Source organism: Tamandua tetradactyla, chromosome 12, assembly GCF_023851605.1.
Source record: "Tamandua tetradactyla isolate mTamTet1 chromosome 12, mTamTet1.pri, whole genome shotgun sequence".
Classification (NCBI taxonomy): Eukaryota; Metazoa; Chordata; class Mammalia; order Pilosa; family Myrmecophagidae; genus Tamandua; species Tamandua tetradactyla.
Window position 1 is genome coordinate 95,303,385 of NC_135338.1, and position 72,089 is coordinate 95,375,473.

A 72,089-nucleotide genomic window follows, 5' to 3' on the forward strand; every position below is an offset into this window, starting at 1 on the left:
TAAAATAGGGGAAAGATCATCAGATTAAGTCATCAAACACAGATCTGAGTGCTATATGGAATTCAAGAATGTGACAAAAGCTCATCATTTCAGGAAAACTAAAATTTATCAGGGAACCAAACAAATAATTATTACGTGAAACAAAATACAAATGCCAGGAGTCTGGTGGAAAAGTCACTTTGGTGGGTTAGAGATTGATCAGGAAAGTGTCCATGAAAGAAAGAGTATTTGAGATGTGCTAGAATTGGACAGATAGAGCTGTGGGAAAGGATAGGGCCCTCCAGCAGGATAGAACAAGCTGGGCAAAATATCAAAGTTGGGAGTCTGGAAACAGGAACAGCCTAGCCAGTCTGTTATGTGCAGGAGAAGTACAAGACGAGATGGGGAAAGGTTGCTTGGGAACAAAGCCTTGGAGACCAGGCTCTGAATGTAGTCCCAAATTTGGGAGGTATGGTGGTTTGAAACTTTCCATTCCAGGAAAAAAGTATGTTCTCAGTTAATCCATTCGTATGGTTGTGGACCCATTGTAAATAAGACATTTTGATGGGGCTACTTCAGTTAAGGTATGACCCACCTCATTCAGGATGGGTCTTAATCTACTTATTAGAGTCCTTTGTAAATGGGATGAATACAGAGAGAGGGAGGGAAAGAAGCAAGAAACTGAAAGCAAACAAACCTGCAAGAGAAGGGAGAGACCCGTAGATGCTGCCATGTGCCTTGCCACATGGCAGAGGACCCAAGGATCATTGGAGCTGGTCTTCAAGAAGAAAGCATTGCCTTCATGATGACTTGATTTGAACATCCTCACAGCCTCACACTGTAAGATAATATATTTCCATCGTTAAAAAGCCAACCTATTTCATGGCATCTGCTTTGACAGCAGGCAATAGTTACTGCCTACTTATGAACAGGGAATTTTTAAGATCATATCCCCTCCTCCCCAAATACACAATTATTAAATTCTAAGTTATATTCTTCCACTGCTGTTGCTCAGATTGTTTAGATAATTCACTCCTTATGGTGGCCAGCCTCCTAAACTGCTCCCAGTAGGAGTCCTCGTCTCCTGGCATTCATACCCTCATGCAAACCCTCCCACCTTGCATTAGGTTGGGCTGTGGGACTAATAGCACATGGCAGATGTGATGGTATGTCACCTCCAGGGCCAGATTACAAAAGTCAGTGTGGCTTCTCTCTTGCTTCCAGGGAAGCCAACCATCATGTCATGAGCTTCTTTATGGAGATGCTGAGGACATGAGGAACTGAGGTCTACATCCAACAGCCAGAGAGAAACTCAGGCCTCTCACCAACATGAGTTGAGAGCTGCGTGAAGATGTTCCAGCCAGGACAAGCATCCAGGGGAGGAAGACTTGACCTTGACTGCAACTTCATGAGAGACCCTGAGCCAGAACCTCACAGCTGAGCTGCTCTGGATTCCTGACCCTCAGGAACTACATGAGATAATAAATACTTGGTGTTTTAAGCTGCTATATTTGGGGATGATTTGTTACCCAGTAAGAGATAACAAATGAACTCCATCATTTGACGAATGTGTATTCCATGTCTACTAGTATCAAAAATTGTCTTTCACAGAGGACACCATTGGAATTCCTTCTATTTCTTAAAGCATTTTTTCTAGTTTCTGGCCTTCGAATGCATGTACTGCTCTCTCATCTAGGAATATTGTCTTCCTTCTTCCTACTCCCCTTTCTCCTGACCAACTCCAAAATATCCAGCTACTTAAATTTTACTGCTTCCTGTAGGCCTTTCTCAATTTCTAGACTTGGGCAGAACCCTCTGGAATGACCCTTTAAAGCATCTACTTTATAAAGGTCTCTTTTCTAATGGTTGTCTTCCCTGCTGCTTTGGAAGCTCCTTGTCTGTGGCTGTCCTCACCCATACAGCCTTAACTTTCAGCACAGGGGCTGTCAATAACGTAGGCGATCATATATATTTTCAAATTGTGGATGAATAAATGAATGAATGAAAGAGTAAATTCAACAAGTATGATGGGCATTTTATGTATAGTCACAAGTTAACTGGCCTGAGCCTCACTCTGCATAATCCTACCAGCTGTTTGGGGGGAAGAAGACACAGCTCATGAGCATCTCTGGTCCTAGGCTCCCTACTGCTCCAGAGAAGGCCATTGTAGTGAACAGCTCAGCCAGACAATGGTCCAGGTTAGCAGCTTACTGGTGATAAGATCCACAACATTGTTGCCACATGTGAAAGATAGTTAAGGAGCAAGAAAGTCCATTTTAGAGGACACTTGCATAGGTCATTGATTGCACCTGGCTTCATTGCGTGCTTTTTAAGAGGACAAGAATTTCATATGAATGTACTTCTAGAGGAAATTTTCATAAACTCTGGGATGGCTTTCGGTGCTCAATTGTACTTCATGATTTTAGGGGTTATCTCAGCCTAAACATCAGTAGCTTTCACCCAGGGGATCCTGGATGGCTGCACACTTATCTTTCTATGACCCCAAGGCAGCAGTAGAGTTTATATGGGAGTACAATAATGTACTTAATGGATTTTCTTTCCCATCTTTAAGTTTTATCCTCCTCTTAGTACCAAAATGGGGTGGTATTTTAAAGCTGTTTGTCCAGAAAAAGGAACTTCTGCCAATGTGTTGGGCATTTGACTCTGTATGCTTGGGGTTTCGCAGAGTCTGTTGGTGGGTGGTGGTGAATAAGTACAGGAGTCATTTGTTTCCATTTGGGTTTTAACCTGAGGCTGAGACTGAGGTGACCTCTTGGCTGTGTTTCTCTTTCGCTGCTGTGGGAGTCACAGAGAAAAATGGAGACAGGCCTGAGATCTCAGAGCGAGAAACGAGCCCTGAGTTATGCTAATTACCATACAAGCACTGGTTAAGAAAAATACACGTATTGTAGGGCTAGGGCTTTGAAAGAGAAAATAATGACTACTTCTCTGCCCTCTTCTCTTTTTTGCCTCAACTTAATTGGTCCATTTCTCTCGTACAATCACTGGGAAGATGGATCTTTCCCCTCTAGTTTGTAAAATAAACTGAAATGTATTTTTCTTTTGTGTCCATTGGAGCCAGCTTCTCTCTAATTGTGGCCATAAATGAGGAGAGTTAAAACATTACATTGTGAAGGTTTTTTTTTTCCTTTCTCATAGCATTTTGTAGAGAGCTTTTGTCTCGCCCTTTTCTCTCCCTTAAGAAATGAAGCCATGTTTAGAATCTTTCACATTTCATGTAAAAGCCTTTCAAAAGGAAAGGAAAAAATATTTCAACCATAGGCATTTCAAGTACATATGGTCTCTTTTCATAGTGAACAATTAACTTGTAGCTGGTGACACTGCTAGGGAAACAGGTGTACGCAACTTCTAAGAATGTTGATGGATTTCTGATAGCAGATCTCATATTTAAGGCCCTGAGTGCCTCATTGCCAGAAAAGCGAAATATGAATGATAGCTAAGAGTGGAAGATACTTGGGTATTCTTGCAACCAAGGCTGGCTGAGGGCTACATGTTACACACAACCAAGCAAGTAATGTGAATTAACATGTGCTGACTTAATCATGTTTTGATTTTCTTAATCATTATCCATGCAACCTGCTGGGTATTTATTCTGCATAACTATAATGATATTCACTCTAATTCCAGATGAACTGTTGTTGGTTGAATTGTGTCCCCCAAAAGACATTTGAAATCTTAATCTTCAGTACCTGTGAATATGACCTTACTTGAAATAGGGTCTTTGTAGGTATTAAGATGAAGTCAGACTGAATCCAATATGACTGGTGTCCTTATAAAAAAAGGAAAAGAAACAGGGAAGACAGTGTGTGGAGAGGGAGGCAGAGATTGGAGTTAAGCTGTCACAAGTCAAAGGACACCAAGGATGGCCCAGGGCTAACCAGAAGTTAGAAGAGGCACAGAAGGATCTTCCCCAGAGCTTTCACCGAGACAGCATGGCCTCCTGATCTCCTGATTTTGGACTTTTAGCCTCCAGAACCAGAGGAGATTAAGTTTCCATGTTTAAAGTCACCCAGTTTGTGGTCTTTTGTTACTAGAGGTCTAAGAAACTGGCACACTAACTCATTCTCTTTAACACATAAAAATAGGAGCCCTGAAAGCTAACCTAGGATACATAGCCCCTGAAATTTTAACCAGATCTAACATCTAAACTGGCTTGGAAACTTTGGGTGGTGCCTTCAGCAATGGTCACTTCACTAAGGATTTAGCCAATTGCATGGTCAAGATCACAAGAAAGAGAAAAGATCAAAAGGAATAGAGAACCAGGGTATATATTCTTTATCACAAAACAAATGAGAGCTTACTAGGTTCCAGGCATTGCCTAAAGGGGTTAAGGATAGAGGAATACTCAAGCATTCTCCCTGGCCACTCTGAATTACCTAAGTAGAGTGGAAACATATATTTATTCTACAGTGGGTTAAGATTTCTGATGCAGGAAAGCATGTAGCGGGCAGTCAACCCCTTTTGAGGGTTGTGCTGTATATGGAAAGAAGATGCCTTTGGGGTCTAGAGGGTAGAATGTGCTAGTTGGAAACTGCTATGTACACAGAAAAACCATGTTCTTTTAATCCTAATTTCATCTTGTGGAGCCAGATCTACTGTTTAGGATGGAACCTTTGGTTTAGGTTGTTTCCTTGGAGATGTGTCACAGACAAATGTGGGCCTTTTGATTAAATTATTTCCATGGAGGTGTGAGCCCTGCCCGTTCAAGGTGAGTCTTAATTAGTTTACTGTAGTCCTTTAAAAAGGGAAACATTTTGGAGGAAAGCTCCGACAGACATCTGGAGATGTCTGGAGTACTAAAACAGATGCTTGGAGAGAGGTTAGAAAGAAAAGCCCAGCAAACTTTGCCATATGCTTTATCTGGAGGGGCTAAGCAAGTCAGAACCTGGAGAGAGCTAATACAGAGAAGCTAAGTGAGGGCCCACAGATTCTTGGAGAGGAAGCCGCTGGACTCAGAAACACAAAGCAACAAATCGTGAGCAAGGACTTCAGATGCCAGCCATGTGCTTCCCAGCTGACAGAGAAATCCCAGATGCCATTTGGCCTTTCTTTGAAGTCAAGGTATCTTTCTCTGAATGCCTTAGTTTGGACATTTTTATGGGATGTGCAATGTCCTTGATTGGCCCATCATCAACCTTGGTTTGGCAGCAGCCTGGGAGGTGATGCTCCTGGCATTGTTCATGACCGCACTGGCCCTGTGTTCAATAAGACGGTGTCTTCAATTGTTTTTTTTTTTTTTTTTTTTTTTTTAATTTTTTTATTAATCAAAAAAAATAAACACAACATTTAGAAATCATTCCATTCTACAAATGCACTCAGTAATTCTTAGTATCATCACATAGATGTATGATCATCATTTCTTAGTACATTTGCATCGATTTAGGAAAAGAACTAGCAAAACAGCAGAAAAAGATATAGAATGTTAATATAGAGAAGAGAATTAAAATAATAATACTAATAATATATATATACATATAAAAAGGAAAAAGAAAAAACAAAAACAAAAGATACAAACACACAAACAAACAAACAAAAAACCATATTTCAGGTGCAGCTTCATTCAGTGTTCCAACCTAGTTACATTACACTTAGGTATTATTGTGCTGTCCATTTTTGAGTTTTTGTATCTAGTCCCGTTGCACAGTCTGTATCCCTTCAGCTCCAATTACCCATTATCTTACCCTGTTTCTAACTCCTGCTGGTCTCTGTTACCAATGATATATTCCAAGCTGATTCTCGAATGTTGGTTCACATCAGTGGGACCTTACAGTATTTGTCCTTTAGTTTTGGGCTAGACTCACTCAGCATAATGTTCTCTAGGTCCATCCATGTTATTACATGCTTCATAAGTTTAGTCTGTCTTAAAGCTGCATAATATTCCATCGTAGGTATACGCCACAGTTTGTTTAGCCACTCGTCTGTTGATGAACATTTTGGCTGTTTCCATCTCTTTGCAATTGTAGATAATGCTGCTATAAACACTGGTGTGCAAATGTCCGTCTGTGTCTTTGCCCTTAAGTCCCTTGAGTAGATACCTAGCAGTGGTATTGCTGGGTCGTAATCCATTCTGCCATTCTATGTCTTTTGATTGGGAAATTCAGTCCATTAACTTTTAGTATTATTACTGTTTGGATAATATTTTCCTCTACCATTTTGCCTTTTGTATTATATATATCATATCTGATTTTCCTTCTTTCTACACTTTACTCCATACCTCTCTCTTCTGTCTTTTCGTATCTGACTCTAGTGCTCCCTTTAGTATTTCTTGCAGAGCTGGTCTCTTGGTCACAAATTCTCTCAGTGACTTTTTGTCTATAAATGTTTTAATTTCTCCTTCATTTTTGAAGGACAATTTTGCTGGATATAGGAGTCTTGGTTGGCAGTTTTTCTCTTTTAGTAATTTAAATATATCATCCCACTGTCTTCTAGCTTCCATGGTTTCTGCTGAGAAAGCTACACATAGTCTTATTGGGTTTCCCTTGTATGTGACAGATTGTTTTTCTCTTGCTGCTTTCAAGATCCCCTCTTTCTCTTTGACCTCTGACATTCTAACTAGTAAGTGTCTTGGAGAATGCCTATTTGGGTCTATTCTCTTTGGGGTGCGCTGCACTTCTTGGATCTGCAAATTTAGGTCTTTCATAAGAGTTGGGAAATTTTCAGTGATAATTTCTTCCATTACTTTTTCTCCTCCTTTTCCCTTCTCTTCTCCTTCTGGGACACCCACAACACGTATGTTTGTGCGCTTCATATTGTCATTCAGTTCCCTGATCCCCTGCTCAAGTTTTTCCATTCTTTTCCCTATAGTTTCTGTTTCTTTTTGGAATTCAGATGTTCCATCCTCCAGTTCACTAATTGTAGCTTCTGTCTCTTTAGATCTACCATTGTAGGTATCCATTGTTTTTTCCATTTTTTCTTCTTTGTCCTTCACTCCCATAAGTTCTGTGATTTGCTTTTTCAGATTTTCTATTTCTTCTTTTTGTTCAGCCCATGTCTTCTTCATGTCCTCCCTCAATTTATTGATTTGGTTTTTGAAGAGTTTTTCCATTTCTGTTCGTATATTCAGCATTAGTTGTCTCAGCTCATGTATCTCATTTGAACTATTGGTTTGTTCCTTTGACTGGGCCATATCTTCAATTTTCTGAGCGTCATCCATTATTTTCTGCTGGTGTCTGGGCATTTGATCAGATTTCCCTGGGTGTGGGACCCAGCTGGTTAAAAGCTTTTTCTGTGAAATCTCTGGGCTCTGTTTTTCTTTTCCTGCCCAGTAGGTGGTGCTCGTGGCGCTCGTCTGTCTGCACGGCAGTCGGCCCGGGAAACCCCGCGTGGAGGCGGGGGGTCGCTGGCCGCCGCGGCTCGGGAGAGTGCCGGTCCTAATTGCCCAGCTGGCCCGAAACGCCAAGCGTGACGGGAGGGCCCCAGTATCCAACGTTCCCAGTCAGACCGGGAAGCCACGTGCGTGGAGGGGAGCCCAGTCGCCAGCCGCCCCGGCCGGGAAAACGCGCGCCCCTCAGGTATCTCACCGCAGCAGATTCTCCCTGCCCGTTCAGCTGTTCCAGAATGGGGTACGCTGTCTTTTTGGTCTCTGTCGTGACTCCGGGAGCTGTTTCATATTGTTTCTGTTTCTTTAGTTGCTTTTCTGGAGGAGGAACTAAGACCCGCGCGTCTTACTAAGCCGCCATCTTCTCCGGAAGTCCCCAGTTTTTTTTTATTGCATGGCTCACAGGTACAGCCAGGTATTTCCGTTCTATCAAATGTCCCCACTTGGGGTTAGTAACACAGGTGTCTGTATTAGTTTCCTCGTACTGCTCTGACAAATTACCTCAAACTTAGTGGCTTAAGATACCATTTATCCCTCACAGTTCTATAGGTTTGACGTCTAAAAGGAATCTCTGTGGGTTAAAAGCAAGATGAAGGCTGAGCTGCATTCATTACTGAAGGTTCTGAAGGTTCTGGGGAAGAATACAGCTTCCAAACTCATTCATGTGGTTAGCAGAATTCAGCTCCATGGGGCTGTAGGACTAAAGTCCCATTACCTGTTGGCATTGGCTAGGGGTCCTTCCCTGCTTATAGAGCCTGCCTCACCAATCTTGTCTCCTCTTCTGCCACATCTGTCTTCTGCTTACAGCCAAAGCAGAGTCTCTGCCTGTAGGAGAGTAGATTGGGCTCACCTGGAAAATCCAGGATAACCTCCCTATTTTAAGGCCGGTAACCTTAATATCTTCAGAGTCCTTTTTGCCTTGTAAAACAATCTATTCACAGGATCAAAGGATCAGAGCATGGCTATCTTTGAGGGACTGTTTAGTGTGGTGAACCCAGTCTTCAACTATGACAGTCAGTCTCTGGAGCATCCAATCCCCTACGTCCCAGTAGAGTCTCTAAGGAATTTATCCTAGGTAGTATTTCAAGTTTGCAACACGCTTTCCCAAAATATTGTGAAGATAAGTGGGATAATGTTTGAAGAAAAGCTAGCCTAGAGCCTTCCACAAAGTCAGTCCTCAGTGTGTATTAATTCTCTTTCTTTGTTTTTGCACTTGAAATCCCCAGAGAGAACACCACGGTGTGACTTAAAAGTTATAAAACTGATCCTACAAGCTGCACTCTCCATTCAGCCACAAGATCATTGTAGTTTGGAGCAGATAGAAGTCTATCACAAATTCAAGTTAAGCACCAAGATTCTGATATTCCTATTAATTGTTGGGTTGAGACTGATCTTCATTTTTGTCCCCAAGTTCTGACAACCCATATGTTGGCCACCTATAGAAGATGTTAATGGCCCAGAGAGCAAAGAAAGCCCAAATTCAGGGGCTTCTTGTCATATAACATCCCTAGTCATTAGCTTCTTCAGGGAAAATAAATTTTAAAACCCCTCTTTCCCTATCCTCAATACACTTATGCAACTCTGGAATAGCTCTTTTCTTTTCTTCCTTCCTTTCATTTTGATCTCTCTAAATGCTACCTATTGTTAAGCCCAATCCTACTTCTTTTAAAAAATAACCACACACACACACACACACACACACACACACACACACACTCATTTTCATCAATAACATAATGGTCATCTTTTCTCTACAAACTCCTTTCCTATAAATACTTTTGTCCACATCCATATGGTTTTTGATAGCAAGTTAAAGGTGCAGGTTCCATGTCCCATTGTCATTCCTTCTCCCTCTTCCAGCCTAGAAGTCAGCACACAATCTATGTGCAACAAATTTATGATGAATGAATAAGATGGCATGGATTACTATGGAAATTTCATGCACACATGATGTTAGCCTCATAAATATATAGTAAACTTGTAAATGTAAAGAGTAATTATCTCTATTTCATTTATATCTTAAGTAGCTTGAGTAAAATAGCATCAGGCATATGTGCTACCATTCTCTCTCTCTCTTTTCATATGGCAGACTTCATCCTTGACACTTATTCCTACTAAACAAGATCCAGCCGCAGAATCAGCCTCAGCACAGCCCTCATGCAGCTTTCCAAATGAACAAAATTGACAAATGTAATAAAATCTATTTGTCAAATATTACTCAGAATAACACCTAGGACATTTGCAAATACAGTGACTATTTGTCAGAATGAATGAGCAAACTGTCACAGCCACGAGAAGCCTAAGGAGACATGACTACTAGATGGAATGCGGTCCGTGACTGGGACCCTGGAACAGGAAAAGCACATTAGGTTTAAAAAATCTTAATAAAATATGAACTTTAGTTAATAATAATGCATCACTATAGGATCATTAACTATATCAAATACACCACACTAATATAAGATGTTAATTAAAGGGAAAACTGAGTGTATCTCAGTTTTGTACTATGTTCAAAATAATAGAGCAATAATAATGTTCTAAAATTAAAAAATTTATTAAGAGAATAAAAGATAAAATAAAAGACAAGATATTCTGAAAAAATAAATAAGCAAGTATGGGTCTAGAAACCCAAATTCAAAATTATGAGTATGAAACAAAAACAAAACTCAAATTTTTGCTAATGGTTTTCATTATGATTATTGCCTTTTAGTACTTTCTGAAACTGTTAACTTGAAAACAAAAGATTAAACAAATTTAAAAACTGATTTTTAAAAGGGCATTCTAATGTATTCCTGATGAAAATGGATTTTATTAAGCAATGATAGTCTCCAAATGAAGTTGTAAGATTTAGTAACTATATTCTTACGTGGTGTTTCCATTTCTTTATGCTTTGCTCTAAATTGCATTTTTATTACATGTTTATTGATGTCTAATGGATGGCTAATATTGCAATGGATAAAATGTGGAACTCTGTCACATACACTTTCATTCAATTATTCTTCATTCAATGATTCTAAAACACTCACCTCCCATATGCCAGGAGCATGTCCTCTTATTCGGAAATCTTGTCATTTAGTTCAGATGTCCAGTAATTCAGGCACAGCTATTCCCTTAGTCAAAGCTCCCTGAATTTTAAATATTCAGGAGGAAATAAATAATCTCAGTTAAGTAGCCTTATAAAATCAAAGTACCAGGAAGCAGAAAGAAATCATAAAACTACCCATTTTTATTTTAAAAGGGCACTGATAATGCAAAATGAAATTTATTTATGTTTACAATCAAAGTCCAAAGAGTGGGATGTGTATTTATTACGAAGGACAAACATAAAAAACCTGAGAAAGACCCAGAAAGAAGACATTATGCCAGGAATATCACTCCTGTCTTTCATTGTATGGTCAGCCTCTTTTGTTTGAACATGGAGGATCTAGTCAGCCTTTCACAAAAACCATTGAGATAAATTGCTCACAGCCTTATCTTCACAGGTGGTGCATAAAGTTCTGGTGGATAAGGGCCAACACTTTGAGAAAAGGCTGTTCTTGCCTTAGTCAGTTTTGACCAGAAATACCTCAAAGCTCAAGAGGAAAGTGGTTCCCTTCAACTGACATGCAAGAGGCTTGGATGGTTCACAAAAGATTCTGATAAGCATCTGGCCATCTGAGCTCTGGCCTAAGCCAGACTTCCTAAATTCCCCAGGGACATCCATCCAGGCTTGTGATCTTGTAAACAAGTTAAAGGAAAGGGACATGCCAAATTGTTGTAAGAAAATGCCTGGGCATCTGTCCATCAGTAATAAATGGGAGCACTTCTGGGGACCAACATGGGCAGTGCATTTGGTTGATCCATCAGACTTGAGCTGGAAATCTAAAGTGCTTCCCATTCTTCTTTTTTCAGAATGAAAATTTGATCCAAAAATATGGAGGTTTGTGACAATCGGATTGAAAGTGATTCTCTCTCCTTATACAATGGGTCTGGAAGAAAAGGAACCAAACGGGATCTCACCATGGGATTCACCTTCTGACTCTCACCTACGGGATTGTACAGTCTTGACTCATTAGTACCATTAAGTCATAGCCACAAATCCTGCCCCTGAGGTCAAGAAACTATCTCTTTGCATCTGGGGAGACAGTCTCAAAGTTTTGTCGGTGGTCATAATAGAACACTAAGCAAGTATTTGCAGCTTCCCTAAGCAAAGAGGACAGGGACAGGGGTTGGCCTCCAGCCTGCACACACATGAAAAATACCCCCCGTGGAGCTGGACCCAATCTGGATCTCATCACAAATTCATCGAAAAGTAACTGCCATTGCTGCCCAGGAAGAAAACGGAGTTCCTTTCCTTCCCCTTTCCTTTAGACATGATCCATATTTGACATCTGTGATCTTCTGTGTTTTAATTTTTATAAGCTGCTTGGCGCTGGCAGAAAAGCTAATCCTCTAAAAAGGAAACTTATTCTTCCCAGCAGCCCAAGTGAATAGTAATAAAACATCTTCTGAACAAACAGCTGCTCCTATGTTATTATTCCACAGCCCCAGCATCCCCATCCTTGGTTTTGACCTCCAGGGTTTAAAGTTGGCATTCCAGGAGAGGGGAGGGGAAGGAGATGGAGAGAGACCAGCAAAGAGATGGGGAATCAAAAGGTGGAAAGGTCAACTTTTCTAGTTTTTTTAATGTGAAAAGAAGGTGAGAGAAGACCATCTAAGATAAAATATCCTGCAATATCATATATTTATACATCTTGTGTGAAGTACTGGGATACAGACATGAATAAAGCATCCTCCAGGAGTTCACAGATGGATGGAAGGAAATGATATGCAGACAAAAGATCTCAATTTGCATCTGTTCACTGTTGTGAGATGCCAGAGAAAGGGCTGTAACTTTGTAGGTTCTCAGGGTAGGTTTCCTCCTAGAGATGATATCTGACTAGGAGGGATTGAGAGACTAGGTAAAGCAAGGGGAGAGGTATGAGAAAGACCAGCAGCACAGAAAGGTGGGAATCAGAAGTCCAGGAATATTTATCTAACAGGTTTGTGTGGGAGGTGTGTTGTTGATGGAGGCTGACTGGCATAGACCCAAATTTTGTTTTAGAAAGATCTCAACTAAAACAACTGAATGACTGCATCAAAATGATCAGTTTTGTGGCTGCATGGGAAAGAGTTTGGAGGCAGCCACAACCTGATGCCAGGGTGAAGCAGAATGATGTTTGGGTTTTCCCAATGGAATATTGGGGAGCCTCTGTGGCTTTTGATTCTTGGGTGCCCCTCTCTACACATAGCTGCTTGCCCAGTCTTGGATCTGGCATTCCTACTTTAAGCATTTCTTTGAATTATTTGGAAAGTTTGCTAAAAATGACGAATCTTGAGACCTACTTAATTTGAATGGGAGATCCAGGATCACATATTTTTAAAAAGTTCTCCCAGGATATTCCCATCCACATAAAAATCCAAGAACCATTGTCTACAATGCTATGTATTTTGAGATAAAACTTGGCAGAAATCCACATTTTATTTGGAAGAAGTATATGAATCCTCACCTGTGGTAGTTTGGGGTTGTGTACCTCAGAAAAACATGTTTTTAAACTTAACCCATTCCTGTGGGTGTGAACCCTTGTAAATAGCACTCTCAGTTGGTTACTTCAGTTCAAATGTGGCCCAAGATGGGTCTTAAGCCTATTAATGAAGGCTTTCTAAAGAACGCCTCAGAGGTGTGGGGGTGCACAAGGAGCAGCCAGAACGTGAAATTCAAGGGAACCAAGAATCCAGAAGAGGCAATGACAGCATTGTCAAGACAGAAAAGCTAAGGACTGAGGAGTGCTGGCAGTCAGCCTAGAATGCATGCCTTGGTGTTGGACTTCTCCTAGCTTCAAAACTATGAGCCAATAAATTCCTGTTACTTAAGCCAATCCATTGCATGGCATTTGCTTTAGCAGCCAGGAAATTAAAACTTCACCTAAGTCTTAACTATATTGGTTTCAGATTCCTAAAACCCGGTGGAGACTGCATTTGTGATGGGAGGGGTGAAAAACACCTTGAGCCCTCCATCTAAGCCCAGCATTGTAATGAGAGTGCTACATAAGTGACCTTATATCTATTGAACATCTACAGTGCACTAGAAAGGAAAAGCATTGCAACATGAGGTCAATGAAGGAAAATGAGGGACTCAAAAGAGAGCAATATTCATCATCATCATCGTATGACAGCCAACGTTTTATGATGTCAAAATATTCTCATATCCCCTTACATGTCACAATAGCCCAATGAGTTGACCATTAACATCCTCATTTTACACATGCAGATGCTAAGAATTGGACATTTTAAGTAACTCATCTGACCCCCCACCCTCAAATAAAAAGCAATTGCTAAAGTATCAGAATGCGGATGAAATAATGATTTTAATTTTTCTACTCCAAATTCTGTCCATTTTCCATAAATCAATGGCCAATTCTTACCCCCATTACATTTTTTCCCTAGAATTATCTCTAACCAACTCAGTTTGAGGATATTTACTCCTTACATTTTTCCATGATAATGATAATAATAAGAGTAATCATCATCAGAATAATAGTTGCCAATCATTGAACAATTAATATTGCTGGACCCAGTGTAAAATGTCTTAAAATATGCTAATTTAATTCTCAAGTCAATCTCATGAAGTAGGTAGTACCATCCATATTTTAAAGACAAAAGAAACAGTAGCTAGGAAAGGCAAATGACTTGTCCTTGGTTCATAATTCTTTAATGAGGCTGATCTGAAATTGGAAAATAAGGATGTCTGACTTGAAAGCCTTGCCCATAACCACAGTGCCATTCTCCCTTTTCCTATGTTATTCTCCCTTGTGGAAAATCATGTCAGTGACTAGGTTGCATTCAGGGAAATAGATATTTTCTCCAGTTTGGATTGTAAAATATGAAATATGTTGTTAATGAGAAGGAAGCAATGTGAGATATAAAGTAGGAAAAGACTGCAGCTTTGTGGCAGCTTGAACCAGTGTTGCAGATAGAGATCTGCTCTTACCACCATGTGAATTTTATGAAGCTTAGGAATGCAGACAACTTGTCATGGGCTGGGGGTTACCCTGTTGTGAGAATGAAGTAGTAAATTCACCCTGGTGCTGGCTGCATGGACCCAGTGTGAAATCTCACCCTAGAAGCCATGCCCCTGCTTTGAAATAGGACCTTCAGTTAAGGAGTGACCCAGGATGGGTCTTAATCCTATTACTGAAGGCTTTTTACTGTAAATAGCACTTTTTGAGAAGCTATAGATAGTAGCTAGAGGCTGGAAGTCAGTGGAAACTGAGAATCTAGGAGAACCCCCATGTGCCCAGCTTTTTTAAACTGATTGTGCTGCTAATCAGACACTGAGAACAGGCATGAGGAAGAGTAGCAGTTATGCCAACTGGCACTGGACTAGTTGGTTTCTCTTGATTGCTGCATGGAGTAGATTTGATGAGGAAAAGAGGAATGCTGTTGAGTATACATATTGTACTCACTCCATAGCATTTGTTCATTCTGAGTCCACCAGGAGAGATTTCAGGTACAGCTGGGACTGCTGGGTTACATTCAGGGAATGTAAGAATGTAAGAATGTAAGCCAACACTCAGATGAGTGAGAGATGGGGTTAATTAGACAATCAGTGCATCAAGGAGATTGCTAGTTGCTTTCACTGGAGCTGGACCAGCGGTTTATCCAATCTTCTTGGTGAACACAAACATCTCCTCCGGTGTTCTGGTTTATTTCTGAGTAGTTCCTACTAGTACTGTATTTAACATTTGGGTAGTATTTTTCATTCTTTTTAATCATGGCCTATAGGAAACCTCATGGATTATCAGAACTGGATATAATTTTGTAGCTCAGCTAACCAATAACTTTTCTTTCTTTCCTTTTCTTTGGTGCACATGTAAGGAAATGGAAGTTCATAGACATGTATCCATTAGCGATAGAGTGAGGATTAAAATGCAAATCCCTTGTTTCATGTTCTTTAACACTGGGCAGCCAGTAATTCAATTAACTCCCCCACCTACTGGTGCCAAAATCTATTTTTAAACAGATCCCCATTGGATTTTGAGTGTGCAGTTCAGATTGGTGACAGACATGATGGAGACAATAAAAACAGTTGCCTTTGAGGTAATCATTGCAATTCACAACCCATGAAGGGTGGCAAGTCAGCCCAGAGGATTCAGTCTTTATTCAACAGAGCCACAAGCATGCTTGCCTAAGTTGTTATTTCACAACCAGCATTTGTTCTCCCGGGTAATGTTTGGTTGCCTAGAAACGGAAGCCCATCACTGAATTCATTAATATTCAGCCAGTATGATTTTATGAGTTGTATTACATGAATTTTATCCTTTGATCATAATTAACAGGTAAGTATCATCAGATGAAACATTCTTAAGGATTTTTGGAGCTGAGTTTGAATTTCCCTTTTTCTCTTTTTTCCCAGCACCCCTGTGATAAAGTTGATACATTTCCTGGGATCTTATCCTGATTAAGAAACCAAAGAACATAAGATATGTTCTCTTAAGAAGGGGAAGAGATCAATGTTCCCCAGTTTGAGGTGGAAGATGGAGATAAAATCTACATAGTGTAGAGATACTTTTTAACATTTAATTCAACTGTGTAGAGCAGATAGATATCGTCAGCATCAAAGCAGTCACATAATGGGTATTCCAATGACATGATGTCAGTTATGAGGGACTTTAATTCTGGCCAGGGAGGAAACTAGATCTTGTGATTCTGAATTAAGTTTATGAATCTCACAAATATTTTCCTGGATGGATAGTTAAGGTAAAATATGCATTAGATAACAACTCATAGGTAGAGTTGGGCACTAAGGGACTAGCAGTTCACAGACGATTGCTTTAAAAGTCTGTTATTGTACTACTGTTCATCTTAGCTAAAGGGTGGAAAACCACCCTTGATTGGGTGGAAAACCACCACATGTTTCAAATGCTTTACCACATAAGTACTGAAACTATCAAATTTTATAGCAAAATTCCAACAAAAAGATTTGTGTCTAAAGTTTCTGATTCAAACACAATGCAGAAGTGCCACCAACAAAGTCCCTTTCTAATAAATTAGATTAACAGGCCTATACTAAATCTGTATCCTAAAAGGCATATTCAGGAGGTTTAGTTTTTAAGTATAGTCCATGTGAAATTTAATTAAATAGAAAGTTGAAAACAAACAAATAAAGCATGTACTTGGAAAGGACATATCCTTCACTTGATTTTGATTTTGTGAAAATCTAAAATTTTTATTTTGAGACAAGTCATTAATTCATTTGTTTATTTAATGATCTATTGATGTATATTCCTTAAGAATGCTTGCAAGATATTTTAGAGACATTTTATTCTTCTTATATCTAACCCTAATCTATTTTTTCACAAATCAGAGTTATCAACAATTGATAGATATCGTCAGCATCAAAGCAGTCACATAATGGGTATTCCAATGACATGATGTCAGTTATGAGGGACTTTAATTTCAAAGTAAAATAGTCACTTAATCAGTTAATAAGTTTCTATTATTGTCACATTATAGGAAGCATACCAGTATCCTGCAGGAATTAACTCCCGAGATGAAATTAGAATGAACTCAGAATTTATAGTTAGTCTTATTGGCTGTTCTTGAAAGTTGAAGTTTCAAGACTGTGCCATCAACTTTCCTTGAACATTTGCCTTTACTCTCCTTGGCTTGATAGATGTAACATTCTTGAGTTCATGAGTTCATGATTTATTAAAAGCAGAAACAATGAATACCTTATAATAATGGTTCCTATAAATTCTCTAGGCCATTTGTTCATGTTAAAGAATTGTGGAAACTGTTAAAAATTTTTTAACTTCATAAAAATGGAAAAAAGCCATATGTTAGATGATTGAGGTATTGTTATGGCAAATACAAACTAATAATAGAAATGTGAATACAATGTTATGTCATTAATAAAATTCATCAGGAAGCTATAATATATATATACAGTTCTCAAATCTTTTCCAACAAAGAAGCACAAATGAAAGAATTAATTTTGTCAGGTTTTTAGGACATGACCTAAAGCATTTGCTGCAAGTACAAGATTTCTTTCAGGTCTTATATTATTTGCAATATTAACAAAAACACATTCTATTGCATGATATACCACATTTATCATTAAAATATCAATTGCAGTTTCTTACTATGGAGGAAGAGAATTGATTGAGCAAGTAGATATTATTTATTCTGTCCCATATCTTGACCTGCTCTCTTTTCTGGGATAAGAAGTCTGTATTTTGCTACCCAGTCCCCTTCTGGACTGATGGCCAGTTGTCCCCTTCTTAATAGATTATGAGGGAAATTGACACATATTACTACAGGTTCAGGTAATGAAAATCTCCTGTAAAACCTTCCAATTAATTTTCCTCCTTTGGTGCTGAGTGTGGAAGCCATGAGTTAAGATGGTGAAGCCACTCAAGCAAAACAGCTTGCATCACCCACTCACTGAGTAGAAGACAGTGATCAGCTTACACAGGCAAAGCCACAATCCTGTGGACTACAGCTAGAGTTTCACCTAAAGGCTAGGCTGAGGTGAGGTTGTCACTTTCTGTGACAAATACTTGTTTCTTGTCTCTAGTTATATACAACCCCTTCTATATTCTTCTCTGCACTACTGGGGATGGAAGTCAACAAATATTTGCCAGCCTTCTTATCTACCTGGGTTTCTGGTCTACCAAAATGAGCTACTATTGGGACATCAGAAGGCAGGAGACAGAAAATCCTGCTACTGAATCTGACAGTGTGGCAGATGATAGAGAGGTGGCAGAGAAAGGATGATTTTAGACCCTACTCAGGAAGAAGCTGCATGTTTTCACCCATCCTTGTTAAAGTGGCACTTTTTCCATGGAACTAACATAGCACATCTAACATTGCATCAGTAAGTACAGGCTCATGGATTCATCCAGGGATATCATCAGCATCTAATCTTTGAGTATTCTTTATTTTTCATTTTGCTCCTATAGCTCTTTCTCTTGCCTAGCCCTTCCAACACCATTGTAACTGATTGCTAGAATTAACTTGTGTTTGTTTGAAATACGTAGAATAGTTGATGGCACCCAGACTGATATGTGGGAAGAAGTTTCGCTCTTGGCCTGTGAACTAGAACTTTGCATGGCCTGGAGGACCTTCAGACTGGATCAAAGTATAATAGGAAGTGTAGTGTGCTTTCAGAGGACCACATTGCTGATGGAAGCTAGAGAACCAATGCAACGGGGAAATAGGATGGATGCCATTTGGATATCTACTCCTAACTGTCAAGGTTTATTTTTGTTCCCTAAGGGAGAGGGAATTACCTTAAAATTGTATTTGTGCAATGAATAAATAGAAACCATTTTGATATCTACATTTTATGATGATAGGGGTCAATTAATCTTACATTCAAATGTTAGCTGCATCATCCACAAGCTGTTAAATGTCACTGAGACTCAATAGCCTTTTTTGTTAAATGGAGATAATAATATCATGGTACTAAAATTTATTTGTTACATTGTGTTAGTCATTAATATCAGGTGAGATTAGTAGTGGCTAACATTTCTTGAGTGTTGACAATGCTGATTGTTTGCTAGATGCATCTTCATATGGAGTATGGTATAATCCAAACTGTAGTAAGCAGGTTTCATTATTATACACATATTACAGATGCAGAAGATGAGGCTTAGAGAGGTTAAATAGTTTGCTCAGTCAGAAAAGTAGTAAGCAATGAAGCCAGTACTCCAAACTCTACAATCTGACTCAGACACCAGCAACATATTCACGATGAGCAAATGCCACCGTTATGATCAAAACTGCCTAGCACAGTGCTAGGTGCACGTTAGGCATTGAATAAATGAAAGCTATTACAAGGATCACTTGAACTGCAGGCAGTTGAACATGCTCAGCCCAGAACATCACAGCTTTGATGAAGATAAAGGCTTTGACTTCATCTTCCCTACCTCATCTCACTCACATTGGCCGTGTCAGATGCAGTGCAATATGGCATTGCTGTTGAGCCACAGTCCTCCTGTCCCAGTGGGAGCTGGAAGGGATGCACATTTTTTATTCTCTACTTATGCGCGAAAACCGACACAGAAAGCAGGATGCTTCTGAGAATTGAACAATAGAGCCCCACCCCTCCTGACTGTAACCCAAGTCTACCAGTTGTACTAATGATTAAAATAAATGTCAGAGATCAATTAGAGAAATGACTTGAACCATCAAGAAAACTAAGACCCTAAGAAGCAAAGTATTACTGTCTTAACACTTCTCCTCTGGTCATTTTAAATGACCTCTTCTTTGACTCCTTGAATATTGGACTCTCCCTTTCTGTTTCCCTTAAAGCATTTTGTGATATGATGGATGGAGAATGCCATATTAAAGTAAATTAGATAGCTTTCACTCCTATTATCTATGATTCCTTGATCTTCCAACAGAGCTTTTAATAAATATTCAAATTGTTTACAGTAATCTACAAAGGCATTTCAAGAGTGCATATGGTAGAAGGAAGAGAGTGAAAAATGTCTCTGTTTCACTCTGACAGGACCTATAAACCATGACACAACTGACTGCCTGGCTCATTTGTAATTATTCATGGTAAAGATCTTCATTCAGTGGCAGAAATGTTCTGCCTCAGGGTCCCAGTGATTATGTGAGCTTGAGAGTTATCTGCCCCAATCTCACCCAAGGACGAACAGTACTGCACACAAAATTTAGGATGGGATTTCAGTGAAACAGACAGGTATTGACAACTGTGACTGTCAGGGGGAGAGAAGCATTTAGACTCTGCTTTTCCCTACTGAGAGAAACCATGGTGTGGTTACGATGATTGAGTCATCAATATTGTGTTCAATTGTATTGAAACAAATGTAGCCAACTACTCTTAGCCACATTACATTCTTTATGCATGCAGACTGAGTTAAACGTGGTTGAAGTCAACTGAGGTTGTCTGAACAGACCACGTACCTTTAAGCAAACTTGAACCAGAAACCTATGGGTAAAAACTTTTGGTCCTATTTACTTTGCACTCTAATTAGCTTCTATTTAGGTATATCTACTTCCTGAATTTTCATTTTAATTTCTGTTTTCAGACTTCCTTCTCTCTCTGGGGTTTTCTTTTAATAGGTCATTTTATTTATTTTTTAAGCTTTCTTTTCCATGATCTCTAAGAAATAACTCTTCTCTCTTGATCCTTCTGCTAAACCCTTCTAACTTTAGCATCTGAGGACCAAATGGCCAGCAGCATTTTAGGCAAGTAGTTCCAAAGGAAAAGTCAGTGGCTCTGTACCCTGGGGCACCCAGAATTGCCTGAGATTTTAAGCAATGGATGAAGTGTGGAGCTGTGTCACATACACCTTCACTTGGTTATTCTTCATTCAATATCACCCACTGCACACATGCCAGGGGCATCTTGTCATTTAGATCAGACGTCCAGTAATTCAGGCACAGCTATTCCCTAAGCCAAAGCTCCCTGAATTTTAAATATTCAGGAGGAAAAAATAATCTCAGGTAGGTAGCCTTATAAAATCAAAGTATCAGGAAACAGTTTGTCCCTCAAACTAATGGAATTAGGATTTCTAGGGGCTGAATTGGAACTTTTTAAGAGTTTCATTATGCTGTTACTATTTCTGTGGACTTGAAAGCCACATATCTAGATAATCTGGGGTGGGAATTTTGCTTTGGAGAGAAGATATTAGCCAGATATTAGCAGAACTTTGCTGACACACACTAAATTTATTGAAAACTAAGAATTATTCAGCCCCAAATTATTGGTTAAGTATTGGCCATGCACCAAGTCTTCCTGGGCTCAACCCTGATCTGATCCCAGGACATTAAAGTTCTGTGAGTCAATATCACTTATTTTTGCCTAAGCCAGATAAGTTAGGATCTGCCACCTGAGTTCCCCTTGATTCTTAGAAGATGGAAAACAATGGAGTGTGTGAGGTGAGTGTGTATGTGCATGTATATATGTCTCAGTGTGTGAGAGTGTGTGTGAAAGTGAATGAGTGTGAGAGAGTGAATGTGTGTGAACGTGTGTGTGAGTTTGTGAAAGGGTATGTGCATGTGCAAGAGAGATGATCTGAATAAAGAAGGCACATCTGGTGAAAAGGGGAGAGGCACTGACACATTGTCCATTGCTTGAGTTTTATTACATATGATGGTGGAATCTTTCATTAAACTGCCATGATTTTTGTTTTATTTTGCTTTCTTTTTTTTTTAATTCCCATGATTTTGACCAAGTTAATGAAAGGGAGCGTATGTTTGATCATCATACAGGTACTGTAAATGTGTGTGGGGCGGGAAAGAATGAGAGAGAGGAGCGTGGTGGTTGTACTGGAGAGGATATCCAATGAAACTCTGGTTGCAGATTTTATTCTCTCAGAGGACGGTACCCCTAAATGGGCACAACAGGATAGGAGCCTGTTGTGATGGGCAAAACATCAGAAACAGAAGTTTCCCAGTTTCCAATGTGACTTCCACTAGAGATGAATGAAAGCAGGTGAGAAGAAGCTTGCGTGAGGAATGGCAGCCATGGGCACGTGACAGAAGGAGGGGCCGTCGTTGGTCTTGGAACAAGTGTGCAGAGGGAGGGGCACGGTTGCACAGTGTGATTTGCATGGCTACACACAGCCACAGCAAAGGGGCTTTCTGAAATCAGAAGGAAACACCAAGGGCTCGTGTTGCCATCTGTTTTAGTTTGCTAAGCTGCCGAAATGCAGATACCATGAAATGGGCTGGCTTCTAACAGCAGGAATTTATTAACTTATAAGCTTACAGTTGTGAGGCTAAGAAAAATGTCCAAAACAAGGCATCATCAGGTTATGGTTTCTCCCGGAAGCCCTGCTGCCAGTGATGCTGGGCTCTCCTGCCGCAGCAAGGAACACATGTCTGTTGGTCTCTCACTTCCCTTTCAGGTTTTCTTGCTTTTAGTTCTTGCTTCGTGTCTTTTTCTTTCTTTGTCTGAGTTTCAACCTCATATAAAGACTCCAGTAAAAGAATTAAGACCCACCCTGAATGAGGTGGGTCACATCTTAATTTAAGTTCCTACTCACCAAAGGATCCAATTTAGAGTGGGCCCACACAAGGGTTAACTTTGAAAACCTACTTTTCTGCTGTCCATACAGCTTCAAACCATCACACCATCCAAACCTGGGTTTTGACACATTTAGCACCAACAATGTTGTTTCATATCCTGTACAATTAGAAAAGAATCTTGGGATTCTTTATTAATATTCAGCCCATTTCTTTGTTTACATCAATGTTTTAAATTTCCCTTCATAATGCGTGCTTTTATATGAGGAAACATTTGTTTACTTATTCATTTCACTAATCTACCCCCAACTGCCATTGGTACCCCAACCATTTCCTGTATATTTTCTTTTTTTCAAGTAAAAAACATGTGTCATTGGAGAGGCAGAGGAAAAGCATGTGACTATAAACAAATGAAATCCCTTTTAATTTTGTAGGAAAGCATTCACAACCCTGTGTGCAAAGCATTGCACAAGAAGTAAAACACAAAACCTACAATTTAGTTATTCCTTCAACAAAGGTTTATGGGGCACCTATTATATCCTAGGCACTCTGTTGTATCTTGTGTATATGATCTAATTTAATCCTTATCATATACCAGTGAAGAAGGTACACTCCTGATTATTTACATGTGAGAAAAAAAAGTGTGTTTCTATTTATCAGATTATAAAATCCATGCATTTTCAATTATATTGGCTTTCATTAAGCACCTAAAGATGTGCTGGGTTTTGTACACTATATATGCTATCATAATTAATCATCTAAAATTCTCTATTAGGATCACCATTTTATTGATGAGGGAAATGAGATTCATGTAGAATAAATAACTTCTACACACTCACAGAAGGGCAATTTAAATCCAAGTATGGCAGACTCCAATTACCACCAGTTGACAAATTATAAGTAGGAAGAGGGAACTGGGGCAGGGAGAGAAGGGAAAGAAGGGAAGGACATAAGATGTATATTAAAAATTAGGAGTCATCTGTTCAAACGTATATTGGGCCCTTCATAGCAGCATCCCTGGGTGTCTTTCTGTCATCACTCCTAGCTCATATTTTTAGCATTGACTTAAAGGCCATTCTAGGAGGCTCATAAAAGCACCAATCTCTAATAAATAGAACTAAATGCAAAAATGAGAAAATTATGTAAAACATTTTCAAGGAATAAAAATGAGATGATAGTTGCTTTTTCTTTTTTTCTGAGTATTGCATTTTTTTAAGTAGGCTTGACCTATCCTTTGTGGGGTAAAGTTTCATATGAACAAACCCCAAAACTGGGGGCTCAGCCTTTAGCTTTGGTTGTCCACACTGTTTGTGAGAATATCAAGAATTCAACTTGGGAAAGTTGAATTTTCCCCCGTTTTCACCATTCCCGGAAAGGGACTTTGCAAATACTTTTATTATTCACTGTTCAAATCACTCAGGGATTTATCGGGGCATCCCTCTAGACAAACCAACAAAATCTCACATCCTACTCAAGGTTCCATGTGCTTATGGTGTTCGATTAAGCTGTCTACATAAGTTATATTAGGAAATGCACTAGTCAAAGTATAAATTTTGTACCAAATAAACATTTTTTGCTTTAGTCTCATACATAAGTAGAAATTTTAAAATATTAATTACCATCTAGTTTCAACGCCCTGCAGTAACGACATTCCTTTGTTCTTCCTCATGCAAAAACGTTTTCAAAATTTGTACATTTAGTCAATATCATTATACACTCCAGGCATTCCTAGATTATACCATCTCAATCTTTATCGTCTATCTTTCTTTCTGATTTCATCTGTGCCCCCAGCCCTTCTCCTCTGAATATTGCATTTTTTAATTTGAAATCACTGAGTATATATGGCTTTTGCAATATAAAAACAAAAAAGAAATGCTGTCTAAAATAGTGAGGGGAATGCAAATCATTCTTATTCCTTTACATTCTACATTTTGATGCTGAGCAAGTGTAGCAATGTCTGGCTTTACAGCTCTTATTCATCAGATTTTGGCCTGGAATAAAAAATTTTAAAAATAAAAAAAAATTTAAAACTGATTCTTGAACAAAATTATCTTTCAGAGGATAATTGTATGCTACCAGTGTGTATACTGGGGGAAATGATGGCAATTCCCCAAAATAGAGCCCCACAAATGACTTGGGCAAAAGCAGCATTATTTTTAGAAGTACAAGCCCTCCCAAGGGGGCTATTTAAAGGGAATGAGGTTATCTTAGAACTCTCAGTTTGTTAAACATCTGTCACATTACTTTATAGCCTCACCCAGTTGTCTACCAAGGCAAGATAAAGAGGAATAGTGAGGGGGAAAGGAAGCAAGCTGAAAACATCGACAGATTTGAACTTTGAAACATTTTCTTCTCTTGGTTGCTAGTGCACCCCATGCCTGGTTTCCATCCCACCTCTCTGGCCACTTGTCTGAGTCTCAGTTGGCTGGTCCTTCCTTTGTTCTCAGGCCTCAGTGCTCGAGCTCATATTTACATATATGGCCCCTTAGATGACATCATCCAATCTTGTGTCCAGAATCCCATCTATATGCTGATGGCTCCCCAATTCATATCTGAAACTAGATCACCCCCCTGATTTCCAGACTCTGATGTCTAATGGCCTAGTTAATATATCCAAGGGAATGGTCAATAGATATTTGAAACTTATGTCCAAAACCAAATCCCAGATGTTTTTTTCCAACCCAAGTAACTCATAATTTTTCTCATCTCATTTAAGGGCAACTCCATATTTCTATTTTCACAGGCCCCGAACTTTGAGGTCATCTTTGAGCCCTCTCTTTGTTACCATATACCCAACCCACCAACAAATCCTGTTGACTCTCACTTCAAAACATAACCCAAACCCAGCACTTACAAGTCTCTTCATCGCCATACCCTTTGCCAGACCGCCATCATCTCACCTAGATAATAGTGACTCCTTTCCATATGGTTCTCAGCTGCCAACCTTGCTTATCTAGAGTCAATTCCTAAAAATCTCAGAACCTTCATTACTTCTCTGACCTCCTCACCTACACCTCTTCTCCCCTCTGCCAGGCCCAGCACCACTGGTCTACCTGCTATTCCCTGAGCATGCAAGTCTCTCTATCACCCCAAACCATTGTACTTGCTGTTCTTTTAGACAAGGATCCTCTTTCCCATATTCTTTTCTTTATTTGAGAGATTAATGTATTTTCTCCAAAGACATTTTCATAAAATGGTGTTGAGTTATTAGTTAACTACCAGTTCCATGTTCTAATGATCAGGACAAGTACATGAGAAGTAGAAGTCTCCCAAATACCAAATTGAAACTGGTTCATCTCGCTCCAGTTATGCACCAGGAACTAGAAAAAAGGACAAGATGGAAACTAGAAGCTGAGCTACACCAGATATCTTCCAGGCCCCTGAAGTCAGGCTCAGAGAGAAGATTTCATTCTCTCAAAGACCCGTAGGCCTAAGCACCCTAGAAATCATGGGTGTTAATTTTGCCTGAAAAGACTCTTAGCCCACTAATTTTAAATGGGAACTCCAGTTTCCTCATGACAAACAACATTTTACTCAGTAGCAGATCACAAACCCTATAACAGTTTTATAACAACTCTAGTCTGGCTCTTACATTTGTTTATTTTTATATTTCCTGCCAGTTGTCATACACAAATATCTTGCATTACAGAAAGGAAGATACATATAAAAAGAAGAGTTCATGTATTGTCAGGCTTTAGAAAACTAGTTAAATTCACCCTACCAGAAAACTCCTAAAGACAACAGCTATCTTAAAGTAACACTTGGCTCTGTATGCAAAGCACTGTGGTATCACCCCGTTGATCCTATAAAATGAAGAAGACAATACCTTGGAGTTTTATAATCCAGTGCAGAGACACAGAATACTAAATATAATTGATAAGGTGATAAGCACTATAACTAAACTACAAAGAGCTTTAAGAGGAAGAAAGAATAAAAAAGGACAAATTTAAACAACAGAATTAGGGAAATGTTCATGAGGTAATATTTTTAAATCTGTGCCTTGAAGAACAAAGAGAATTTCAACAAGTAGGAAAGGAGAAGAGCCAGGGAAGCCTTTGCTTGGGTAGTTGTTCATTTATTCATCAAAATAAATACTTTCGATAACCTTCTGTATACCAAGAAATGCAGAAAAGTTAGATGGATGAAAAGGGTGGCTCCTTCAGAAGGGAGAAGATTGAGGAGCTGAGGAAATATGAAGAAGCCTAAGGAGAGAAATGGGTTGGGAATTGGTAAGATGAAAAGTAAATGGGTGTTTAGCTGATGAAATAAGACTACGGTGTTAAGCTGAGGACCAGAGGAAATTAAAACGGTATCATGGTTTCAAAACGTGTATTATTTCATTGTAAGGCTCTATAGAAGTATCAGTTATCGTTATTATGATCAATACGGAAATGTTCATATTTCAATACGAAAATATCCAAAATAACCATAGCAAGGAAGTGACATTGTCCACGCTCATCCTAGGAGAGAGAATGCTAATATACACCAAGGAGCCCTGGGATAATGGGCTTCCTCAAGCACAAATCCTACAAATGCCTCCATAAAGGAATTCACTCTGCGTTTGCTTCGGGGCATTCTTAACCCATTTAGATATAAAGTAAAACAGGGCAGCATAAGGCAGTGAATTTGGTTATAAGAAAACCTATTTTAAAGGGATTTTCTCAAAGCTATTAAATGTGTCTGTTGTCCCAAACATAATTGTCCTTGGACTTGAATTATGGCCTTTTAAAGTGGTTATTTCTGGCTGAGACAGTGGTGATCTTCAACCATTTCTCTTGAAAAGCCCTGAGTCCCCAAACAGCCAATCTTTCTTTGCTATGACCATATTAAACATTTCCATTCGGCTAGCACAGCATGCCTCACATTTCCAATGTATACAATAAGCCATTGTGATTAAATAGACCCCAGGCTTTCTACTATGTTGTGCCCTATAGACACACTGAACTTCAGTGCTTGTATATTTAGACGATGTCTTCGGTTTGTGTGGAATGATGTAAAGTCAAGTGAAATAATCACACCTGTTCTGGGAAGTACATCTCCACTTCCCACTGCCTGTCTTTCTGTAAATCTAGGTGGGTGTGATCACCTGCCTGCCAATAGTAGCATATTCCCCACCTGACCAGAGATGAAAAGACCAGCTTGCTTATTTGGTGTCAGGGGAAGAGAGTTTAATTAGAGTTGGCATCCCTGTTCATTCAGTCTCCCCACAACCCCCCAGAGAAGTTTCAGTAAACTTCCACTGGGCCATACTTAGACAGTTTGAGGTACGATATGCCAAATAGCATACCTAGAAGCCACAAACAGGTATCATCCTGGATGATATTTATGACATAGTAGTAAAACTGAAACGGATTCTTGCTACTGAATTTGAATAAGTGGATGGCTAGGGAATGTCCCCAGTCAATACAGATGGAATCCTTGGACACCTGCAAAGATGAGAATTGACCTCTTTCCACTCAAAAACCAGTAGAGATATTAAAAATGCGGGCTCCTTGGAGTACAAAAAAGACAAGGTATCAGTGACAAAGAAAAGAAACAAGGTTGCCCTCTTCCCCTTATCCAATCCCTGTGGATTTATGATTTTTTGTATGAGTTGAGGATTCCCAAGGTAGCTGAGCACATAGTTGAGCCAATGCCAGAGTTGGCAGAGTCTCAGTAGGACCCCAAAAAGATGGAACAGAGGCTATACCTCAGTATGTTAAACTCTCTGAAGCTCAGTCATTTTTCTACTCGGATGACTCCCCAGTTGTTATTTTCTGATCCAGCTTCTCCCTTGAAGTCCAGACTCACTTATTCAATTATTGACTATTTTTAGATTTATTACTGACTTCCCAAACTGAATATTGTCCATAATAGTACTCTTGAACTCCTTCCCAACCCACTACTCCTGAAGACTTCTTCACCCAATTAAATGTCATCGCCCTGCACCCAACTGCTCAGTCCAGAAGCCTAGGGTTTTTTCTGGGTTCCTTTTTTTACTTCCCATATCACTTTTCAATCCATTTAGCAAGTCCTGTCAGTGCTGCATTAGAATTATATCGTGAAAGTGATTGCTTATTACCAACTCTACTATTAGCACAATCATTTCTCACCTAGACGACTGCAAAAAGAGCTCTGAATTCCCTGCTTCTGGGCTTTCCATATAACCTTTTGTGTGCTGCACAGTGAATTCTCCAACGACATCCAAGAGAAAATCATTTAAAGAAAATCAGATTGCGTCACTCCTCTGCTCAGATTCTCCAATGGTTTCCCATCAGGTTTTAAATAAAATTCAGTTTTTAGAAGGGTCTGCAGGAAGGCCCATGGTCTTGTCCCTTGCTGCTTAGCTCATCTCCAGGCAGCATCACCTCACTCATTTTGTGACATCCTTCCCTGTGCTGGGCTTTCAACACAGTCACCTCTTTCTTGCCTTAGGGACTTTTTGCTTGCCATTATGACTCCCCAGAATGTTTTTCCCTGGGATTTTTGAAAGATTGGATCCTGCACATCAGGTGGGTTTCTGATCAAATGCTACCTCTCCCACCATCTTATCCAAAATAACCCCATCTCCACTGTCTATATACTTTCCCAACTACCTTGTTTTCTTCTTAACACTCCTAATTCCTGAGGTTATCATCTATTTGCTTACTTGTTTATTATCTGTAGTTTTCGCTAGACTACAAATTTCGTATGAGGTCAAGCACTTTTGTTTCATTCACTGCTGTTTCTTCTAAACTTAGACCAATGCCTGGTACCTAACAGATGAGGAATAAATATTCATTAAATGACAACACCACCCAGGCCCTTGAGGTAGAACAGACAGCTGCCAATCTTTTCAGCCACACTGTGTAATGACTGCATTAAAACTATTAGGACTGTACTTCCAAGGAACTTTCCAATTACACACAGCAGCTTATAAATGCGTTGTTTATTGTATATAGTTTTATATTCAGGTTTTATTCCTTTTTTTTTAATGAATACAAAAGAAATGAGTGGCCACGACCTTTCTTGTTTTATGTAGCAATCACTCCCATGAGTGTTGGAAGTGAAAATGAGAAACAAAGACAATCTTTTTTAAAATGAGAGCCTGAGGGTTGGTGAAAAAAATGCACTGAAGCTGGAATCACATGTTTATTGACTGTAAGAGTAGATGTTCCTTAGAGAAAACCTCAATGATGTGCAGAATTTCTTGCTTCTGAATTAGGGATCAAGGCATCTTTATAAAGGTTGAAGCAAGGAGTAATCTAAATGAGAGTCTGAATGTAATTAAACTACCATGTATGTACTATAATGGATCTTATCAAAAATGTGAAATAAAACAAATAACCTTTGCTTATCTTTTAAAATTTCAAATAAAAAGAGCAATATGAAAAGTGGCAATGTGGGCAGAAATAGAAGAGAGTAACTGAACCTTCGGTACTTTATTTAAGAAAATGAGTCTAATTGTATCCACCCCCACTCAACTATGAGAAGGATTATATAAGAAAAAGTAAGTGAATAGACTTTGATAACTGTAATATGCTAGAGAAATAAAAGGATTGTCACTATAAATCCTTGCAAGAGACTGCTTGGCCCATGTGCATGTTCAAACTTTGTACCAGAGACGTGTCTAGACTTCAGCGTGTGCTTCCCAAATGCTAAGCCATGTCCCTGGGAAGACCCGACCCCATACAGGGCAATATTGCCCCCAGACCACCCAGGCGTCCCCCAGACCCTCCTCAGTAAATCTCCAGTTCCCTTTTCCACTTTCTTCTAGTTCCCCTTTAGAAATCTAGCCATCTCTGTGCTAGTGGGAGTTAGGACCAGCTATTGATGGCTTCTCTTTTCTCCTGCTACAGTGCTTTACGTAATCGCTGTCCTGCCAGTTTCATACTGTCCTGTGGTTGTCTTTGAAGCCCAGAATATTATCGGTCAAAGAAGTTATCTAACTCCAGGAATACCCCAGTCTCATCAATCGTATGCCAGCTGCATCCCTTTCCTTCGAGTTAAGCAGCAGCACAGTCCTAAAGAACAAAGTTGATCTGGGAGACAACAGCCTGGGACCCTTGTCCGAAACACATAATTCACTTCTTGGCTGTCCTTGGATCATTCACATTATCTATCTCAATTTTATTACTAGAATTAGGGGAATTATAGAACTCTTCAGTTGTGACCCTGGAGGTCCCTGCCAGCTCTGAAGGCTATGGTTTTTATATTCCTTTCACAACCATAGTAATCTGAGATCTAAGTATATGCTGTGCCCTGTATTTCCGTCGATTGAAGAAAATGTCTTTAGGATAAGGGACATCCCACAGAGCTGAGAAATCGTCCTCATACTTGGTACTCCTTGGGCCCTGGTTTCAGTGATCAGCTGTGCTAGACCATACAAGACAAGACTGTGACCTAAAAATCTATCTCATTGGATACACAACCTTTCCTCAAGCATTGAAACTAGACAGCAGAGGTGAAAAAATATAATTAGACTACTTTGCTGCTTTTCTCTTCCCTTAGAGCACCTTCATCACATCTTCTGTCTGCTTTATGAAGAAAGAATATATCTTTCTTTTTTTAAAAGCAAACCAACCAAATAAAAGGCATAGTAAGATGCTGTCAGGGTCCTCAGACCCTGCCTGTCTTACCATTATCATTCATATCCCATTTTTTATGTCACTGGAAAATTCTTCCTGCCATAAACACAGAACTAATAGAACATTTTTGACTTAAGGATTTGCATTCAACCTAAAGGATATGAGACAGAAAAGTAAGTTTTCATCTCATATTCAAGTCCAATTCCTCCTTACATGTCAGAGATTTATAGCTTGCAGTGAGCCTTATAGAGAACAAACACAGATTGCCCCACTCAATTTTCATAGATTGTATTGCAAAAATGTTTATTTTGAGTTTATTGATCTTGATCTAGCCTAGCTTAATGCTTAACCAGGATTTGCCCTCGTTCTACGATAAATTCAGACTGGTTGACTTGAATAACCTAAGAGAAAAGAACAAATTTCTGAATATAACCAATACCCAAAATTTGAAAAAAAGAAGAAGAAAAAAACCCATTAATGAAGTGTAGATGTTAAAAGGGGGCTCTAAAGTCAAATGACCTGGTTCAGAATTCTACTCACTCATCTCTGGCCTAAGGTACATGATGAATTAAATTCTTGGGGCATGAAATTTTGAACCAGAACAATATCTTTACAGAACCCACAGATTTTTCTTTGTGGAATGTTCAGAAATTCCTAGGTAAAAGTTATAGTTATCATTTGTTAAATCTCTGTTATGGGCTGGGCACTATGCTAAGTGCTTTATATAGATGATTTTTTTAAACTTCACAATGAAGAAGGTATTCTTATTTTATTTTGAAGATAATACTGAGGGTCAAGGAGAGAGTGAGTAGAGTCCCTGAAATCACACTGCTAGTAAATTTAGAGACATGATCAAAACATTATCAGCCTGACTCTCTGTGTCCTTAAATCTTATACCATGCTGCTAAGCTCTGATATGGTAGCATCAATGATTAAATTGGGCTAGGTCTCTAATAATAGCATATGACCTATTATGCTATCATTAAGTTTCTGGAACAGGCCCACATCTTCTTTAATTGTTTTAATACTTCTCAATAAACATTTATTGACAGTTTATAGGCAATCATTATCTGTAATATGCACAGGAACAACCTAATGAATTCACTAGCAAGTGCTTAGTGCTTTATTTACAAAGTACTGTCAAATCGAGTTTTTAAAAAATTGACATTATGTTTCTATTTAGATGAGAAGGATTAAGATGGGAGAAATGAAATGATTCTATACTCAGGCAATTAAATCATATGCAGTCAGACTTGGATCCAGGTCTTCAGACATCCACCTAAACGGGAAGGTAAATTCTCTAATTAATCAAATGGGATGGTCCTAGCGAGTTCTCTCAGAGATAGAAGTCTGGACTTAAACATCTCTTCATCACTCAAAATGAAATAAGCAAATATGACTACAAAATCAGGAAACTTATATTTGGCAGAGCATTTTCCTTCCCTATAGGTGAATTAGATTAAAACTGAATAACAAACAACATTCTGTAAAACTTTTCTTTATGTATTAATAGTAAGTAATAAATGTGTTCACTGGTAGTATATGGGAATGTGACAGAAGGGTTGGCCATCTAGTCCTCAACTTCTCTGAAGAAGAATCAGAAAAACTAACCAAGTACTTGGACGGGAAAATATTCTCATTGCCTTTCATTGTCATTCAGGGATACCAAACCTGTTTTTAAAAAGAAGCAATCAAACTGTATTCTAGTTAGTAAATTTATTTCTCACAGGGAGTAGGGTAGCAATTCTGATAGTACCTTGCACGGTTTTTGGGTTAAGCAAGTAAGCACATATGCTGCACATAATAGGAGCCAGTTGTCTCACAGTTGGGGAAAGATGTTAAAAACAAGGAAGGAATACCAGAATGAACTCAGCCGTGTCAATTTGGAGTTGGAGGTATCAATATAAACTTCACTGGACAGATAGATGGATGGATGGATAGATAGATAGGTAGATAGATAGATAGATAGATAGATAGATAGATAGAGAGAGAGAGAGAGAGAGATAGACAGATAGATATGATATGTGTTGATATAAATAGCTAGATACAGAAGTGAGTATGTATATGTATGTAAATGTGTGTATATCCATGATATATGAGTTAGCATACATGCATATATTTTCTAGTTGTCTGCTGGAGTGGGGGCCGTGAAGCAGTGACACCTCAGTATACTGTGTACACATAGTGTCCAGATTTTGATTTCTGTATATTATTCCCCAATAAAAGAAACCAGGGCTCTTTGGAGCATTGATGATTCAATGATTCCAGGGCTGAGGCAGGGTAAATCAAGATGGGCCTGGAGCATCTTGTGGGGCCAGAAAACAAAGGAGTGATTAAAAAAAGAATTTAAAATGGAATCATATCAAAAGGAAACAGAAACCACCCTTAATGAAATCTCAGTCGACAAATTTGGAACAATTTGAGAAGCAAAATGAATAATGATAGTACAGGATTATAATCCCAAGAGTAAGATAAATAATTTTGAGTCCATTCCAATGTGAATAAATGATTGAAGAAATAACTAGGAGAAGGAGAAGGGACAAATTATTCTTACAGAAAAATTCCAAATAATAAATGTAAAGCATTACAGTAATAATTGATGAACATTAATTTCAATGACGTTGAAATTAATGGGTGAAAGTTTAAGGAGAAACAAGATATTTGCGCAGCCTCAAAATATCTCTTACAAAGTTTGTCAATTACTAATGGAAAATATAGTAGCTTTATAGTGGAGAAAACTGGCAGAAACAGCATTAACCAGAGAATCAATTTTATCACCGGTAATACGACATTTTGCTACCATACACCTTTGATAGGACGCTTTGAGAAGGGCATATCACTACTGTGGTATTCTTACCCCAAATCCACAACCTTACTAACTATGAGAAAAGATCAGACAAGCTCAAATTCTACAAAATACCCCAACAGTACTCTTCAAACGTGTCAGGGTCCTGATCGATATGGAAAAAAAATGATGAAATTGTCACAAATTAGAGGAGAGTAAAAGACATGCCAAATAAATGCAATGTGAGGTCCTTGAACAGGAAAAGAACATTAACGGAAGAATTGTCAAAATCTGAATAAAGTCTGTGAGTTCAGATAATAGTATTGCATTAACATAGGTTCTTAGTTTTGATAATAATGTCAGGCTTATGGAAGATAATAACATTCGGGATAATGGGAAGAGGGAGTTAAAGGACTCTTTACTATCCTTGAAAACTTTTTTGTAACTGTACAACTGTTTCAAAATAAAAGTTAAACAAAAAGGAACAGGAATTTGTTATCTTCCCCTCCAAGGGAAGACTCACAATTTTGGGAGCCCTGGAATGAGGCAAATGTAGAATAAGTAAGTATGAGAAAGGCCAGTGAGAGGTTTTCTGTGATGTTTCATATTTAATTTCAAGTTGCTCCCCGTTTTTAATTTTGTAGAAATTAATTTCAGTTGTTGGAAGTTGAGTTCCTTCAGGCACATACTCTGAGACGGAGTGTGCAGATGCTTATTAGGGATCCTTAGGATTAACCCTTATGGAAGGGAGGGGAAAGAAATGGGATCAGGAGTGGGAAGAATCAAGCATCAATGTCTCAACAAAGACCTCAGATGACTCCAAAGAAAGCTCTGGAGCAGTGATGGCCTGTGCTGGATTGAAAGGATGGGTGTACCCTAGAAAAGCCATGTTTTAATCCTAATCCCATTTTGTAAAGGCAGCCATTTCTTCTAATCCTTATTCAGTACTGTATGTTTGAAACTGTAATTAGATCATCTCCCTGGAAATGTGACTCAATCAAGAGTAGTTGTTAAACTGGATTGGGGGAGATGTATCTCCACCCATTTGAGTGGGTCTTGATTGGTTTACTGGAGTCCTATAAAAGAGGAAACATTTTTGAGAATGAGAGAGGTTCAGAGAGAGCAGACAATGCTGCAGCACCGTGAAGTAGAGAGTCCATTAGCCGGTGCTTTGGAGATGAAGAAGAAAAATGCCTGCTGGGGAGCTTCATGAAACAGGAAGCCAGGAGAGAAAGCTAGCAGATGACGCCATGCTTGCCATTTGCCCTTCCAGCAGAGAGAGAAACCATGACTGTGTTTGCCATGTGCCTTCTCACTTGAGAGAAATCCTGAATTTCATCAGCCTTCTTGAACCAAGGTATCATTCCCTGATTGCCTTTAACTGGATATTTCTATAGACTTGTTTTAATTGGGACATTTTCTTGGCCTTAGAACTGTAAACTAGCAACTTCCCCTTTTTAAAAGCCAATCCGTTCCTGGTATATTGCATTCTGGCAGCTAGCAAACTAGAACATGGCCCTTCAGAGTTGTTATGAGTTGGAGTAAGGGGACAGGCCTTTAGAGCTCAGCCTCATTAACAGGCGGATGCAGCCTGCTCCTTGTGAAAGGCAGACTTCCCCAGCTGAGAGCATCCCAAAGAGGGGTGGCCACTGATGATAACCTCCCGGCAGAACTCTCAGCAGCTGGGAGGAGTGGGCCCATTTTTGAAGGAGAATGAGGATGGCCAAAATGGCATCCAACAGACCAATCATCCCCCAAAATAATACAGAAAATGTTATTTACAACATATGCTCATGGCGATGCTTGTGACATGCACAGAATAAACCAATATCACATCCTTGGGGCGGCGCAGGCTGAAAGAAGGAAAGCAGATGCTCCATGTGAAATGGAAAGATGGCAAACCTGCATGCAGGAGACCAAGGGTGTTTTAGTCTGCCAGGCTGCTGAACTGGGATGACTTTTAACAATGGGAATTAATTAGCATATATGCCTTTAGTTCTGAGGTCATGAAAATGCCCAAATCAAGGGGTCATCAAGACGATACCATCTTCCTGAAGACAAGCTGCCGGTAATCCTGGAACTTCTCTGTTAGATGACAAGTCTTATGACTGCATCTTCTGGTCCCTCCCTTCTCTTCTGGGTTTCATTGTTTCCAGCTTCTGGCTTCAGTGGCCCCCCCTCTGTTTCTGTAGCTCTCTCTATCAGATTCTGTGCCTTTCTCTCTGTATTCGTCCCATTTATAAAGGACTCCAGTAAGAGGATGAAGACCTACTTTGGGCACACCTCAGCTGAAATACCCAGCTCAAGAGGTCCCACCCACAATAGATTTGTATGTAGAGGAATGGATTAACTCTGAAACCGTGATTTTCTGGGGTACATGACAGCTTCAGACCATCAAATAGGGGACTCTCATCAAATAAGGGATTTCCACAGACAGGGCTGGTTTAGGACCCTGAATAGTATATTGGTTTATAGGAAAACAGATGACCCTCCCAGAGGTTTAAAAGCCTTAGGGGAAAATAAAGAGCATAAAATCAGATTATATAAATTTAACAGAACCATGACTTCTGCAAAGATGTCCATATTCTAATCCCCAGAACTTGTGAATATGTTAGGTTGCATGGCAAAGGGGAATTAAGGTTGCAGATAAAATTTGCTAATCAGCTCACTTTAAGATGGGATGGTTATCCTAAATTATCCAGGTCAGCCCAATATAATAATGAAAGTCCTTAAAAGTAGAAGAGAAACACAAAAGAATAGAGTCAGAAATATGCAATATTGTTGGCTTTGAAGATTGAGGAAAGTGACCATGGGCCAACGAGTGTGGCAAGGAAACAAAAGCCAGAAAAGACAAGAAACAAAAACCTCCCCTGGCACCTCCAGATAAAAATAAAGCACTGATGGCACACTGATTTTAGTCCAGTGAACACCATGTCCAATTTCTAACCTACAGAACTGGGAGATAAGTGATTTGAGTTGTTTTAAGCTGATAAATTTATGCTAATTTGTTTTAGCATTAATGCAAAGTAATACAACTGGTTTGGGACGTTCATACTGCCCTGCTTAAGCGGCTGGTGGAATTAGTCACCTGTTCGGAAAATGGGCCTGTAGAATAAAGTAGAGCCTGTGCAGACCAGCTCAAAGAGTAGAAACGTCAAAAAAAAAAAAAAAAAAAAAAAGGTAGCCACAGTTTCTGAGAGTTGGTCTTCCTCCACCAGCACAACCTTCCATGACCTACACATCTTCACAAAGATACACAAGTAAATGTGTTATTAAAGTGCACATATGTCTTGTGGTGCAAGGAACAGTTTATTACAGGGTTCAAAGACATGTATTGCAGCCTAAATAGTCTATGCGACTAGGGTATGAGAAACAGAGTGCGGTAGTTAGGTTCAGATATCAACCTGGCCAGGTGATGATGGTCTGTTGTTCTGTTTCTGTGGACTTAAATCATCAGCACATTAAAATTAATCTATGGCTGATTACATTTGCAGTTGGCTAAGGGGAGTGACTTCCACAATGAATGAAGTTTAATTTAATTAGCTGAAAGTTTAAAAGAGAGAGGTCAGAAGAGAGCTTGGCAGCTTGTCATACCTTTTCTCAGCACTTGCAGCTCAGCCCAGACTTTTGGAGATACAGAAAGGAATCACACCAGGGAAAGCCATTTAGGAACCCAGAAGTCAGGAGAGAAGCCCAGCAGACGTCACCATATGCCTTTGCATTGACAGAGAAGCTCAGATGAAAGCGAGCTACTTTTCCTCTGAAGAACTATACATTTTTAACTAAATTAAGTCCCCTAATTAAAAGTCAATCCATCTCTGTAGTGCTGCATTTTGACACTTTTAGCAAACTAAAACACAGAGGAAGCCAGGAAGCAGGAAGATTAAGAATTTGTGAAGATCAAAGAGAAAGTATTGCTATCAACCAGTTTGTAAGACTGGGGTCCGAACAAACCTAGGTAAACCTTCAAAGGCTACAAAAGTTATATGTGAGAAATATGTTACAAAATAATGTCATTTCCTCTATTACAGCACTTACTGCTCTCATAGTGAATCTTACCCCAGTCAATAGGTGTGTGCTAAAATCAATCTATGAGTTTGTTTGCCTCAGTAGCCCTTGAACTTCTTAATGGGCAGAGATAGTGTTAGTGCTACCTCTTTCTTGGCATCCCTTGTGCCCACCATGGGACGTGGCACCTAGAATTTATTCAATAAATATTTGTTGAATCCATAAAATTATATACCTTCATACTATGTTCCATTTTAGCCAGAGAAGTAGGAAATCATCACCCATGACATATCCTACATGTATTTGTTCTAAATCAAGGATCATTGACTTAATGAATGAGATACTCATTGCAAGTGTCACCAGTGTTGGTGGCCTTATCATGTAGAAGCCGAGGTACGGGAAGATATTTGAATGGAGGAGTCTCTAGATAAAAGTTTTTAAAATGTAGGAGAAAGAGGAAAAGGAGGAAGAAGAAGAGGAAGGAGAGAAAGAGAAGCAGAAGGAGAAAAGGAATAAAATATGAAATAAGAAAAGCTTTTTCAGCTGAAGAAACAAGAAAAGATGAATATCAGGCAAATCTTCAACACTGTAGGAATACTTAGGCAACAGAATATGCCTAAGGGGCTGATTTAGGAATTTAAGCATCAGGTATAGCATGTGCAGTCTTCAGAAAACCACATGCCCAATTCCCAGCAGAATTGAGTCAAGACTTTATCCTTCTGACTGCTCAAAAGTAGATCCCTTCAGTTGTGATTATAGTTATTTCCTCCTTCTACCACAGTATCGAAAGCCAACGTCCTAGATACTCCAAAGAGCTATTAACAATCCCTTTCTTAGCTTAGTTTCCTTTCAAAGGAAGACAGTACAAATTAGTCTGTCTGTGTGTCAAAATATCACTCACTTACCACCAATCTATCAGAGAAATTGTAATCACATTTGGCAGAAGAATTGCTAGAACATGGGAAGATCGTGGATGATTTCATAGGCACAAAAATGATTTTTTCTGAAGATCACAGATTATTATTACTGGGAGTAAGGGAGAAAAGAGATAAGCAATTAGTATTATAAGAGGAAAGAACCTGTGCGCTTTCATAAGTTTATACTCTTAGGAAGAGTTTGTAGATTCTTAAACAGGACATGTGCAAGGGTAGTTCAGTGGTAGAATTCTCACCTGCCATGAGGGAGACACAGCTTCAATTCCCGGTCCATGCACTTCCCAAAAAACAAGCAAACAAAACAAACAAACAAACAAAATTCAACAAATGGTTCTGTAATAACAGGGTACTCACATGGAAAGATAATAAACTGTGAGCATACAAAAAAAAAAAAGAAAATAGTGAATAGGTAAAGAATTACTGAATTTTCAATGTTTTATTCCATCAAGTACTTCTTCTCAATATTTAATATAATGTAACACAACATAATATATACAAATAAATATAACAATGATAATATACAAATAAATGTGTGAGTAATGCTTGAATTAAGAATGTTATTTTATAAGGTTCCAAAATTCCTGAAATCAATAAAATGGTTTCAGTCCCCTTTGATAAATATAAGAAGGCATCATTCCATTATTACTGTTGGTCGAAAAAGCAAGCTTTAAATAAAGATTTGTAGATTAGGAAGTGAGTGAATCTCGCCCTAATCAAGAAGGTATACTCAATCTTAGGTAGCCTAATCTAATAAACATTGCACCATAAATTTGAATTTTATTACCAAGACCAGCAGTCTTCATGGGGTGCAAAACGATCCACTTGAATGCAGAAGAAAATTATAAAATCCTCTATCTATAATGTTATGGTGAAATTAAATAAAATAAGCTTTATTCATGTTACTCTATTTGTTGCCCCAGAGTCCTTGTTTGGGTCCTATATAAGATGGTCATGCATCTCATTTGGCAAGGAGGTGACCTGTGCAGAGAAGGGGGGGACCCCAAGGCAGTGTCAATATCTCTCCCCATTCTGTTTGTTCTATTTCAGCATATTGCAGCATGCTGTGGTTAATGTGGGCCAGCTTGAGTGGATTTGTGTATTAAATGATCTGGTTTTAATTAAGCTATAATAAAATGGAAAAGTGGTTTTAAATTATTTTTGCCCAAGAACTGTAGACTGAAGATAATACTAATAATATGAGTACAAATGAGCAACTTGAAAATGACAAATCTGACACTTTTCCTTAACCTTGTTGTAACTATTCATCAGCTACATGATGAAGGAAAAATAATAGTGTGATCAAATCTGATAAGGGATCAGCTAAAAATACTTGAAGTTATCAAGAAGATTCTTAGAAATATTTAGACCCACTATTGTGAAGAGTTGAACTTTGTCCTAAGTGTATATTTTGTTATATGGTAGTAGCTGTTATGGTTGGGTTCATGTGTCAACTTGGCCAGATGATGGTGTCCAGTTGTCTGGTCAAGAAAGCATTGGCCTTAGGGAAATATCTTATAAAACTTGTATTAGGAGACAGTTGCTGTTCTAGTTTGCTAGCTGCTGGAATGCAACACACCAGAGACGGATTGGCTTTTAATAAAAGGGGATTTATTTTGTTGGTTCTTCAGAGGAAAGGCAGCTAACTTTCCACTGAGGCTCTTTTCTTACGTGGAAGGCACAGGATGTTCTCTGCTGGTCTTCTCTCCAGGCCCCTGGGTTCCAACAACTTTCCCCGGGGTGACTTCTCCAAAGGCCTGGGCTGAGCTGCAAGTGCTGAGATGAGGAATGCTGAGCTGCTAGACTGTGCTACATTGCGTTCTCTCATTTAAGCACAAGCCAATTAAGTTAAACGTCACTCATTGCAGCAGACACGCCTCCTAGCCGACTGCGGATGTAATTAGCAACAGATGAGATTCACCTACCATTGGCTCATGTCCACAGCAACAGAACTAGGTGCTTTCACCTGGCCAAGTTGACAATTGAATCTAACTACCACAGTTGCCAAGATCTTTCATCCAAAGCACAAACATTGAAGAAAGAAATAGATAAATGGAAACTCCTCAAAATTGAACACTTCTGCACATCAAAGAACTTTGTCAAGAAAGTAAAAAGACAGCCTACACAATGGGAGACAATATTTGGAAACAACACTATCAAGTAAGGGTCTAGTATCCAGAATATATAAAGAGATTGTTCAACTCAACAACAAAAGACAAACAACCCAATTACAAAATGGGCAAAGGACATTAACAGACACTTCTCAGAAGAGGAAATACAAATGGCCAAAAGGCACATGAAAAGATGTTCAACTTCCCTGGATTAGGGAAATGCAAATCAAAACCACAGTGAGATATCATCTCACACCCCCCAGAATGGCCATTATCAATAAAACAGTAAACAGCAAGTGCTGGGAATATGTGGAGAAGAAGACTCACTTATCTACTGTTTTGGGGAATGTAAATTGGTACAACCACTGTAGAAGGCAGTTTGGCAGTTCTTCAGGAAGCTAAGTATAGAATTGCCATATGATCTGACAATACCATTGCTAGGTATCTAACCAGAGAACATGAGGGCAAAAACATAACAGACATTTGCACACCAATATTTATAGCAGCATTATTTATAATTGCCAAGAGATGTAAATAGTCCAAATGTCCATCAACAGAAGAGTGACTAAACAAGCTGTGGTATATACATATGATGGAATATTACACAGCTGTAAGATAGAATAAAGTAATGAAGCATGTAACAATGTGGATGGACCTTGAGGACATAATGCTGAGTGAGATTAGCTGGAAATAAAAGGACAAATACTCTACGGTCTCACTGATATGAACTAACATTAATGAATGAATTTGGAGAATTTTAGTTAAGAGCAGAGGTTATCAGGAGATAGAAATAGGGTAGATACTGGGTAATTGGAGCTGAAGAGATATAGATTGTGCAATAGGACTGATTGCAAAAATTCAGAAATGGATAGCACAATGCTACCTGATTGTAGCACAATAGTGTAAGTATGCTGAATGAAGCTGAATGTGAGAATGATAAAGGGAGGAGGGCTGGAGGCACATATGAAACCAGAAGGAAAGATAGACGATAAAGACTGAAATAGTATAATCTAGGAATACCTAGAATGTACAATGATAGTGACTAAATGTACAGATCAAAAAATGTTTTTGCATGAGGAAGAACAGAAGGAAAAAAAGAGAAAGTACTGGTCTAACCATTACTGCAAGGACATTTTGTGGCTGGTTAATAAACCAGAAGCTAGTTTATCAAATCATCAGCATGTTGATAGCATCCATGGCTGATTACATCTGAAGTCAGCCAAGGGGAGTATCTTCCACAATTAGTGATGCTTAATTTAATCAGTTGAAGACTTTAAAGGAGAAGTCAGAAGACAGAATCTTTCTCTCTCCGCTTCAGTCAGCCAGCTTCTCCTGGGGGATTCATTGAAGACCTTCACTGAAGCTGTCACCTCTTTGCCTGCCCTATGGAATTTGGACTCTTGCACCCCCACAATCATATGAGACACTTTTATAAAATCTCATATTTGCAAGTATTCTCTGTTGACTATTTCCCTAGAGAATCCTGTCTAATGCAGTATAAATTCAGTATGATTAGCAAAACCTAATAAAATGACATTTATTTCATCCTGTTCTCATGCGTCTACATGATATATTATGCAATAAAATAGTACGCTAATTGTATCTTAATATTGCAATTCATGGATGTACTTTATAGATAATAGTATAAAATATAAACATAAACATTCGAGGAATGAATGATGGGGTACGTGGTGGTTTGGAGCTATATGTGCCCCAGAAAAACATGTTCTTAAACTTAGTCTGTGTCTGTGCAAACCCATTATAAGTAGGATTTTTGATGAGGTTATTTCAGTTAATGTGTAAGGTACCCAACTCAATCAGTATGAGTCTTAGTCCTACTACTAGTGCCCTTTATAAGCAGAATGAAATTCAGACAGATAGAGAGAAAGCTACAGGGAGCAAGATGCTGAAGTTCAACAAAACCCAAAAGACAAGTGTGCTGGTTTAAAAGGATGTATGCCCCCTAGAAAAGCCATATTTTAATCAAAATCCTATTTCATAAAGGTAGAATAATCCCTATTCAATACTGTATGTTTGAAACTGTAATCAGATCATCTCCCTGGATGATGTGATTTAGTCGAGAGTGTTTGTTAAACTGGATTAGGTGACGGCATGTCTCCACCCATTTCAGTGGGTCTTGATTGGTTTATTGGAGTCCTATAAAAGAGGAAACATTTTGGAGAATGAGAGATTCAGAGAGAGCAGAACAACATAGCCATGAGAAGCAGAGTCCACCAGCCAGCGACCTTTGCAGATGAAGAAGGAAAATGCCTCCCAGGGAGCTTCATGAAACTGGAAGCCAGGAGAAGAAGCTAGCAGATGACGCCATATTCAGCATGTGCCCTTCCAGATGAGAGAGAAATGCTGACTGTGTTTGCCATGTGCCCTTCCACTTGAAAAAGAAACCCTGAATTTCATCGGCCTTCTTGAACCAAGGTATCTTTTCTGGATACCTTAAATTGGACATTGCTATAGATTTGTTTTCATTGGGACATTTTCTCAGTCTTAGAACTGTAAATTAGCAACTTATTAAACTCCCCTTTTTAAAAGTCATTCCATTTTTGGCATACTGCATTCTGGCAGCTAGCAAACTAGAACAACAAGGGAGAGCCCGAGAGGCTGCCATGTGTACTGCCATGTGACAGAGGAGCCCTGGACCAAGGGTCACTGGCAGTCAGTCCCAGAACACCAACCGTCAGGCAGAAAGCTTTGCCATGATGCTGCCTTGGCTTGGACTTTTTCTTAGCCGAACCATGAATTTTGAAACTACAATTGGTTAAGCCAACCCATTCCCTTGCGTTTGCTTAAGCAGCCAGGGAAAACTAAAACAGGGTGCATGAAAAAGTATTTGAAAAACACTATTCTAATAAAAGCTTTTCAAATAGAGGAACAACTTTAAAAATTTAGTTTTAGACAGGTTAACTAACAGATTGTATTATGGAGGATGACTTGGATGAGAGAATTAGAGCAGGTATACCTATCAGAAGCTTATTTCAATATTGAAATCAAGTGTCAAAGCAACAAATCTCAGGGAATCAAGTATTTTGCTCCACAGAAAAATAGTCCTGAGTAGAGTATTTGTCCACAGGGAATTGACATTTAAAGAAATACTATAAACCAGAGTGTGCTTGTTTGAAACTGTTATGTACCTCAGAAAAAGCCCTGTTCTTTTCATCCTAATCCAATTTTATGGGGCAGGTCTTCCCAGTGTTTGGCTGGGAACTTTTGATTAGATTATTGCCATGGAGATGTGACCTCACCCATTCAAAGTGGGTTTTAATTAGTTTACTGGAGTCCTTTTGAGAGCTCACACACAGAGAGCTCAGAGCCCATATAGAGAGCAGATGCCTAGGCATGGATGTTTGGGCAATGCAGAAGGAAAGTTCCCCAGCAGAATAGGAGTTTATAGAGCCATTTGAAACCACCCCAGCAGGACCAGCAGGCATCACCATGTGCCTTCCCCTGTGGTAGAGGAACCCAGATGCCTTTCCTCTGAGAAGGTGTCCTCTTCTTGGTGCCTTAGTTTGGATATTTTCACAGACTTAGACTTGTAACTTGTACCTTAATAAATCCCCTTTTTAAAAGCCAATCCATTTCTTGTATATTGCATTCCGGCAGCTTTAGCAAATTGAAGCACAAAGCCGAAGACACAAAACACTAGAGCACTACCAGGGAAGACAGGCCACCAGTCCCCTTTGATTATTCTGTGCTAAAAACTAGCAAGGGAAAGAGAAATTTCCCCCTCTTCTAGTAAGAGAATGAAATAAATATGAGTCTCTATCTGCTTTTTCCTTCATAGGAAACCTGTGAATCAAACTGAAAACAATTTATAAGGCCAGCTCTTAGTGTTTTTCAAGCTTTGTTGTGTGAAGGAGTCACCACTGAGTGAAAATGCAGATTCTGATTCAAAAGGTCTGTATTTGGAGTTGAGATTCTGCATTTCAAACAGTCTCTCAGGCGGTGCTGTTGCTCATGGTTGGCTAACTCCATGTAGAGAAACAAGTCTTTACAGCTGTCATCTCTGAACTTATTTCATCTCGTGTTAGCTCCATAAAAAATGTTACAGCACATACCCCTAATATATGTAGCAAAGTTAAACATTTACTATCACTGACACCAAACATTGTAGGTGCTGTGAATGCAACCAAAAACAGAAAATCTTAAATGATAATATTAAAAATAAATATAAATAGAAGTTGTAATGTTTTCTTCCTAAAACTCCCCATGGGATCATATTTTGTACCAGCAATATACACAATGCACTCTGGAGACTGGAAGCTTAGAAGACAAGTTGAGTTACTTGTTTTTGTCTGAAATTTGGGTTGTCACTCAAGGTGAATAGACATGGCACAGAAATCAGCCATCAATGCTTCTAAAACAGGAATTAATTCAATCTAGCACATGCTTTTATCATATAATTTCCTATAAATGTAATGTTTTTTGAAAGTAGCATAATTATTCACACTAATTATTGCCCCTTGGAAAAGACGTTTAATTTAAAATAAATATAAATTTTCAAATAGTTGTAATAATCCAGGACAAATCAAGTGCTTCCCTAGCTAAGATTAGTTGAAATAATACAAATTACTACATAATCAAACTTTGCATAGCCTTTTGGCTGTCTTTTTCACTTCTATTTGGGGTAATCAAACAGTTTGTTTACTCCTGGAGCAATTGCCCTAGATAATTTGAAAGAGATCCATCAAGACAGAATTATCCACATTCCCAACCTCCCAAAATGGGTTATGAGTTGTAGAGAAAGGTACCGCTGAGTGTCTTCTTTGAGCTAATAATGAGCATTTCTACTGTCTCAAAAATGGCCCCTGCTCCTCCTGGTCACCCCTCTTCTGCTCTCCCTGAACCCATGGCAGCCACTGACTTTTTGCTCTCCCTAGAGTTCTGCCTGTTCCGGAATATCGTAGAGTTGGAATCATACAGCATGTAGAGTTTTCAGACGGGCGTCTCCCACTTAGCAGTAAACATTTAAGCTTCCTCCATATCTTTTTGTGACTTGAACACTCATTTCTTTTCATCAGTGAATAATATTGCACTGAGTGGATATGCCAGTTTGTTTATCCACTCAGCTATTGAAGGACATCTTGCTTCCAATTTCTGCCAATTCTTAATAAAGATGCTGTAAAAATTTGCATATGTTTTTATAAGGACATAGATTTTCAACTTCTTCATATAACTACCTAGGAGTGAAATTGCTGGAGCTCATGGTAGGACTTCGATTAGCTTTTTAAGAAACTGCTAAACTATCTCCCAAAGAGGCCGCATTTTATCTCACTGGCAGTGATTAAGAGTTCTTATTGTTCCATATCCTCACCACCAATTGGTATTATTCGGTTTTAGCTATACTGACAGGTGTGTAGGAGGGACTTTTCAGCAAATGAATTTGGTAAGAATTGATTATTCATATGGGAAAAAATGAAATTGTTTTCCAAGTGTAAACCAAATTTTTTTAAAAGTCAATTCTACATTGATAATAAAAGATATAAATATAAATATATGTGAATGCATTTTAGAACCTGAGCTTGAGAAAGTTTTCTTAAGCAACATCAAAATAGCCAGGAATATAAAATAGCAGTTTTATAAAAATTTAGATGCTTATTTATCGAAAGACATCTTGAAGAAAGTGGGAAGAAAATTTTCCAACTGACAAAGGATCTCTTCAATACAGAAAATCAAAAGATTAGTATCAAGACTACATTTTAAAACCTTTTGAAAATCAACCACAGAACTCCAACAAACTTATTTTAAAAATGAAAAATGAGAGGGGTGGCAAGACAGACATTTCATAGAGGAGTAAACACAAATGGTCGGTAAACCGTGAAAAAACAGTCAATGTAATTATTGATCAGGAAATGGCCAACAACAACCACAATGACATACCACTTTATATAACTCAAATAGCAAAACTTAAAAGCCTAAAAATGTCAAGTTTTGGTGAGAAGTGTATTCATATAGTATCTTGTGCATTACTGGAGGAGGTGTAGATTGGAAAATGGTTTGGCATTGCCCTATAAAGCTGGAGGCTCAGCTGGGTCATGACCTGGCAATTTCACTACCAGAAACCCTTGCACAGGGCAGGAAACCTGGTCCAGAGTATTCATAGAAGCACTGCTCACATTAGCAAAAGTTGGAAACAGCCTATCTTTGAATGTCAGGCTCTATGGCAAATACAACTCATGGGGAGGGGGAGCTTAGCAGGAATTTCTAGACTCACTGTTTCAGAGGCCAGCAGGCTTGCCTCCTCTCTGGTCAGGAGCTTTCTGGCTGACCAGCTATCTTTGGGCTCCTTGGCTTTCCTGTCACCTGGTGAACATCAGTCCATTCTCTTCTGGGTTCCTGCTGGCTTCTGGCTTCTGCCTCTTCCCTGTGGTTTCCTCTGACTCTCCCTTTCTGTTTCTTTCCCTCTAAGGCCTCCAGTACTCCTGATTCAAGCCCAACTTCATTATATTGGGCCATACCTTCCCTAAAAATAACATCTTCAAAAGGTCCTCTTTACAACGGGTTCACATGCATAGCCCAAATGCAAACCAGCAGAAGAGGGAACGACTGATATATACACAAAATGAAATATTACACAGCAGTCAGAATGAATAACTACAGAGACATGCAAGAAGAGAGGTGAAATGTAGCAATACAATACTAAGTACAAAAATAAACCTTGAAAGATTACATGCAGCCTGATGCTGACTTTTAAAGTTGAAAATAAAATTTAAAAAAATGCTTTATAGGAATTCCTATAGATTTAAAAGATGTGTAGAAAAGAAGGTAAGGGAATGATGAATATGGAATTCAAAATGATCACCTTCTCAGGTGAGGGATGGCAGAAAAGTCAGGGATGGGATACAATGCAGTCATTATCAGGAGTTTAGGTTTTGTTATAGGTGACGGGTTCATGGGAGGCCACAAGCTTAAAAATAATTAAATAAATAAAGTGAGTCATGCACAGATCAACAGGGAAAGGATTTTGATTCATCCAATTCCATGCACTTGAGGTTCAAAGAAGGTGGAAAAATCACTGTCTCCACGGGGAACTGAGATTCTGGTTACAGAAGCTACGGTTGCAGTGGGTTGCTGGGCAGAGATGTAGAGGAGAGAGCTCTTTGTAAGGGTGCATAGGCATTTGTCCTCTAGGAGAAAGTGTGCTTTGTCCTTCTTAGTGGCTAGGAGTTACTGGGCACTGCTCTGCCCCATTCTCTTGCTACAGTGAGTCAGTTCTATATAGGATGGCAAATTCCACAAGCGTGGAGCTGTACACAGAGCTGTACAAAGAATGGCAAATTCCAGTCAGCTTATACGACAAAAATTATTCAGCATACGCTATGAGAGTGTCCTTTTATTTTACTTAATACCACTATTAAGTGCCCCATAGGCCACTCCTACACTCTGCCCAAGCTGACTTTGATTTCTTAAGGAAGTCTCTTAATCAAAGATCCTCTTTTACCTATTTTACCTGACGAGACTTCTGTTTTATTTTTTAGTAAATTCTTAGTTACAGGATTGTGTAACTTCCCTAGGGTCTTAGATGTATGACCTGCTGATGGCCAGCTTCCTAGGTCCCTGACGGCTGTCTGGATTTGCTTTTGTTCCTCTTCTTTTTTATTTTTTTTTCCTGTCATTTCTCTGGGCTTTAAGGAGGAAGCAGCTATAACCTCACATGTTCCATCAGCCATCTTGAACTGGAAGTTCTCAGAAATTCCTTTAGAATGAGGACAGAAAGTTAGGATTGGTTTGTTTTTCTCAAAAAGTGAAAAAAAAAAAAAACCGTTGATGATTTAGAAAGATGTGTTTGAGTGGTTTGAGTCATAATTCTTAAATTATTTACCAGGCTGAGGCCGAGCTGCTAGAACTGAATAAACAAACAGAAGACTCTAAAAGAAAATTGGGTTGCCAACAATTTAAGCTTTAAATAGAAAGCCTGCAATCCTCAGGACAAGTGCCATATTCCTCAAACTGCAAAGAGTTTCTGACATCTGACCCATATGCACCTGGTAAGTGCATTAAGAGTTGTTGAAATGATAAGCTGAATTTTAAATAGTCTGTTAGCGTGGCTTTGCTTTTTGACTCTCTTGTTTTTTCCCATTGGAAATGGTCGCTGAAATTTCATAATAGTCTGAAGTTTTAATCTAATTGTGTTTGTAATACATTCTAACCTACTGAAATGAGAGATGCTGAAGAATTGCTTGCCTATTTAATTTGTGCAGTTTCTTTCAGAAATCTGTTGGAGCCATTGAAAGAGGTGGTTTTGTTTACGTACACAATATCCAAATTTCTGGACAGATTTAGGAAAATAATTTGAGATATGCTATGTTCTATCTACTGGGAGATCTAAGGCTTATCTTCAGTGCTATTCTAGATTCCCATCAGTGAAATTGACCATCTGTTCTGTATTTTCCTTATTCTTCTACCTTCATTGGTTGTACTTCAGTTTTCCATCACATCTAAAACACTCTCTAATCTCTCCATCCCACAGTCTTGACCCTGCTGTTCTTTCTCCCTGTGTCTAGGCTTAAACAAAATTGGCCTTTAGTTTCTGAAACTTGCAAAGGCACCTGTGTCTTTCTTCCCTCTGCCTATAATAGTGCCTCTCACCTCTGCTAACTAGAATCTATTCCTTCTTTAATTTTATGCTTAAATATCACTTTTGCACAGAAGGGTTTCAGACCTCCCCTAGTAAACTCTCTAGCAGCTTGAGCTTTTCCTTCAGAACAGTTATCAATATTGTAATTTTATATACATTATAAAATTTATTTTTCTTCTTGTTTGATGTGTCTCCAATACTGCACAGGACAGATCCAGTACCTATTTTGCTTCTATATATGCAACATACATGCACAGTCCTTAACATGTAATAGGTTTTCAATATATACTTATTGAGTTCCATTTCTAGAACAGAGTTTTAGATGAGTTAGGACTAAAGTACACACTTGAGGAATAACCAAATTCAGTTTACTTGGTTACATTTTGCAGAGGTCTAAACTACTAACTAATTCTTGGCATTGCTTTCTTCACATCTTGTATTAGTGAGGATTCTCTAGAGAAACAGAACCAATGAGAGATACTTGTAAATATGACATTTATTTAGGTGTTTCACACAACCATAGGAATGAAAGAGTCCAAAATCTGTAGGGCAGACTGTGAGTCTGACAACTCCGATGAAGGGTCTTGAAAACTCCGCAAGAGAGGCTTGCTGGCTGAAAAGGAAGTGAAAATTCTCTCCTCCCCCTTAAAAATCTTCAGTCAATTGGATTAAACTCAACATATTGGATTCTCTCATATGTGAAGGATGTACCCTTAGTTGATCATAGATGTAAACAGCCATAGCTGCAATCAACTGACTGATAATGTAATAAATCAGCCACAAAATAACCTTGCAGCAACCATCAGGCCAGTGCTTTCCTGAGCAGACAACTGGGCACCATAACCAGGCCAAGTTGACACCAGAACCTAACCATCATGCTTCTATCACATTATCCAGCCCTTCTTGGAGTTCTGGTGTGTTCTAATTCCATTGTCATCTTAGGGATGGTGTCTTACTTTTACTTTCCAAAGGAAGTAGAAGCCTGAATGTGTATCCTTGCCTTAGAACCTTTAGGTAAGTTACAAAAACTTTCTGATCACAGCTTTTTCAGCCAAAAGCTGAGGATCAGAGCACCTGTGTCACAGGTTAGTCACAATGATTCAGTGAGAACAACTTAAACACATAGCTTGGAGCTGTCCCTGGAGCATGCAGAGTGAGGCTGATGCCAACTCCTCTTTCTCATTCTTTTACTTGGACACCACACAAACACCTAGTGGCCCCTTATGTCAATTTTCACAACCATCTTCTCCAGTAATTCAGAGTTCTGCCTACACTCCCTGGAAAACCCATTTCTCTTGGTCTCCTTTCCTTGACCTTTGACATAGGCTCATCTACAAGCCAAATGCAGGCACTTTGATTAGTATATTCTAGAAATGCTGCCCTGACTTTCTTTATATTTCTCTAAAATGATCTTTTAATTCTATATCATTATGGTATAGTAGTCCAAGATACAGGCTCTAGACTCCAAATCCTAGGCCCTGCCACTCATTAGGTATTGGACCTTGGACAAATTACTTCACCTCCTTGCTTCTCATTTTCCTAATCTGTAAAGAGGAAACAAGTCTAACTAGCACCTACCTCATGGGAGTTGTTGTGAAGATCAAATGACTTAGGAAATATAAAGCTCTTAGAATAGTGTCTTGCAAACTGTAGTTGCTTAATAATGTCTTCCATGCTTTTTAAAATTAATATCCATTTCCCCTTTCTTTACATATCTCATCTATCCCTCTAACCATTCCACTGTGTACAGACTTTAATTCATTTCTTCATTAATATATTCATTCAGTAAATATTTATGAGTGTCTATGCTGTTCCAGGCATTATCTTAAATTTGGGAGATAGAATAAAATGGTCAGCATTGTTCACCTTGTGATGAAATTTAAAGCCTTTTTTTATGAGGGAGGGGTGTGTGTGCAGATAAGAACAGACAAACAAACCAGAATTTAAATGCACATATAGATAGAGAGCTTGTCCTAGGCTTTGAAGAATAGAAAGTAAGATACTGGAAGGAGAGTGTAGACTTTAGATAAGATGACCAGCGGTAGCCACTCTGAATGACGTTTTGAACCAAGATCAGAATGTTAAAAAGGATCCAGAAATTTAAAGGTCTTGGTGAAGAGTGTTCAAGCAGAAAGTAGATAAACCTAAAGGTGTGGAGATGAAAAGTGACATGAAAAGAGTATGGTATGAGTATAGCAAGTGAGAGTGCAAGCACAAGGTGATGAACTCAAAGAAGTAGGCACTGTGGATATTGATGTGAGTTAGTTCACATTGTAAGTTACCTCACCACTTTATACATTCAAATGCAGATTCAGAGCACACAATATCATCTTGAGTGTTTCTAGTCATCGTGATGCACCAATAGCTTCAGTAGATCAGAAACTCACAGCCTTTTAAATCTAGTTTTACTCTCTCTCTTTTTAATATCATTAAATCCTCAAAATACTCCCCCAAGATCTGTAATTATATTGTACTCACTATCAAAGGATCACCCAAGGAACTTGGTACACTTGAGATTTTAAAATGAGGCAGTTATTATTTTTAGTTGCAAACAACAGAACCCATTCTAGTGAATTGAAGGAAAAAGAAACTATTATAGCAAATTCAGATGCTCACAGAATCTCTAGGGTCTCAGAGACTGGAATTTCAGCTCAGAAGCTATAGAGACAGGGACAGGATGGAATCCATATTACAGGATGGCTTCACTGAATATCGAATCCTGAATCCAGGACACTGGAAAGAAATACGCTCCCAGGGCCTCTTCCAACATTGCCTCTGAAGGCTCCATACCTCTCGGCTGAGCTCCAGCAGCCCAACCCCCACCCCAATAAAGTTAAACTTCCCTCCTCACATTACTTTTTTTAGAAATAAGTCCAATGCATCTATTGGGCAGAATCTAGGACAGATTCTTGTATCCCATATGCAAGGCAACCGCAAAAGTGTGTGTTCAGGTTTTCCCTTGGAAGCAGGTGGCTCATTTTGTGTGAAATATCCAAAACATAGGAACAGTGTACATAAATTTCTGACAGAAGCAAATATAATACACTCTCACCTACACAAATCCATGATTGTCCAATCACACCTACAGCATATACCCTTCTTCTGCACTTAATTCCAAATAATACCACCACCGTGCTCCCATCAGATATGAAGCAACTATCCGTAAGGACTATTATCTTCCAGGAATGTCCTTTCTCCTTCAGTTCTTTCACAATCCAATGAACTAAATTAACTACTGGATGAATGTGACCTATGTGCTGAATTTTATAGTCAGCTCTGTAAACACATTCTACATAAAACAGCAGGGCAAAGGGAAGGAATAGTTTAATATTCATCACAACACAAGAAAGGAGTTACGAATAGCTACTATTCTCATTTCTGCCTTGGATCAAGAGAATTTGAGTGGTATTTATCACTTTCTCCACTATCTCCCCATGTTCCTTTTGCCCTCTGTCAGCACTTAAGATGCTCTGAGATCTTTGCCTGGTGGATGACCTAAATTTAATTCTTGAAATATCTTAGCCCTTTGGAACCGTGCCGACATGAAGTTGCTTTAGTGTTTCATTAATTTTTTACCACTGTCCATGGCAGAAGTAGAACACATGCTGCTGTACACCCCTAATGGGTATCAACAACCCTTTTCTGCTTGAAAAATAGAATCAATAACCCACTTAAAACAATAACCTTCTTTTATCCCTGCCCATCCAATGGCCTCAGAAGCTTGAAATTGCAATTACACCATTACTTAATACCCTGGTACAAGATATCAAAGATGGCTACTAAGACCTCTAAACCAGCAAAGTCCAGAGTTGAAGGAAAAGAAAGCAAAGTTTTTAAAATGTGCCATTAAGTATAGTAGTGAAAATTCTCATTCCCGTTTTTACCCCTTGCTCTGAGATGCATGTCTTCTAGCTATTAAGGATGCAGCCCAAGTTTTGTCTCCTAGTAGGATTTGATCAATAATATAATATTATACTTTCTATAAAGTCAACTAATTTTGAAGTTAAAGAAGTAACTCTTTGACTAACAAACTAGGCAACAAAATGATAAGTCATCTAGAAGAGAAAACAAAAAAGACTGGCTTCAGCCTTTCCATCACAGATGCTGCAAGAAAGTGGGTCCATGCCTACAAAGCATTAAACAAAGAAATTTAATCAACAATTTTTATTTGTATTCGAACTGTTGTTCAAATTTAGGGCATTTATAAGCTCAACTTGAAGAATACTCTAGAAAACAAATTATAGTCAACCAAAGGGTTAGCAGATAAATGAGAACAAAAATACCTGAGGTTATAAACATTGGATACATTTAGCTTTAGAAAAAAGACTAAACAATAGTGGTAATCATAGTTAAAAGAGAAAAGTTAACTGATATGGACAACATTGATGAGGAAGTAATAGAACACAGGTGGAAATTAAAAAAGGAGAGAAAGGGAGAGGCAATTCAAATGTGTTTGACTCCCTCATTGTCTTATTGTATGATATTAAAAAGTCTAATTTGAGCCAGAAATGGCTGCAGTAAAGGTGAAGGTGTATTTATATGCAAAAAGTAACCACCAGGAAAAAAAATGAAGAGGCCAAAGAATAGACTCTTTAACAAATAGTGCTAGGAAAAATTGGATGGCTATATGTAAAAAACTGAAGGTGGATCCTTACCTCACACCTTACATATGCAAAATGTAACTCAAAATGAATCACAGACTTAAATGTAGCAACCAGGACTATATAACTGTTAGAAAACAATGTAAGGTAGCATCTTTAGGATTTATGTTGGGCAGTGATTTCCTAGACAAAGCACAAGCAACAAAGAGAAAAAGATAGATAAATGGAACCTCATCAAAATTAAAAACTTATGGGCACCAACGAACTTCATCATGACAGTAAAAAGACAACCCAAGAAAGGAGAAAACATTTGGAAACCACATATCTGATAAGGATTTAATATCCAGAATTTATAAAGAACTCCTACAACTAAACCACAAAAAGACTAACAAACCAACTAAAAAATGGGTAAAACAAATTGAATATACATTTCTCCAAAGAAGAAATAAAAATAGCCAAAAAAAAAACCCGCACACAAAAAGATGCTCAACCTCATTAGCCATTAGAGAAAAGAAAATGAAAATCACAATGAAGTACCATTCCACAAAAACAACAAAAAAATAGCAAGTGTTGGAAAAGGTGTGGAGAAATAGAAACACTCATTCACTGCTGGTGGGAATGTAAAATAGCACAGCCACTATGGAAAACATTTTCATGTTTCCTCAGAATGCCAGGTATACAGTTACCATATGATTTGACAATCCCACTTCTAAGAATGTACACTAAAGAACTGAAATTGGGGACTCAGATATTTTCACAATGGTGTTCATAGTGGCATTATTCACAGTTGCTGAGAGATGGAAACAACCCAAGTGTTCAGCAGATGAATAGATAAATAGCAGTGTACAGATATGATAATATTATTCAAGTGTAAAAAAGAGTGACATTCTGATACATGCAACAATGTGGATGAACCTTGAAGACATTACACTGTGTGAAACATGCCAAACACAAAAGGACAAATATTACATGTTCTCACTGATATGAAATCATTAGAATAAGCAAATTTATAAAATCAGAAACAAGAATACTGTGGCTGGGTTGGAATAGAGAATGGGGAGAAAAAATTCTTTACTAGTAATAGAGTTTCTGTTGGGGGTGATAGGAAAGTTTTGACAATAAATAGTGGTGATGGTAACACAACTTTGTGAAAGTAATTAACAATGAATTATATATTTGAATATGGAGAAAAGGGTAAATTTTAGGTGGTAAATATGTTGCAAGAATAAAAAGTAAAAAAAAAAAACAAACCACTATAGGACTGTTCAGTACAAACAGCAAAGCCTAATGTAAACTATGGACTACGATTAATAGTACAATTATACTAATATTCTCTCACCAATTGTAACAAAGTACCACACTAAAGCAAAAATGTTAAAAATGGGAACTTTCTTACAATCCATGCAAACTAGGGTCCATAGTCAACAGTAGCATTGTAATATGCTTCCACAGAATGTGACAAAGGCATTATGCCAAAACTAAATGTCAACAAGTGGGGCCATGGAGTGGGTGTGGATTCTTTGTGGAAGAAAAGGGAATGTCATCATATAGATTATGGTTGTGAAGGCATATCTATTTTCTTAGACTGAATTGTATAATGTATGAATAAAATTGTCTAAACATGAACAGAGAAAACAAGGGCTAGAGAAAATGTGGAGAAAGAGATGTACCTATTCACTGTTTGTAGGGAAGTTGAGAGGCAAAGCCTCTTGGAGGGCAGTGTGGTGGTTCCAAGGAGGGTAGGGGTGGGGTTGACATATGATCCTGCAACCCCTTTGCTCAGTATATACCTGGTGGAACTGAGTGTGGAGACAGGAATGGACATTTGCACACTGGTGTTTATGGTGGCAGGTTTCTTGATTTGTAATGGATGGAAGTGTAGATAGAGATATAAAATAGATAGACACACAAACACAGAAGACTTTAAGCTCCTTGAAGGAAGATGATATGACTTATCCTTGTTTCTAAATCCTGCAACACTATGCATAGCACTTAATATGACATTGAAACTCAATAACTACATGTTGGAAGGATGAATTAATTTCACTCAGGGTCATTGGAAAGAAAATAAAATTCATTCCATTGCCTAATAATACTAATTCTTCTCTAAAAGGTTAACTGATTTGTTCAAAAGGAGATCCTGATTTTGCCCTTGAGAAGTTTCTTTGATCTACTGTTTTAATGATAGTTACCGTCAGACTCTTAATTTCCACAATTATTCATCATCCTTCTTGGAAGGTGAGAAACCTTTTTCTTTTTTTAATCTTCTGAACTTCCCCCACTTCCCTATAATTATATGGGCACAATTACTTTAAAATCTCCAATGACATGTCATGTGGTCAGATCAACCAACTTATGTTCATACATTATAAAAATCAGTCATTACTTATTGCTTCTTATAAGAATGATTCTTTAATAAAAGCTCAAAATTGTCCTTTAATTATCCTTACTGTATTTCTTAATTGCAAAAAAGGCTGAGTTCAAGTAGTTCACCATTTCAACCAGATCATTACACTTTGAAATTTCTGTTTATTATCATTTTTTAACTGGATGGATTTTCTTCTAGGTGTCCCCTCCCCCATCCCATTCCATGATTCACTGAAAATCCTGTGTATTTCTTTGCTTGCATTAATTCAATCCATGTGTATTTTCTTACACCTGCTTCTTTTTGTAATGGCAGGCTCTCTCACCACTATGCAGTCATCAACTTTCATAGCATCCTTTCTTCCCTCTCTTTCTGTTACTGATTTCCACTTGGCAAGAAGACAAAGGAGCAGCCCTTCATGAAGTCATATTAGATGTTTCTTGAGAGAACTAGACCCTTTACAAGCCTAGTATAAAGAGGGTGTTTCAGAAGTTGGCGGGTGATTCAATAATTCTCTTCATTTTTATAAAGTGAGCTACACTAAAGTCTTCATTGTGATTTGCAGATGGGCTGCAGAGAAATTGTGCATTAACCTCTGGATAGCCTTGCTAGTCAATGTAAGTTTCTGTGTTATGATATCTCAGTGAATCACAAGAAACAGGTCAACATAGCTCAGTATGTTTAGTATGTAAACGCTCAGCATCTCAAGAATCAACCTTTTAAACAAATGTGACTCCAAAGCTAGTATATTAGAAATACTTAGCTGGTCTTATAAAAAAGTAAATTTAGGGTAGCACCTTTGTTTCACATCTGTGAAATCTGTGAATCAGTATTTTATGTCTTGAAATGAAACAGAATCAGTTCCCGAACCCTGTTGGTATTGCTCTGCCTTTTATCTGGTTCTTTTCCAGTTCAAGTGAAAGGAAAGTGACTGGGTAGGACACAAGCTTTAATATCATATGATCCAGACAAGGCAGTCTCTTTACCATCTTAGCATATCTACATAAGTCACATATTAAAGTTGCTAATGTGGAACCAGTTCTTCACATTGAACATTCTACCCATAAGCATGTCTTAGACCTCACTCAGCTATAAACTGAGTATAACTACTGAAATAGCTCAATTGTTTTATCATGAGTTCCTGATAGGCATAAGCTGTAAGGAAATAAGCTAAACTCCAAGCCAAGAGGCCTAAACTACAAGAACCTGCTAATGTTGGCCACAGCTAGATGGCTTCAGTCACAACTGAGAGATGAAACACAATGCAAATGAGAATTGAGGATGGCATATAGGGTACAAGTGCCAAGAAAACCAACTTAGAAACAAATGTGACTTCATGGAGGAAACTCACAAAATCTGGCAAACCTAATACATGTAAAGATTCCACATCTCAGAGGAATGGCTAATGCTATTGAAATGAGGGGAATAGTCTACTGGGCTTAAACTGGCATTGTTGTTTACCCTCTCCGATGTTCATGAGAAACATTGACAAGATAAGCAAGTGTTTGGCAAGAGGCCTAAAAGAAGTTAAAAAATAATAATAATAAAGGGTCTCTAATGATCTACACAAATTAATTTTTTTTACAAAGAAGTATTTATTGCAATTGTTAAAAGAAAATGTTTGCAAAACAATTTATAAAGCATGATTTCATTTTGGAAAAAATATACAAATTAATTTTTAAACCATTTGAGAATGGATTTAGGCTCCATCAGTGATGATATCTCACCGTATTTTTTTTGAAAATGTAATCATTCAGATAGGTTAAATGCTTTTCACTTGGTTGCCAAGGATACTATACAAAGAATCAGTGAAAGACATCCTGGAAGGTATCTGGGATGTGATCACCTGCCTCATTATTGATCCAAGATTTGAAGAAGTCTGAAGCTGGAAGTTAGCTGAGTCTAGAGGAGAAAAAAACAAAACAAAACTGGAAAGCACACATTAATGGAGCTAAAATCTTCAGAAAGAAAGGAGCACAATTCAACTACAACACTTCTCTCATTCTCTTCCTTTCCATGGGCCAAGTTTTTGATTTAATTTTAACTGGGCTCATTTTTGGTGACCAAATTATATGATATACAACAATATTCTTTTCATAGAATTCAGAACAGGAAATAAAATCACAATTATTATTTTTCTTTTAGAAACCATGTGCATTTGTAACTATAACAAATACGACACAGGAAAATCCCATACACATAGATTCAATCCTCATAAAAATTTTTCCTTTCAAGTTTAATTCAGTGTGAAATCCATTTCTGTGAAGCCTGGTTAATATTAACCTTAGCTCAATCCTATTTTGAGCCAAAGATAAGGGAGGAGATATGGACTTAGAAGCTTTCATTTTTCAAATTGTATAAAATGAGTGTAAGCACTTGAGCGAGTATATCCCCTTTAAGATCAATGACTGTGGTAAGGCTAATTACCCCAGCCCTCTCACTCTAAATTTAAAAAGACCTTAGTAACTACGAAGACCATATGATTAACTGGCTCCAAAGATTAACCGTGTTAAAAGTGGCCAGGTTTCCTCTCGGTTACCTATTTGTCACTTGCAGAATGGACTGGATGTGCCTGTGAACTGGATCTCAAAGGGCTGGAGATTATTTTATGGAGAACTAATAGTGGCATAAGGGTGGGGCAGGATATGTGAGGTGAGCACAGGCTAATTGAGCCTGTGCTTCCTGGGAAAACATGGACTGTCAGCAGGGCCCTAGGAACTCAGCCATCATGGGCCAGTCCAGGTGATGTTGTCCCATTCCTTTCCAAATCATAGTCAAGAATCCACGTTTAAGAGGGAACCATCTTTGGCTTCCAGGCATTGTTCTTCATCTATTATCACTATCTCTGTTAAAATGAAAATTAGTGTTGATTGAAACTAGGTTATTGCCATTCCTCTGTATGCTGCTTACATTTTGTCTATGCCTGCTCATGACTATCATTCTATACGCAGTTCCTAAATGCTTTTCTCATGCTGTCAACATCCAATGCATTCACCGAAGGCAGAGTTTGGACGTGTTTAATTTTCAGAAGCTTGTTTACAACCCACATATCTTTGACCCAGAAAGCAAAGATGAGGGGCAGAAGACATTTCAAAGATAGCGTTGGGTCACAACAGTTGCATCAAAATGATGCTTTCTTCTATATCTCAAGACCATTCCACCTTTGCTCTGGCTCATGACCCTGATCAGCCTCAGCCCATTAGAATTTCCACACCAACCCAGACAGGGACAAGCTGCTGGGCTGCAAACATCAGCAAGCAGGACTCCAGTGGAGCCACAACCACAGCACAACCACCACCAGGGACAGTTTCAGAGACAACAGTGTCACAGCTTGGTGTTCAAACCTGAAGAGGGGCTCCTAGCCTGGTAATTACAAAATTCGTTAAGGAGTTATATGCTGAGAAAATGTGATCTGGACACCATGGAGAATGAATAAATAGAAAACCCTAGGAGCCTGAGTTTTTTACACTCTTGTGATTGGAATCACACTAACAGTAACCCATTTGCTTTCCCCAGACACTTCTGAAGTATGATTTTTTGAGTATGACACTACTTGGTGTGTTTATTCAGGTTCCTCTGCTTTATTCCAAAGCAGGCAGGTTCCAATTCTCTGCCTGTGCCTGTTTATTCATTCCATTTAATAATGCGTACTTGCTTACCAAAAGAGGCACATACTCACCCTTATACACCTGCATATGAGCCACATAGTCTGACTACTTCTCATCTTTCACGTTATGATTTTTATAAAACTCTGAGAGAAGTGATATTCTTTCCCACTGCTCTTGCCAGCGTGATGGTTGAAGAGCTCTTGTTTGGACAGTTTGGATAGAAGTGGATTTTAAAAGCTATGAACTTGGATATTTAGCAAAAGAGATTTCCAAATTAAATGAGGAAAGTGTGGCTTGTTTTCTCCTTGAAGCTTATAATGAAATACAACAAGAAAGAAATAAGCTTGAGAACTGAAATCTTGGGTATAAAGAAATTAGAAATTGCAGGTCTGGAAAGTTTGAGACTTCCAGAAAGTGAAACCCCAGAGAATAGGTTCCCATGTGAGGATTTAATCAAACACGGAAGCAGTCAGCTATTGTAGGACAAGCCAGGATTTGAGATAGTGTTATCCAGAAAGAAGTTGTGGAAAGTCCTTTTGTCTGATGGGCATGATACAAGCATACTGCATAGAAAACTAACAAGAGTGTTGCAGGATCTGAGAAAAAGTGGTCTCCCCAATGTCCCCCAAGGTTGTATTCAGAGAGAGGCGGGCCACTGCATAGGTCCTTGGAAAGGGTGAGACTGCTGCTTTCTAAAGTTCCGAGGATACATGTCTCGCAGACTTTGAAATCCAATGGAGTTCGCCCAGCAGGTTTCCAGAACTCTTTGGATCCAGTGACTCCTGTGTTTCTTCCAATTTCTCTCTATAGAAATGTGATCATGTATCCTATGACTGTCCCTCCTTTGTATGTTGGCAGCAGATAACTTGTTCTAAGTTTTAGAAGTCCACAGCCAGAAGAGAATTTTGCCTTAGGACAGGGCATACCTGTAACGATTTTGTACATTTTTTTACTTTGTATTGTATTTCTATTACTACTGAAATGGTTTAGGGCTTCGTAATGTAATGAGTATATTTTGCATTTGCAAAGAACATGTCTTTTGGGGTCCAAAGGGTGGAATGTGCCAGTTTGAGGCTATCATGTACCATAGAAAAGCTATACTCTTTGGTCCTCATTCAATATTGCTGAGTGGGATCTTTCTGCTTGTTTCCATGGAGATGTGACCCAACCAACTGTGGGTGATAACTTTTGATTAGATAATTTCCATGGAGATGTGTCTCTACCCATTTAAGGTGGGATTGCTTACTGGAACCCTTTAAGAGGGAACCATTTTGGGAAAAGCTCAGAGTCTACAGAGCCCACACAGCCAGAGACCTTTGAAGATACAGCAGGAAGCTACCTACAAGGAAGCCTTATGAAATGAGGAGAGAGAGCTAGCAGATGTCACCATGTGTTTTCCAAGCTGGGAGAGAGGGCTTGAACATCATTGGAACTTTCTTTGGAGTTAAGGTATCATTCTCTGGATTCCTTAGTTTGGACATTTTCACGGCCTTGGAATTATAGGCTTGTGACTTAGTAAATTTCCTTTTTAGGGGCTTTTCCATTTCTGATATACTGCATTCCGGCAGCTTACAAATGAAAACTGTGCGTTTTATGCAAACAGGGCTTTGAGTACAACCCCTCATCCCAATTTCCTGCCAGATTTCTGCCCTCAAACCCTTTCTGTAAGGAGATTCTGAAGCTACCACCAGTTGAGGCCACAATAATAGGTCTCAAACTGTACAAATATATAGTTGATTCTTATTATTCCTGATAGTTATGTTCAATAAAATTGCTGCAAACATTGAATTAATAAATACTGAAGCATTGATCCTGGGGAATTACAAGGTTAGGTTCCTATAAGCCTCTGGTCACAACATTTTCATCAACTGCTCAGTACTTAACTTTGTTTTAACTGTGTTTCTTATTTCATATGTACTGTTGATTCATTAATATTGAACCCATGGCCAATGAAAGTATAACTCATGCTTGAACAAAGCTTATCTAATGTACGTATTTTCTCCATAAGGCACATCACAGCCTTCTTGTGCTTTGGAACACTAGACAGTACTTCAGCATTACTCTTGGGAGCCATTTTAAACAGCAAATCACCAACAAAAAGGACAAAAATGTGAAAAATGTGGTCCTTAATGTACTGTGACAAGGACGCTGTTTACAATCTGAAAGCTGAAACAAGGTGGCAGCCTGTCACCTTGTTTTACCTTGGCTGGCCACATACAGTCAGGGGTTTCCAATTTTTCACTGTGAAAGCACCACAAGTATTGATTCTGGAGTCACAAATAAATTTTAACATATATGAATTGGTAAATTCAGAATTTGAAAGTAATGAGGATTGATAGGTGATGATAGATGACAGACTATTTGTGTTAGATAAATTATAGATGATATAGATAGATGATATGTAGATAGATAGATAGATAAGTAGGTAGGTAGATAGCTATATAGATTAGATAAAGATAGATAATTTTACCAAATAATTTTTGAAGATGCTAGTGCTGTCCACCTTTTGGAACTCATCTCCTACCCCACCCCACAACAATCATATCATCCAGCCTATTGAACCCCTTGCCATGATCTGTCTTGGTCCCTTATTCCATTTGCTTACCTCTGCTGGAATAGTCTTAAAGCTTCTTTATTTTGTCTTCTTATTTCAAGTCCATAGCCAGCCCTCTTGGGATCATCTTCTCTATTCTCTATATCAACTTCTTGACCTCTCTCCTTGAAGAAGCTTGCAGTGTAAGACTATATAAAAGAGTGCTATTGACTCTAGGATATATGAAAATATGGTATCAGCAGATTCAACATCAAAGGTGAACATAGAGCACATTTGCTAATGGGAGGCAGCTTGGCATGGCAGGAAGAATATAGTCTTGTAATCAGAAGAACCAGGTTTAACCTCTGGCTCCACCATTTACTGGCTATCCATCCTTAAGTAAGGTACTTAATCCTTTCAAGCATCTTTTATTCATTTGTCAATTGAAAGATAATAATAGCTACCAGATATGGCTGCTGTGAAAATTAAATAAGATAATATGCACAAAGTGTTGGGCAAAACATCTTGCAGATTGTGGTTGTACAGCAATTTTGAGTATGCCTTTCCTCTTAATTAGATGGGTATATCACTTCGTTGAATTTAAAATATGAAAGAAGAGATTGGGGTGGTAGGGGGACTCTCAAATGCAGCGTTCTTTTAGAGTATGTCCTGATGAGTTACAGCCTATTGTTTGCAGAGGTCTTTGCCATTGATAAATAGCCACATTTTACTCCCTCTCCCAGTTGCCTAATGCTGTAAGCAAATGACCCTAAAATCTAGTGACTTAAAGCAATGACAACATTGGCTTTGCTCACAAATCTGCAATTTGGATCAGGCTTAGTAGGGATAGCTGGACTCTACTAGATCCAGCATCAACTGGAGTGGTCCAAAGGCTGGGGGCTGGAACTCATGTGCCACATATTTGGCTATCAGCTAGGACCTCAAGTGACCTTTCCATGTGGACTTTTGTCTTCTTCACAGCATGGTAGCTGGTTTCCAAGGGTGTGTCCCAAGAAGACCAGGCATAAACTGTCATCTTTTATCAGCTTCAGAAAAAATATAATGTTACTGCTACTGTAGTTACAGATTTGAGGGGAAGCAATGTAGACCCACCTCTTTCTGGAGGAGTATTAAGGTCACATTTTAAGAAGAGCACATGGGAGGGGACGTAATGGCACAGCACTCTGTGGAAGATAATCTGACACATTTCGTAACCAGAAAGGGACTCTGAGAGGAAAACTTTACCTCGGCATTTCTTTTGGGGCTCACATTTTGCTTAGTGGAACTACCATATTGAGCTGCTACATTAGCCATATTTTGGATTATCTTTTCACTTATTTCCATAAGCACTGATTAAAATTAGAATTTGTATTTTGTGATTGTATATCTCTATATAAATCCATGCCCTTAAACCTATATATAAATCAAGCTGTATCTAATATATTTCAGGTATAATACAGTGTGATTTATATAAATTATTTCATTCAGTTTTTTTTTTAAGTATTAGTTCTTTTTCTTTTCTCTACTTTCTTTCCTTTTTTTTTTTTTTTTTTTTTTTGCCTGGGCAGGCACTGGGAACCAAATCATTCAATTCTTGAAAGAACCTTATGAATTGGAATTAATATCCCCATCTTATAGGTTTTAAAACTGAGGTTTAGAGAGGTTCAGTTCCTTACCCAAGGTCTTGCAGTGAGCAAGTGGTAACACTGGGTTTGAATATGACAGCAGAGTTGTAGTCTTACTCCCTATCCACTGAAATCACTGAAATGTATATAAAATATCAGGCAGAAAAAAATGGAATATATTTTACACTGAGAAAAGTGAGTCTTTTGTGGCATCTCCTTTCTACTCTGCAACATTACCAATGGCTAATTTCTTACCTGATTAATCGTGCCCTCTCCATGTCTCCTTGACTGCTCAGCTGTGGAGACACAGGCAATGCTCCTGTCTGACACTGACACTATTTTTCACTGGCTTTATCCTGCTTTCACCCCTGCAACTCTTATTTTTCTCCTTCAGTCACTGAACATTTTCTTTCTGCCCTCAGCAGCACGCCTTCCAGAAACAGCAGTCCTCTCTGTGCCTTTTACTCTTTTAACACTCACCCTGGGAGCGCTCATTCATTCTAATCGCTTCAAACATCACTTCTATATTAATGGCTCCTAAATTTACATTTCCAGCTCCATCTTCAATCAAGGCAAACCCTAATTAATCACTAAGCTCCTGCTCCATGTCTCCACTGCCTGCTAGACATATTCAGCTGAAAAATCTTACAGTTACCTTACCTTTCACACAGAAGGCAACATCTTCCAGAAATCAACCTTCTAATCTCTGTTCTGTGTCCGTGGCACCATCCTTCCAGCTCCTTGGGTGACTCGCGTAGATTCTGGAAATGCACCATAACCTGTATGCCCCCTTTGGTATTTTAATTTGCATTGTTATCCAAAGCCAAAGGTAAAAAGCTTAATGTGTGCTTGGGGTGCTTCTCAAATCCTCAACTGGTTTCTCAGTGTCTCCTCTACCTCCTCCTCCTCCTCCTCCTCCTCCTCCTCTGATGATGATGATGATGATGATGATGATAATGGAACATTATGAACTAGGTCCTGTTCTTAGCACATTTCACATGTTAATCTTTACAACTCTCTGAGACAAACCTAACATTATCCCCATTTTGCAGACTGCCAGATCACAGCAAAATGATTTGATTTTGTCATCTCCTTTTGCACGTCTTAACCTCCTCTTTCAGCTGTCTCAGAAATGGTGCAGAAATAATCACTCCTATTCCACCAACCAATGTATCTCCCTTTTCTCTTCCATATCGTCAGTTCCCTCTTCTTCCAGGTATTACCAACAAAGGACTCTTGAGACCCCAGCCTCATTCTTCTAAGCACTTTCCATTTGTTTGCTTTCCTATCCCATGGCCGCTATCCCAGGGCCAACTTTTATCCTTCCAGATAACGATACCATCCCCTTCACCGGGGCCTTCTTCTCCCATTCTCCCCTCCATAACCTGTCCCTCATGCGGCTTATCAGATGAAGCCTCTGTGCCCTTCTGCTGGGACACAGTAAATGACTATGTGTTCCTCAGTATGTCCCCAAATCTGCCCTCACATTATCATACTACTTGTTACAAAAGTTTATTCCCATTTACTTTTTATTTTTTTATCACATGAAATTGCATGTAAAATCCAAAGCATTTAAAGAATTTGACAATGTACTATAAGATATTATCGTTGGGGGAAAGCTAGGTGAGGGGTACATAGCAAAGCTACTATTTGAGAAATTATTAACAATTTCATTTATTTCCAAATAAAAAATTAAGAATGTGCCAAGGTGTTTTTATAGAAAAATGTTAACCTTTTTATAGAAGATGTTATCACTGGGATGAACTGTGAGGAAAGGTAGAAGAAGACTTTCTTTTTCACTCTATGTAGTTCTGCATTGTTGGATTTTTTTTAACAACACAAATGTATCCATGTATTATTTGTGTAAGAATAAAATTTAAAATTTCCAGAGAAAACATGCTTGTTGAAATGTACACAGTTATACCTTGTTTTGAAATCCTTAATTACTAATTTTATACCTGCAATCCAACCTTATTTTGTATTATTCACAAATATGAACTTTTTTTTAAAATCAGGTAGATCTCTGTAAAATTCTAAGAACACTTCTTCACTTGTCTTTCTTTGCTCTTTCCTTTGGGAGTCTTGTGGATTTGGCTATGCTATCTAAGCAGATGACTTCCAAATATGTCTCCTCTTTGTAATCTCCCACAGTTTCCCTCCTAAATTCCAACTACTGCTGGGTCTTTGCATGTAGATTTATTTTCTGGCATCTTCAACTCAGGCACTTATAAACTGGGCTCTTCTTCTCTGTCAAGCTGTGTCCTCCCCCATTGCTGTTTACATCTGTCAACAGCAACATCATCTTCAGAATCACTCATACTCAAGAATCAAAGAGTCACCTTTGACCTGTGATTCTTTCCTCTCCCCTTTTATTCCACTCTGTAATCATCACTCTGACTTTATGCACACTTGGGTTCTCTTTATCATGGCATTTAATGTCACATAAAATCTGAGCTCAGCATATTTTCTACCGTTGTGCTTCTCATTATTCATGAAAATAAAATACTTACCATTCTTCTGTTGCATCTCTTCTCATCTCCCTGGTCACATAAGTAGATAATAATGTTTTGGAGGTAAGTTATCATATCTTGCTTACTTTTATATCACTTGGTATCATGCTATGCTCATACTAGCACTCAAGAAATGGTTGTTGACTTGAATCAGTTTTCCTAATCAGACTGTAAGTGTTTTGAGAATAGAATCTTTTGCCCAAAGAAAATCATGAACACCTACTAGGGGCTAAATAAATATTTGTTGATTGATTAAAAGTGGCTAGCCCAGTTTAATTGTTCAGACAAAATGAAAACTGGAAAATAAACTGCAATTTAAGCTAGCTCCTAGAAATGAATGGAGATGAATTATCCCATTGAGTTACATACAATGAGTATTTGGCCAGGCATCCATAAAAGAGAGTAAATTATATTTTTCAAATGGTTTCAAGGATAATAATGTGGAATGTTATTACTAACCCAACTAAGGAATCATTTTGATTCAGTCTACAACCTTTATCTTGATGCATTGCAATTAGAGATTTATCCATCAGAAGGAGCAAATTGTTTATTCTCATCAAGGATTTGGAAACAAGGGCAAAAACTTAAATCTCTAGCATTCATGTTTGAGTAGGCACCAACTGGAAGAATCACAGAAATTTCCTAGGCCCTGCCCAAGGCCCTCAGAAAAGGGATCAACCCAGCGGGAGACTGTAGTTAGGAACAAGAAAGCTGCTTTGTACACATAAATATGCAAGTAATAATCACCAATAATTTAAAAGAAAATAAAGGAAATCTAAAACTGCATGTGTCAGTTTAATGAGATTTTTAGAAAAAATATGTTATTCTGTTAAAGCTTGTTACAATACTACAGGGCCTCTTTAACACAACCCTCATTGGATTTAATAGAGGCTAAATAGATTTAACAAAACTTAACCTAGATTAATTAAATATTATATAGATTTTATAAACCAACTAGAGTTTCAGTGTAGTTATTGTGGAATTAGTAAATCTTCCTTCATGCTTGTTAGCACTCTCTATAATTTAAAAGGGATCTGGGTGTAATAAGCCCTAAGACTTACTATTTAGAGTTTTGTTGGAAAAAAAATGATTCAAAGATTTATTCAATATGTTTAAGACTTAAATATTGTCTCAACTCAGGAAAATAAATATGGAATGAAAATAGCCCTAATTGCTTGTTCTGAGACAAGTGCTCAATTTACCAATCATTTTTTATGTATTTAATAAATAGATTATTAAATCAAGTGCAATGCTCATTAAAGATTGTATCAATTTAAGGAACTCATCTTGGCTATGATTTATTTAATCTAAGGCCTCATTGATTAAATGTTCTTCAGATTTTAAAAGTCCACTTCAGGTTTAATAGGTATCAGGTCAATTTAGAAAAGCATTCAGAAGGCATGAAAGCCAATGAACAAGGAAGGAAGTGATTTGTACATTCTGTGCTGCACGGGTGCCATAAGTGGGAGTGATGTTAGGAAACAGTGTCCTTAAAATGCTACTTAAAAGAATTTCAGAGGGCGAAATACTGCAAATCTGTGAGCTTCTTAAGTGCCTCTAAGTGGACAGACGGGGACAAACGACAACTGGAGAGAGGGTGATGGACAGGAGACTTTCATGGGAGCTGACAGGAATAGGACTTTTTGGTGCACTTGCCTAATGGTTTGGGCTTTAACCACAGCTCAAGGGCACCAGTGATGTATTTTACTCTTCTGTGTGCGCTGTTTCCAGGACGTCTATATAGAATTACAGCTTTGTAATTTGGAGTGCATTATTCCTTGGTTAAATTCCACAGTGATGGTGTAATATTATCCCAAGGTTGATTTCTGCTTGGCTTCAATAATTTTGGTGTGATTTGATAGAAACAGGACATATTTATAAGGCAGATTCCATTTTTAAGCAATACCTTGGATACTGCATCCAAATTGTGACTCCATGTGTTTATGAACAGAAGGTAGAGAAGCATTTTCTATCAAACTACTAAATCAAAAGCCCTTGGCTACTAGAAGAAGAATTAGTGGGGTTCAGCCACAAGCCTTTCTTTTACCCTTAGAATCCTAAAAGAGTATTATGCTAACTGCAGTTTATTTAGCATCTGTTATATACTGGACATTATTTCTTTTACTTCTTACAAGTATCCTGAAAGTAGGTCTTAATATCTCTAGGCCATGGTAAATAAACTGAGGTTTAGCACTTCTATCATTTGCCCCAATTCAAATAGCTAGTGATTGGCAGAAGTGAGATTTGAAATCAAAATGATCTCACATCAAAGCCCATGATTCTTTTACTATATTCTTCTGGATTCCACGGAAAATTAGAACAGCCAAATTCTATTAAAACTACAAATTGAATAGCTACTTTTTTTCCCTATCACAGTGCTGAATATTAAGGAAACAGAGATGCAAAGACCGGCCTGTCTTCAAGCAAATCACTGTCCACTTAGGGAGACAGTCAAGTAAAGAGAAACTTAGCACTCTGTATGAGAAGTATTTTGATAGATTAATTAAGGGGTGCTATAAGAGGCACATAACCACATCATAAGAGACAAATCAAAAAAAGTTTCTAAGACCATCAAGCTGTGTTGGCTTTAGAAAAAAAAAGAAAAATGTATTGTGGACAGAAGGAATGGCCTATGCAAAGACATAGATCCAAAATATTTGAAATGTGTATGAAGTCATCCACTTATCTCTGAAAATAGCAGAGACTACCAGTGATGCCATCTCCCCATTCTCAAAACAATATCTTCAAGCACCAAATTACATACATGGAGTAATGATATTCTTTATAACAAATAGTGCTAGAATGAAAGGATGTTCAAATAAACAAAATAATTCTTGACCCCTACCTGATTTCAGACACAAAAAAATCAATTTGAGATGGAGCATGGACCTAAATGTAAAGTCTATTTCTATAAAGCATCTAGAAGAAAATATAGGAGAGTGTATTTGTGAACCTGGGTTAGGTAAAAATTTTGTAGAACACACACACAAAAATATCACCAGCAATAAAAGAAAAAAATGTTGATAGGACTTCAGCCAAAATTAAGAGTATGTTTATCAAAAGGCATTATCATGAAAATGAATTGGCAAGTCACAGGCAAGAAGAGGTTTGCAATGTGTAATATCAGATGAAGAAATTGTATCCAGAATATATAAAGAAATCTTACAAATCAATAACAAAAAGATAAACAATCCAATTTTTAAAAATATGAGCAAAAGACTTAAACAGATATATCAGAAAAGAAAATGTATGAATGGACAATAAGTTCATGATAAGGCGTTAAATTAGTCATCAGAAGAATGGTAATTAAAACCACAATAATACCCCATTTAGTATCTGCTGGAATGGCTAAAATAAAAAAGAGTGGCAATGCCAAATATAGTGGAGCGAGTGAAGCAACTAGAATTCTCATACTCTGATTTTAGAGACCATTTTGAAGAACTCTTTGGCAATTTTCAATAAAGTGAAGCATGTATATAGCTTATGACAATTCCAATCTTAGGAATGTAACAAAAAAGAATGAAAAATATACCCACAGTAAGGCTTAAGGAAAAAAGTTGCTAGAAGCCTGATTCATAGTAGCACGAAACTGATAATGGTCTAATTGTCCAGCAAGAGATATATGGATGAACAAATAGAGGCATATTAACACAGTGGAATTCTCCTTGGTAAATAAAAATGAATACAGTGATCCTTGCAACAAAATGGATAATTCAAAAAAATATGCTGCTGAGTAGAAGAAATCAGACACTAGGGAATATAGAGAGGTGACTGACTCTTTAGGGTAAGGATTGACTGGATAGGAGTGGAAAGATAGTCCAGGATGGTGGAAATGTGGCTGGCTTACTTTGGATAGTGGTTACACAAACATATTTAACATTCAAAACTCATCAAACTTAAGATCTTCACGTTATCTTTTTGTAAATTAGATCTCAATAAAAAAGCAGTCTTCAATACCACAATAAAAATCCTCCTTAAATGTTCCCACCCATTTGTGATGAATAAGCCCCTAGAATGAAGAGAGAGGGAGGTTTATACCTCTATCCTTTAAATCCTTTATTTCAGAAAGATACCGTGCTGATAACTTCCCAGTTAGAGACTAAAATATGTTCTGTGGCTCACTGTTTGGGTGGAACATTCATTTCTGTAATGCATTGGTTAGTGAAGCCATTCGCTTCCCTTTCCTGAAATAAAGGCTATAAGTTGGAGATCAAAATGGTCTAATGCAAAGAAAGCAGACAAGAAGGTGGTAAGCTTGACATTGAAGTCTCAAGTCAGCAATTCTATGCATGACTTCCAGCAAGTCCATGGACCATTCTGAACTCAGCTGTCCACTGGGGTAAGTGTCCATTGTATTGGTGGGGTGGTCATAACACCTAATGGTGAACCAATTTTTTGAGTGTACAAATATGATAAGGGAGTGCAGAGAAGAGAATTTAAGAGCAAAAGCCCAGAGAGACAAAAATACACTCTTTTAATTCCAACAGGCATTAAGGCTTGTCCAAGGGTATTGATTAGGATACTCTGAAATTAATGATCTGGAATTAGATTCCCCAAGTAGGGTTGGATGCTTGTGGCTAAGATACCAGAGCCTGGACTTTCAAAAGAGGCATTCCAGAGGGGAAAGCAAGAAAATAAAGCACTTTCTAAAGACCGTTATAGCATCAATAAATAGCTGAGAGTTCAGATTTGGTGGGCTGACTGATTTTGAAATATTCATGTGCATAATTATTATGCATATACTTCGTAAGATTGACACACACACACACTCTAACTATAAACTTAATTTCTATAGACTTTTGTTGAGTGATTAAAATTTAGGGTTAAAATGGCACCTATTAAGTGGACTAGATATTCACAGGTGTGCTTGGTACAGTGGGTCATCATACTTGAAAAGCTTCCTAAAAATAACATGGAATATAATAATTAAAAGTATTAACCACTTTGATTTGAATTTCATAACTTTTCATAGTTGTTTCTTGGGCCTTTATTATAAATGACTGAAATATATATTTTAAATGATGGATTTCAGTACTTTTCTTTTGCATAATTTGTTCCAAGAATCTATGAGTCTGTAGTAGTCAGGTTCAGGTGTCAGCTTGGCCAGGTGATGGTGCCCAGTGGCTTTAAATCATCAGCATGTGAAATTTGTCTATGGCTGATTAGCTGATCTGCATTCGCCTAAGGAGAGCGCCTTCCCCAATGAGCAACATTTAATTTAATTAGCTGTAGGCTTAAAAGAGAGAGGTTGGAAGAGCGCTCAGAGGCAGATGTTTGGAGATACGGGAAGGAACTGCCCTGGGGAAAGCCACTGGAGCCCAGATGCCAGGAAAGAAGGCCAACAGACATTGTCATGTGCCTTCCCATCGGACACAGAAACCCAGATGAAAGCTAGCTGCCCTTTCTCTGAGGAACTGTAAATTTTTAAGTAAATAAATCCCATATTAAAAGCTGGTCCATCTCCGGGGTATTGCATTCTGGCAGCATTAGCAAACGAAAACAAAGTCTAAGTGGCATTCTGCTTTGGGAA

The 72,089-nt window shown here is 38.3% G+C and overlaps 1 long non-coding RNA gene across 1 annotated transcript; it reads right to left on the reverse strand.

Moving 5' to 3' along the window:
- Nucleotides 1-686: 686 nt before the first annotated feature.
- Nucleotides 687-28,684, reverse strand: LOC143651676 (uncharacterized). Its single transcript, XR_013160127.1, has 3 exons — nt 28,435-28,684; nt 10,345-10,443; nt 687-817 (listed from the first exon to the last, which is right to left on the reverse strand). It is a non-coding gene; the product is annotated as an uncharacterized LOC143651676 (long non-coding RNA).
- Between the last annotated feature and the right edge of the window lie 43,405 nt (nt 28,685-72,089).